Raw genomic sequence first — 72089 nt, forward strand, 5'->3', positions numbered from 1 at the left:
TTTTTTGTCTTGTCTATTTTTCCCCCCCATCTCCTGCCTTCCTGTATCCGCCCATTTCACCTTTTAGTAGAGAAGTTGCACATTTGTGGCCCATAGGCCAAATATGGCCTATGTGTGCATTTAATTTAATACGGTGTTTTACAAGCAAATTTAATTAGTTGTCAACATTTACAAGTTGGCAAATGAAACATAAAAATCTGTATCTGATTTGTGTTGAGAAATCTCTTAACAAGTTTGAAGGTTTGGCAAAATGTTGCCTTCATTTTACAACTGGCTAGCAGTGAACAGTGACTGCCTTCTTCAAATATGACATCTCTCTAGTTTGCCAGTGTTTACATTCCCTATTGTTTACTTGTGGCCAATTTTACTATTTATAATATAGACCTGGCCCTGTAGATATTGGAGTTCGTGCCTTTTATTGCTGTCCTTTCCGTTGTAAATTAGCCTTTCTCAGATTCCTTCCAATTTTGCAACTTTTCTATTATATTGAATAGCATTAAAAAGATCTGAGAACTCAACAGGATCCCTTGAGAACTGTCAAGAGTCCAGAGGTGAGCTATAGCCTCTTGGACACTATAAGCATTAATATAATCCCTGTGCAGAACCCTATCAGTTAAAGAAGAGAAAACTCACACAACTGATTAGAGTAACTTTGTATATGTAAGACCTCTTTCCAGGATGGAAAACCAGCTCTGAGAAAAGGGAGAATGCTGGGCCATCCGTGCCAGTGTTGTTAGAAAAGTAGTGATTTACAAAAGTGGTCTCCTAGAAGAAGACAGAGGGGATGGAGACAGAAAACAGATATTACAGTAATATCAAGGGGACCTGTGAGAAGGAATTGCAGTGGCAATGACTTGCCATAAATGACATACACCTCAGCTAATCAATTGAGAGCTGTTACTTTCTCTGGAGGTGTCTCCTATAGGGCTGTACAAATCCCTTGACTGTAAGGAAACATTTGTGCTTACTTTAGTCTGTTTCTTTACTCTTTAAATCCTTGCTTGTATTTCTCAAAGACCTTAATTATCTTAGCGATACTGAGACAACTTTGTAGCATTTAATATTTGCTATAATTTTCCTTCTAAAACACATTCTCCATTCTCTTCGATAAGAATAGATTTCATTAAGTCTCGGCGGATACAGGAAGACAGGAGATGGGGGGAAAAATAGACAAGACAAAAAAGACTGGGCACAGTGGCTCACACCTGTAATCTCAGCACTTTGGGAGGCTGAGGCACAAGAATCACTTGAGGTCAGGAGTTCGAGACCAGCCTGGCCAACATGGTGAAACCCCATCTCTGCTAATTAATGGCTCCTGCCTGTAATCCCAGCACTTTGGGAGGCCGAGGCGGGTAGATCACCTGAAGTAAGGAGTTCGCAACCAGCATGGTCAACATGGAGAAACCCTGTCTCTACTAAAAAAATACAAAAATTAGCCAGGCGTGGTGGCACATGCCTGTGATCTCAGCTACTAGGGAGGCTGAGGCAAATGAATCGCTTGAATCTGGGGGGCAGAGATTGCAGTGAGCCGAGATTGTGCCACTGCACTCCAGCCTGGGTGACAAAGTAAGACCTTGTCTTAAAGAAATAAAAATAAAAGTAAAAATAGATTTCATTATAAGGTCAAGCTAAAAACAAGACCACAAATCAAAAGCTGCATTTGCAATTCATGTACATGTTTGGACTTTTAGATAACATTTCAGCAATCCTCTATCTAACAATGGAAAGTAACATGTATGCAATTGGCAAAACAGAGTGACGTCAAGTTGCCTAAATGTCATTATATACTAATTATTGTATAATTAACCTCCACTTGTTTTTAACCAGTTATTTTAGAAAGCAGATTTCCTTAGTAATTAATTGAATAATTTTTGATAACAATATTTTGATGTCAGATGGAATGCAACAATTTAGACCAGAGTAGGTTAGCATACTAAGTCACTAAGTCTATATATATATAAAAATCATATTTTATCATTTGCTCATTTATGTTCCTACTCCAAGCCATTTGTTAATATTTGTATATGTAGACCAAAGAAAACAGTATGTGTGCTTAAATACACATATATAAACTCCGAATAATTATACATAAAGTGCTTAGATTTCTGGCCTATAGTAAACCCTCAACAAATGTTGTCTGTAGTTATTGTAATTTTCATTAATTATTCTCTTTACAGTGCTTTGTCTCACAAGTACTTGGATCTCATCCTCGCTCGCACACATTTCCCTGTTTTGTCTTTGGTTTATTTTTTGAGACAGGGTCTGCTTCTGTTGCTCAGGCTGGAGTGCAGTGGTGGGATCACAACTCATTGCAGCATGCAACTCCTGGGCTCAAGCGATCCAATCTCCCACCTCATCCCTCCCAGTAGCTTAGACTATAGGCATGCACCACCACGCCCGGCTAATTAAAAAAAAAAAAAAATTTAGTAGAGGCAAGGCCTCCCTATGTTGCCCAGGCTGGTTTCAAACTGCCGGACTCAAGTGATCCTCCGCCTCGGCCTCCCACAGTGCTGGGAGTACAGGCCTGAGCATACATTTCGCCAAATCTTATTCCTACTCAACTGGCCACAGATAGTTGCTGGACACACATGACTTTCCTACACTGTTTAGTTTTTGAAAACGTCCAAATAGCAAAACACCAAGTAACGCGTACTGCCTCGCCCCGTTTTTTCCTGTCCTAGACCATGTACGCTATTCCCAGAGATAAATAGCTTCATATCTAACCACAAATTCCCCATGAGCATAGAGATCTTCGTATATCTATCATAATTGTACTCAGGAAACTCAAGGTATGAGGAGAGAGATTCCCTTCCTTCGGGGCATGTAGAAGACTCCCCATGGAATCCTCTACAGGTCAGAATTACTCACGTCTTTGGGACTGTCTCCTTTTTAAGGCCCGAAAGACCAGATAAATCTCAGGTGAACCTACAGAAACAGGGAGCTTGGTATACTCAAAAGTCTGTACATTACGTATTATTGAACGGCGACCTGCGGCCGCCCCTGCTGCTGCGCATGCGCCATAACTGCCGCTTGCTCTAGTTGGGAGTACTCTGTTCATCTCTTTGCTCTTCGCCGGCTCTTCCCCAGACTTCTGTTCGAACATCCCGGCCGCGGCAGAACCCACCAATCACAAACGCCCTTCCTCAAGGCACGCCCACCGTCTTCTCTGGGATCCCAAGCCCGATTTCACGCACACCCCTCCCTTCCTTTCCTTACGCACGCTGCGCGCGGACGACGGCCTCTGACGTCGTCGCCTCAGCGCCGGCTCTCGGCCGGGCCGCGGCCGCCGACCGTTGAGCCGCCTGCTGAAGTCCCTCCCTCAGGAACCCCTCCGCCACCCTCCACCTCCGAACTGCTCTCGCGGCGGCGACCCATGTGGGGGTTCAGGCTCCTGCGGTCGCCGCCGTTGCTGCTCCTGCTGCCGCAGCTCGGAATCGGAAACGCCTTGTCCTGCTCTCAGGCCAGAACCATGAACCCGGGCGGCAGCGGCGGCGCGCGATGCTCCCTCTCGGCCGAGGTGCGCCGCCGTCAGTGCCTGCAGCTGTCCACCGTGCCTGGAGCCGATCCGCAGCGCAGCAACGAATTGCTCCTGTTGGCGGCGGCCGGGGAGGGACTGGAGCGGCAGGACCTCCCCGGGGACCCAGCGAAGGAGGAGCCGCAGCCGCCGCCACAGCATCACGTCCTTTATTTCCCTGGGGATGTGCAGGTAACTGGGGGCCTGCCTGGGTATCTGTTCCCCCCTCTCGTGTATACGTACGCGGTCACTGATTCTTCCCTCGTGGCTGCTGTCTGGTTCCTTTCCTTGCCTGAACACACCCACACATTCACTGAGGGTGGCTCTTCCGTTACTCCACGAAATCCAAAACCGTGCCTTCCACGCCCTTGGCGCCCTTTGTCCATAGAACCCCAGGGGGAAGGTGTCCGACGAGGGCTACGATCTCGAAAGAGCCAGCTGTCGGTCCAGGCTTCCAAGAGGCGGAATTTGAGACAGGGAGTGAGACGCATCTTGTATATTCATTCTATAATTTGGTTTCTCAAAGGACCGTGTGTGTGTGTGTTGGGCAGGGGACAGAGCGATGGCTTTCAAATTAAGTTAGCACGTAGTGTTTAGAAAACGGTGACAGTAATTAAAAACCAACCAACCAAACATTACAAAGGTATGACACCCAGTAACCCTAAAAAAGAGTGGGGATGGGCGGAAGAAAAGGGACAATAATTAATAAGCATGTCAATGTTTTGATGCTCACCTCATTTCGTACTTTTGCTTTTGCATGTTATGTTTATTATTTTATAGCTGCAGGCAAATATCCGTGGTTATGTTGCCCTGAAAACTGGGTCTTAATTAAAGTTACATTATCTAATATGGTAGCCATTAGCCATATATGGCTATCTGAATTAATTAAAATTAAATAAAACTAAAAATCCAGTTAGTCATATTAGCTGCATTTCAAGTGCTCAGTAGCTACAGATGTGTGTGCTGTATTGGACAGCATAGATATATAGCATTATCATAGGAAATAATCCATCATCATAGAAAGTTCTAGACAGGTAAAGCTAGAATATAGCTAGGTATGTTTCTCTTTTTTGTTTTTTTGAGACAGAGTCTTGCTCTGTTGCCCAGGCTGGAGTGCAGTGGCGCAGTCTCGCCTCACTGCAACCTCTGCCTCCCGGGCTCAAGTGATTCTCGTGCCTCAGCCTCCCAAGTAGCTGGGATTACAGGCGTGTGCCACCACACTGGGCTAATTTTTGTGTTTTTAGTAGCGATGGGGTTTCACCATGTTGGCCAGGCTGGTCTCGAACTTCTGACTTCAAGTGATCTGCCCATCTTGGCCTCTGAAAGTGCTGGGATTATAGGTGTGAGCCACCGCGCCCGGCCTAGATGTGTTTCTTATACTATGAAACTACATTAGTTTATTTTCAAAATTGATGCCTTAAAATGACATACTTAGAAACTTTGTGCTCTGAGTCAAATAATGATTAAGATATATATATATGTGTATATATATATGTGTGTGTGTATATATATATATATATATATATATATGGTATTTTCTTTTGCCTTCAAAATAATTGACTGGTTTAGTTGACTGCTAATAAAAAGTGGAAAAAAAAGAGAATAAAGAAAAAGAACAACTAGTACTTAGATTTAAGAGAAAAAAAAGTCACTTACTTACTTGGTTTCCTTGTGGCTCAGATTGGGAAAATAACATGTGACATTTCTGACTATGACTGCCAGAATAGTTTTGTGGAACAATTACTGCATGCATTCCCAAAATAATGATGATGATGATAATGATAACATTTATTGAGCACCTCCTAAAGTGTTTTTAATGTGTGCCAGCCAGGATATATAGTACAAGTCTTCAGAGGAAGTCTAAAAAGTCTTACATACAGTTTGAGGCCAGATTGCCTGGGTTTGAACACTGATTTAGAACTTTTTAGATATAAAGTCCCTGGACAATTGTTAACATCTCTCTCTGTTTCAGCTACTTCAACTATAAAATAAGAATAATAGTTTATAAGGTATCAATGGAGATTAAATGTGTGGATACTAAATAAGTTCTGGTCCCTTCTCATCTCTCTGGTGACTTTAAAAATTATTGGAGTATCCTAGTTGTCTGTCCTTCCACGTTTCCTCTGTCTGTGTTCACTCCCTTCAGTCTCATGGCGTTACTCACTACCTGTACACTGACACCCCTCAACATTTATGTATCTAGCCTACACATACTCCCCAAACTTTAGGCCAACCAATTATATGCATGATTATTTCCTTTTGGATATTTAATAGATATCCTAAACCTAAAATCTCTGGATCTTTACCCCTATGCAGTCTTCCTCATGTCATTAATGGAAACTTTACCTTCTCAGTTGCTCAAGATAGAAATCTTGAAGTCATCCATTAGAACTGTCTTTCATACCTCATATCATCAAATCTAGTGACTTTACCTTTTCAGTGTATCTAATCAGAATAACCATTGAAAAATGTAAGTCAAATCATTCCACGTCTGCTCAAAACTGTGCGATCACTTCCCATGTCACTCAGAGTAAGAGCCAGAGTCCTTCCTGTTAATGTCCTGTCCTGCAAGGCTTTTCATTATTTCTATCTTTTCCCACCCTGTTAACTATCTGACTTGGTCTCCTTTTTCTGTTTACTCTTCTCCAGCCTCTCTAGCTTTCTTGGTGTTGCTGAAACATGTCAGGCACACTATACCTAAAAAGCTTTGTGTATACTGCCTGGAACAGCCTTCCAAGTAGATGACTTGTAGGTTTATGACCTCACCTCTTCCAGGTCTGCTCAAGACTCTGCCTCTCTGAGGCCTTTTCTGACCATCCTGTTTAATAATCATGGTATATATAGGCTTCCTATCAACTTTTCTTCTTTATTTTTACCCATTGCATTTACTATACTAGTTACTTTTCGTTTTGAGTTTTGTTTGCCTTCTGCCACTAAAATATAAGCTCATGTCTGTTTACGGATATAATCTGTGATGCTTGAGAGTGGCATGTTGTAGGTGTGCAGTAGATGACTTGTATAAATGAGTATTTTTGAGTTGCTTTGAACAATGCATGAAGTACTTGAAATGTGTTGGCTATTATATGAAATGCTATTAGGCTAATTTCTTCATCTGTATTTTTGTACTTGATTCTTTTGAGCCTGATATTTATCCTTAAGAAATTTTTGCTGCTAAATACAGCCCATCTTTTTATTTTGTTGATCCTTTTAGAATGCCTATAGACATTCTATTTTATTTTATTACTATTTTTTACAGAGACAGGGTCTCACTATGTTGCCCACTCCTGTGTTCAAGTGATCCTCTTGCCTCAGCCTCTTAGAGTGTTGGGATTACAAGTATGAGCCACCACACCTCGCTGAGCATTCTTGTTTTAGCTTTATCCTTAATTTGAATAAATATTGAACAGAATAGGGCTAAACAGAATTTTGCAAGATAGTATTAGAAGCTTTGCCGATCTTTTTTTTTTTTCCTTGAGATGGAGTCTTTCTCTGTTGCCTAGGCTGGAGTGCAGTGGTGTGATCTTAGCTTACTGCAACCTCCACCTCCCATGCTCAAGCGATTCTCCTGCCTCAGCCTCCTGAGTAGCTGGGACTACAGGAGCGTGCCACCACGCCTGGCTAATTTTTCTTTTTTTTGTATTTTTAGTAGAGATGGGGTTTCACCATGTTGACCAGGCTGGTCTCAAACTCCTGACCTCAGGTGATCCTCCCACCTCAGCCTCCCAAAGTGCTGGGATTACAGATGTGAGCCACCGCACCTGGCCTGAAGCTTTGCCTATCTTGATACTGTTTCATTATTTGGTGTTTGTTAATTGGAACTGGTTTTTCATATGATTTTAAGTCCTCTTAATTCCTGTTAACTTCTTGATGTTCCTTTTGCAGTGGTTTTGTTGTGTGTCCTTTTTTAAAATTCTATACTAGTCCTTTATCATTTGAATTACAAGAAAGCTAAGGCCATGTATATTAGTCCATTCTCACGCTGCTAATAAAGACATACCAGAGGCTGGGTAATTTGTAAAGGAAAGAGGTTTAATTGAATCAGTTCCACAGGGCTGGGAGGCTTCAGGAGACTTACAATCAAGGCAGAAGGGGAAGCAAATGCATCCTTCTTCACATGGCAAGAGGAAGGAGAAGAATGAGACCGAAGGTGGAGAAGCCCCTTATAAAACCATCTCATGAGAACTCACTGAGTATTAGGAGAACAGCGTGAGGGTAACCTCCCCCATGATTCAGTTACCTCCCACTGGGTCCCTCTCACAACACATGGGGATTATGGGAACTACAATTCAAGATGAGATTTGGGTGGGGACACAGCCAAACTGTATCATTCCACCCCTAGCCCCTCCCAAATTTCATGTCCTTACATTTCAAAACATAACCATGCCCTTCCAACAGTTCCCCGAAGTCTTAACTCATTGTAGCATTAACTCAAAAGTCTAAGTCCGAAGTTTCATCTGAGACAAGGCAAGTCCCTTCCACCTGTGAACCTGTAAAATCAAAAGCAAGTTAGTTACTTCCTAGATACAATGGGGATACAGGCGTTGAGTAAATATAGCCATTCCAGATGGGAGAAGTGGACCAAAACAAAGGGGCTACAGGCCCCATGCAAGTCCAAAATCCAATAGGAGAGTCATTAAACCTTGAAGTTCCAAAATGATCTTTAACTCCATGTCTCATATCTAGGTCACACTGATGCAAGAGGTGGGCTCCCATGGCCTTGGGCAGCTCCACTTTGCAGGGTACAGCCCCCCTCCAGGCTGCCTTCATGGCTGTTGTTGAGTGTCTGCAGCTTTTCCAGGCACACAGTGCAAGCTGTTGGTTTATCTACTATTCTGGGGGCTGGTTGATGGTGGCCCTTTTCTCACAGCTCCACCAGGCAGTGCCCCAGTAGGGAAATGTAGAGCCCCATATTTCTTTTCCATACTGCCCTAGCAGCAAACTTCTGCCTGGACATCCAGGTGTTTTCATACATCCTCTGAAATCTAGGCAGCGGTTCCGCAACCTCAATTCCTGACTTTTGTGCACCCACAGGCCCAACATCACATGTAAGCTGCCAAGGCTTGGGCTTGCACACTCTGAAGCAACAGCCCGAGCTATCCGTTGGCCCATTTTAGCCACGGCTGGGACACAGGGCACCAAGTTTCAAGACTGCACAAAGCAGCAGGGGCCTGAGCCCAGCCCACAAAACCATTTTTTCCTCTTAGGCCTCTGGGCCTGTGATGGTAGGGGCTGCCCTGAAGATCTGTGACATGCCCTGGAGACATTTTTCCCATTGTCTTGGTGATGAACATTTGGCTCCTCATTACTTATGCAAGTTTCTGCAGCCTGCTTGAAATTCTCAGAAAATGGGGTTTTCTTTTTTATAGCAGTGTCAGGCTGCAAATTTTCCAGACTTTTATGTGCTACTTCCCATTTAAATATAAGTTCCAATTTCAAACCATCCCTCTCAAGGTCAAAGTTCCACAGATCTCTGGGGCAGGGGCAGAATGCTGCCAGTGTCTTTGCTAAACCATAACAAGAGTGATCTTTGCTTCAGTTCTAAGAAGTTTATTATCTCTGTCTGAGACCACTGCAGCCTAGACTTCATTATCCAAATCACTATCAGCATTTTGGTCAAAGCCATTCAACAAGTCTCTAGGAAGTTCCAAACTTTCCCACATTTTCCTGTTTTCTTCTGAGCCCTACAGACTGTTCCAACCTCTGTCTGTTACCCAGCTCCAAAGTCACTTCCACATTTTTGGGTATCCTTATAGCACCACCCCACTCTCTGCAGTACCAATTTACTGTATTAGTCCATTCTCATGCTGCTAATAAAGACATACCCAAGACTAGGTAATTTATAAAGCAAAGAGGTTTAATTGGCTCACAGTTCCACAGGGCTGGGGATGCCTCTGAAAAATTACAGTCATGGTGGAAGGGGAAGCAAACATACCCTTATTCATATGGTGGTAGGAAAGAGAATGACAGCAAAGAGGGGGATGAGCCCCTTATAAAACCATCTTGTAAGAACTCACTGTCACCAGAACAGCATGAGGGTAACCGCCCCATGATTCAGTTACCTTCCATCGGGTCCCTCCCATGTGGGGATTATGGGAACTACAATTCAAGATGAGATTTTGGTGAGGGCACAACCAAACCATATATCCATAGTATTTTGTATTTCTTTAGGTACCTATGTTTTTCTCATCTAGCAATAATGATTTTGAAGGGTGATCAAGATTTTTTTAAAGTAGGTGCTTTCCATTTTGAGTTATCTTTTTAAAGCCTTGGGTATATAATTATATGTATCCCCTTTATTTTATTGTATTTTAATTTATTTATTATCATTATATTTTCAGACAGAGTCTTGCTCTGTTGCCCAGGCTGAAGTGCAGTGGTGCAATCTCGGCTCACTGCAACCTCCACCTCCCGGGTTCAAGCAATTCTTGTGCCTCAGCCTCCTGAGTAGCTGGGATTACAGGTGTGTGCCACCATGCCTGGCTAATTTTTGTATTTTTAGTAGAGACGGGGTTTCACCATGTTGGTCAGGCTGGTCTCGAACTCCTGACCTCAAGTGATCTGCCCGCCTGGGCCTCCCAAAGTGCTGGGATTACAGGTGTGAGCCACTGCGCCCAGCCCTTGTATTTTAAGTAAGAGTATAATTTTGTGAATTTTGACAAGTGTTGGAATTATGTAACCACCAAAATCATGTTGTAGAGTATCTCCATTATCCTAAAAAGTAGCTCTGTGCTCCTTTATGGTCAGTTTTCTTTTCCCAACCACTAACCTGCTTTCTTTCACTGTGGTTTTTGCTTTTTCTAGAATTTTGTTAATTTGTCATATAGTATGTAGTCTTCTGTGTGCGACCTGTTTCACTATTTAATACTTTTGAAATTCATCCATATTGTTACCTGTATCCGTAGTTTTTTTCATTTTTCTTTTTTTTTTTGCGACAGGGTCTTGCTCTGTCACCTAGGCTGAAATGAAGTGGTGTGATCATGGCTCACTGCAGCCTCAACCTCCCAGGCTCAAGCGATTCTCCTACCTTAACCTCCCAAGTAGCTGGGACTACAGGCATGCACCATCACACCTGGCTAATTTTTAAAATTTTTCGTAGAAACGAGGGTCTCATTATGTTGCCTAGGCTGGTCTCAAACTCTGGGGGTTAAGTGATCCTTCTGCCTTGGCCTCCCAAAGAGCTGGGATTGCAGGCGTGAGCCACTGTGCCCAGCCAGTAGTCTGTTCGTTTTATTTACAGAGTAGTATTCTATGTATGGATGTATATTTTGTTTGTCCATTCAGCAGTTCATAAACATTTGAGTCATTTCCAGTTTTAACTCTTTAAAAGTTTTGCTTTCCTAAAGTTTAGGATCTATAGATGATCATGCCCTAAGTGGTGTCTCCTGGTCATGTACCTTGGAGCTTCCTGTGCTTTATCAGGCAGCTCTCTTAGGCTGGACCCTGTTCTGGTCATTCTAGCCTGCTTACTTCAGATGTGCACTTTATGTTTATAATAAACAGAAATTTATTTAGCTCATGATTCTGGAGGTTAGGAGGGGCCTACATCTGGTGAGGGCCTTCTTGCCCTGTCATCTCATGGTGGAAGGCAGAAGGGCAAGAGAGCACTAGGGAGTGGGGGAGGGGAAGGAGAGGCCAAATTCATCCTTTTATCAAGAACCATTAATCCATTCATGTGGGCAGAGCCCTTGTGACCTAATCACCTCTTAAAGATCCCACCTCTAATCATAGTTGCTTTAGGGATTAAGTTTCCAAAACATGACCTTTGGCGGACACATTCAAACCATAGCAGAAGTTCGCTCTGCTCTAAGGGCAGAACACTTAGTTTGAATCTATCATTTGTCTACAAACTCTTGGAGACACATGTCAAGATTTCCTAAAAATCCTTTGTTCCTTACTTCAATAGCAGTTTGGAGTGGGTCTCTGAGTTTTTGCAGGTCAGCGAGCATCTAACTGGAGTAGTAAGCATTCTTTAAACTCTCCAGAGATTCTCTTGTGGCCTGCCTCACTGGGGATGAGAAGCATGGCCTTTCACCCCTTACCTCTTATGGGGATAGTAGTGCATTGCATTCCCAACTAGGATGAAAACTCTTTTGAAAGAAATCTCTCTCTTTCCTTAGTCTGTAACCTTTTCTGTAGATTGGCTATGGGTAACAGCGTCAGTTGCAGAACCAGTTTGGGCTACCTCTTAGTAACTCCTAGAGGGGTGTCTGGTGCCTCTTTTTAGAATATGAAAGTGTGTTTCCATTGTTCTCAGATGTGGGCTTTGACACACAGTAATGATTCCATCTTTACATTTTACTGCATACAGTTCCTTAGAATAAGCATTCTCCTTCCTCTAATCGTGGAACCTGGGGCTAATCAAGGAAAATATCATGTTTCTAGATTTAGAGCACCTTCTGTGTGGTAGGACTAAACTGAGAGTCATAAAATCTAGGTTCATTTTGGCTCATTAACTAAATAAATATATAAATAACTGTAGTTTCTAGGACCTCAGGTTCCTTAACTATAAAAAGGATTTAGATGAGCCCTTCGAGATGTAAGCGCCTATGATTTCATGATAATTGTATATATCATTAATTATAAAATAATTGTGCAGAAAGCAATAGCAGAATCCATAAAAAGTCAAATGATGGGCCGGGCGCGGTGGAGCATGCCTGTAATCCCAGCACTTTGGGAGGCTGAGGCGGGTGGATCACGAGGTCAGGAGATCAAGACCATCCTGGCTAACATGGTGAAACTCCATCTCTACTAAAAATACAAAAAATTCGCCAGGCATGGTGGCGCGCACCTGTAGTCCCAGCTACTCAGGAGGCTGAAGCAGGAGAATGGCATGAACCCGGGAGGCGGAGGTTGCAGTGAGCCGAGATCTTGCCACTGCACTCCAGCCTGGGGGACAGAGTGTGAGACTCCCTCTCAAAAAACAAAAAAAAAAGCCAAATGATGGCCTTCTAGGAATTAGTATTTTTTTTTTTCTTTTTTTTTTTTGAGATGGAGTCTTGCTGTGTTACCCAGGATGGAGTGCAGTGGCGCGGTCTTGGCTCACTGCAACCTCCACCTCCCGGGTTCAAGCGATTCTTCTGCCTCAGCCTCCCGAGTAGCTATGACTACAGGAACGCGCCACCATGCCTGGCTAATTTTTGTATTTTTAGTAGAGATGGGGTTTCACCGTGTTGGCCAGGAAGGTCTCCATCTCCTGACCTCGTGATCCGCCTGCTTCAGCTTCCCAAAGTGCTGGGATTACAGGCATGAGCCACTGCGCCCGGCCTGGGAATTAGTATTTTTAACATATATGGCAAACTACTAATATTAGTGAAATATAAGTTAGGAAGGAATTGAACATCATAGTGGGAAAATTATCATAGGACATGAACAGAAAACCAAAGAAAAATGAAAACTGCCAGTTAACAATGTTTAACCTGATTGGAAATCAAAACATGCAAATTAAATAAAAAATAAGATCATTTTATCATAGTAGCAAGGATTTTAAAAAATTGATGCCAAGAGCCATTAGCATTAAGGATGGGTAAAGATGTGGGAAAATAAGCACTCTTTTATGTTTCCAGTGAAAGTGTAAATTGGTATTAACCTTAGATGTCTAACAATTATGATGCAAATCTGTATTGATTTGGAACCATGCTTATAATATATTTTTAAGTGAAAACTATGTATAAGCTTATTGCTTGTTGGGGGAGAAGAATGCTTCCTTGTATACATACTTGTATATGTGTATGCTAGAGAAAACTGGACTGCTAGACATCAGAATTTTAATGATTATTTTTTAATTGGTGGTTATATTTTTCTATCTTACCTATACCTTTGTATATAGAATTTTTGTAGTATTTACTAGTTTTAATTTTTAAATAGAGAAAATGTGCGTATTGCTAAAAGTTCAGATTATTTACAGTTTTACATTGAAAAGTAATTTTCACCCCATTCCCTCCAGTTGCCCATTTCCCTTCCCCAAGGCTGCCACTGTTATTTTTATATATATATTTATATATTTATATATATATATGCTTCCAGAGACATTCTATACTTACGTGTTTTTTTCCGTATTCTTTTTTTTTTTTTTTTTTTTGAGGCAAGGTCTGACTATTGTCAAGGCTGCAGTGCGGTGGCAAAATCTCAGCTCACAGCAACCTCCACCTCCTGGGCTCAAGCCGTCTTCCCACTTCAGCCTCCCGAGTAGCTGGGACTACAGGGGCACACCACCACACCCTGCCAATTTTTCTTTTTTCTTTTTTTTTTGTAGAGACGGGATTTCACATGTTGCTCATGCTGGTCCCAAACTCAAGCAGTTTGCCTGCCTCTGCCTCCCAAAGTGCTGAGATTATAGGTGTGAACCACTGCCCCCAGCCTCAGGCTTTTTTAAAAAATACATATGGTTGCATAGTGTACTGGATTTTTTAGCCCTTATTTTACAACCCATAGGAGTACTCATAGAGCTGCCTCATTCTTTTGAAGCAGAAATAAATATCCTTATACATATATATTTATGCATATATGTAAGTATATCAATGAGATAAATTTCTCGAAGAATTACTAGGTCAAAAGGAGGGTGTATTTAGAACTGATAGATACTGTATATCACCATTAGAAATAAGGAAAACTCACACCATTTATCTTATTTTTCTCTCACCTTCTATATCCAATCCATTTGCAAATCCTGTTGACTCTACCTCCAAAATAAATTCAGGACCTGACCACTTCTACTACTCTGGTTCAAGCCACCTTCTTTTATCAGGATTATATTTCAGTAGCCTTTTAACAGTCTCCTTGCATCAGCTATTGCCCCTTCATTATTAGGAGCCAGAGTAATATTTTCAAAGCATATATCAGCCCTTGGCTCCAGATCTTTTCAGTGCAAAAGCCAAAGTCTTTGTGATGTCTTTTTTTTTTTTTTTTTTGAGACGGAGTCTTGCTCTGTCCCCCAGGCTGGAGTGCAATGGCGCGATCTCAGCCCACTGCAAGCTCCGCCTCCCGGGTTCACGCCATTCTCCTGCCTCAGCCTCCCGAGTAGCTGGGACTACAGGCGCCCGCCAACACGTCCGGCTAATTTTTTGTATTTTTAGTAGAGACGGGGTTTCACCGTGTTAGTCAGGATGGTCTCGATCTCCTGACCTTGTGATCCGCCCGCCTTGGCCTCCCAAAGTGCTGGGATTACAGGCTTGAGCCACCGCGCCCGGCCTGTGATGTCTTAAAAAGCCTGATCAGCACCTCTCCTCTTCCCCAAACCATCTCTCTGCCCTCCTTTGTGATCACATTTGCTATTGTTGACTCCTCTGGAGCCACAGTGACCTCATTGCTGTGTCTAGGTTATGTCCAGCAGGCTCCCCACCTCAGGGCGTTTTGCCGTTGCAGTTCCTTCTGCCTGAAATACCCACGTGGTTCACTCTCTGAGTTCCTTCAGGTCCTTTCAAACTATCACTTTATTGGAGAAGCCTTTCCTTACCATTCTGTGTTAAGTAATAATTTTCCACCTTGTATTCCTTTTCTCCTGCTTTACTTATGTTCCGTTTTACTTACCACCATCTAATATATATATTTTTTGAAATGTTTCCAAGCTGTAAGTCTAGTATGTTTTGAACTGTCCAATATCGTAGTCACTAATCACTTGTGGCTATTGACTACTTAAAATGTTGTTAGTCTACTTGAGGAACTAAATTTAATAGAGGAACTAAACTTTTAACTGTACTTAATTTTGGTTAATTTAAATGTATATAAAAAAACGGATACCCAGTTCAGTTAATGGAAAACTTTTAAGTATATTTGGAACAAGTTGGGTATGTGAGTTTACTTTTTCAGCTGTAAATTTTATGAGATCAAATTCAGATCAAGTATTTCTGATGAAAATTTAGCATCCAAATTGAGATGTACTATAAGTACAAAATACACGCTGGATTTCAAAGACTTAGGAAGGAAAAAAGAATGTTAAGAATCCTCCAGTAATTTTTAATATTGGTTACATGTTGAGATTGTGGTATTTTGGATATATTTAGCTCAAAAAAGAAATAATTAAAATTAGTTTCACCTGTTAACTTTTTACTTTTTAAAATCTGGCGCTTGAAAATTTTAAATGTGGCTCATGTTTTATTTCTGTTGGACAGTGCTGCTCTATTTACTTATGGAGTTGTTTATTGTGTATCTCTGCAGTAGAATGTGAGCTCCATGTGAACAAGGGGTTAGTCTATTTTGTTCCCTGCCCAACTGGTAGGTATCCAGTAAATTTTATAGAACAAATGAATACATTTGAATGAATCACCTCCCCTTTAAAAAAAGAAGTCAGTATGAGTAAAATTAAAAGGAAAACAATTTATATGCACATCCTAGGACCTAAACAAAAAGTTATGGTTAGTATATATAGAATGCTTATAAATAAGGTGTAAATACAAAAGGATAAAGGAGGCTGGGTATGGTGGCTCATGCCTGTAATACCAATACTTTGGGAGAATGAGGTAGGAGGATGGTTTAGCCCAGGAGTTTGAGACCAGCCTCTGCAACAAAGTGAGACCTCTCTACAAAGAATAAAAACGTTAGCCACATGTGATGATATGCACCTGTGGTCCCAGCTACTCCAGAGGCTGAGGAGGGAGGATTGCTCGAGCCTGATAGCTCAAGGCCGCAGTGAGCCGTAATCATGCCACTGCACTTCAGCCTGGACGACAGAGTGAGATCCTGTCTCACACAAAAAATGGGGAATGGGGGGCAAAGGATATGAATAGGCAAGAGTAGAAATCCAGACTTAAATTACAAATATTCTTTGACCCAGTTTTTCCATATCTAGGAATTTAAGGATATAATCACAGATGTGTACAAAGAGTTTTCTATAATGTTTATTGCAGCTTTGTGTATAATACTAAATTTGAAATTGAACATCGTGTTCAGGTTGCTAGAGAAATCCAAAGAGGGAGGGGTATAGAATGGCAACTTAGGGAAGTATTTTAAGATTCTATGTTGGTCAAAAAGTCTATCTAGTGAACCAAATTTATATTTTCAGTTGATGTGTTAGGAAAATTGATTATATGTATATACTAAATAAAATTTGTTAAACATACCTATGACCCTTCAAAATTAAATTTTTAAAAACTTTTTACTGTTTCATGTAGGTATAACTTGTTTCCTTGTCTCTTGATAGATTTCAGGCTTAAAATGAAGAAGTAATTGGTTCAAAAATCTTATTACTAGAAAGTAATGACGAATTTATAGTTTTCATTTCTAGTGTACATTAACCATAGGTCATTGTAATATCCTTTCTCCACAATAAAAATGGAAACTATTTTGTGGAAATCATTTTATATAAATATGTATTTAATACTTATTTCATCTTTCTTACCTTTCAGAATTACCATGAAATTATGACTCGTCATCCTGAGAATTATCAGTGGGAAAACTGGAGTCTAGAAAATGTTGCTACCATTTTAGCCCACCGGTTCCCCAATAGTTATATTTGGGTGATAAAATGTTCCCGAATGCATTTGCACAAATTCAGCTGCTATGACAATTTTGTGAAAAGTAACATGTTTGGTGCCCCAGAACACAATACTGACTTTGGAGCTTTTAAGCACCTTTATATGTTATTAGTTAATGCTTTTAATTTAAGTCAGAATAGTTTATCAAAGAAAAGTTTGAATGTTTGGAATAAGGACTCCATAGCATCTAACTGTAGATCCAGTTCTTCTCATACTACGAATGGTTGCCAGGGAGAAAAAGTGAGGACCTGTGAAAAATCTGATGAGTCTGCCATGAGTTTTTATCCACCATCACTAAATGATGCATCTTTTACTTTGATTGGATTCAGTAAAGGTTGTGTTGTTTTGAATCAGTTGCTTTTTGAATTGAAAGAAGCCAAGAAAGACAAGAACATAGATGCTTTTATCAAAAGCATAAGAACAATGTATTGGCTGGATGGTGGTCATTCTGGAGGAAGCAATACTTGGGTTACTTATCCAGAAGTCTTGAAAGAATTTGCACAAACAGGGATTATCGTTCACACTCATGTAACACCTTACCAAGTACGTGATCCAATGAGATCTTGGATTGGAAAGGAGCACAAGAAATTTGTTCAGATACTTGGGGATTTTGGTATGCAGGTGACTAGCCAAATTCATTTTACAAAGGAAGCTCCTTCCATAGAGAATCACTTCAGGGTTCATGAAGTATTTTGAGATTACAGGTATATTAATGAACTTGTTCAGTGGAAGAACATAAGCACTTTTGAGTGTTATAAATTCAGATAATGGGATGTAATTCATAGCTGCATTGTCAGTTTTGGGGTATGGGGGGAAGCACACATTCCTAAAATGTGAGTGTAATGTGCAATAGTATTTTTTGCTTGTGAATGTGAGCAGTTATTAATTTGGATTGAGTTAGAATTAGTTAATTTGAAATCTAACAAGGTGGTTTGTAATAATCCTGAGGAGATATAAGACCCTTAAAATGAAAGTTACAACATTGTTCTTATAAAAGGTAACTAAAATTGTTACTGTTGGACGTAACTGATTTTCTGAGTAATGTTTTAAACTAATTTGGTGACATTTTAACAGTAATTAGCTATTTTGAGTGGAAATATTTTCATTTCTCTTCAAACAAAAGCAAAGGTACAATGCTGTTTTCTATCATTTTGGAATAACTGCACCCTGCCTCTTGTGTTTTTGTAAACTCCTTGACTTATTCTTTAATGTGTCACCAAGTACTTTTCTCATGAGAGTCAACATATATTTGTTTCCAAATGTCCAAAAGTGTACAATAGTGTAAAGGTGGTTTTTAAAAACATAGCCAGGTGTGGTGGCACGTGCCTTTAGTTCCAGCTACTCAGGAGGCTAAGGCAGGAGGATTGCTTGATCCCAGGTTGTGGTTCACCATGATTGTGTTTGTGACTAGCTACTGCACTCCAACCTGGGCAACATAGTGAGACTTCATCTCTAAAACAAAACAAAATTACACTTAAGCACTATTGTTTAATTTTTGTCAGTGTTTTATTATTTTGGATAAGACATTCTGGGGTTTCTTGAATCTTGTCCAAAAACCAGTTGTTTTGGAAAATTGCTTTAAATTGAGCATATTTATGTATATTGGATAAAAATGTACTACAGAGCAAATTTCAAATTTTTCATTATATCAGTCTTTTTGAAAGGATCAACTTGGATAAAATAAATATATAATGCTCTATTTGTTAGAGCTCTATTAAAAAGGAAACAGATTCCATAGATCTAAGTCAATGTTTCTCCAGAAGCATGATTTTGTCTGCCAAAAGAAAATAGCTCTCTTTGGCCAAAATGCAAAATTACATCGCTATAAGAAAAGTTACAAGGGAAAGTTTGAAGACACAAATGATTTAATTTTGGCTCAAAAACTGAATTTGCTTAACACTGCTACATAATTTGGGTGAAGTTTCCTTCTGCCCGTTTTTCTTGACCTAGATAAATACACTTTGAGAAATCCAGATCTAATGAATGTCAACCAACATTGACATTGTAATTGGGTGATTACAATAAAAGGTGAGCAGTTTGTTGTTTATTAATAATTAGCTTTTGCAGGTCATGAAATAGCAGGGAAGTAACATGCTGCTTTAAGACTAAAAAAAAAAAAAAAAAAAGACACTGAAGCTTAATACCTTAATGACCCAGAAGACCTAGATTTATAAAGCCATATAGAATAAAAATGCTAATTTCTTGGTTTCTTTCCAGAATTATATTTTAATGACTCCATAAATACATTCCAAATATTCAGAGACTCATGAGAAAGGATTCTTAACAAATGTTTAAAAATAACATCTCTTTTTGGTGTTTTAACACTTAATTTTATAAACTGCAGAACAGCATCTCTAAATGGCTTTTTTTTTTTTTTTTAAAGACAAAGTATTATGTTGCTTCAGTTTCTTTAAATACCTCCTGTTTCTTTTGAGACCAAAAATTCCCATCAAGGAAATAAATCAGCCTGATTTTAACATTTTACATATTACATTGCCTTTAAGCACTATGATTGGATGGCTTTTTTTCTATTTGTTTAATAATCCTTGGTTAAATTCACATGTATCTAAAGTAAAATAGCTGAGTTGCTGAATTCTATAAGGGGAAGAAAATGCATTTATTTTCACATGATTAACTGAAATGGAAAAGTAAGACATTTAGCAGAATTCATTTAAAAATAAAATAATTTTTAAAAATCAGACATATTTAAAAATCTAGGTTGTCTATCCAGTATGTGAATGCTTAATTATAATTGTTACATGTTGAATGGATATTAAGAGTAACTCACCAGGCACCTAAAACTGCCATCATAGCAAAATGAGACAGTGTTGAAAAGAAAAAATATTTTCTGGAGTGAAAATATATTCAAGTTGATCCATATTCAGATGTTTTCTGTTTAATACTTCAGACTGGTCCTTTGTCCACATTTGTTTAAAACTTATTGTAATGTTAATTTATACTTTTGGATTGTGCCTTTGTCATGAGTTGGGAATAGTCGTCCTACAAATAATGTGAAAGTTGTTACCACCACAGCATGAATGTATGTATAATTGTATTAAAACTGATCATCCACAGAAGTTTGTTTGGATGTGCTTTATATTATTAGCATTGTTAAAACTTCAGATTATTTAAAAGGAAGCCATTTCTCCACCCTGCTAAGTTGAGTTTGTATACAGTAAGTCCTCACTTAACATATCAGTAGGTTCTTGGAAACTGGGACTTGAAGCAAACCGATATAACAAAACCAATTTTTTTCTCATCATTGTTTTAACTAAATGACAACGAACAAAACGTTGAGGACCTGCTGTTTGTCCTTTTGTTTAAAGTCAAAGTTTCTAAGAACCTATGCACATTAAGTGAGGACTTACTGTACATCTTTTCATTATCCTCCATGTCTTTCCAAATGAGCAACTTTGAACCTTTTTTGTACAAATACATATCTTCTCCCTTTAAAATTGCTCCATAAAAATTTGCACTATATCCACTTCTTTTATTGGATTTCATAGAGAACAAAACCTCTAACAAGTTCATCCTTTTCTCCTTTCTGTGCTGATCATCTCAGGGATCGGTAGTTCTTTAGCTTCTTATAAGACTTGGTTAGGGTATGGTGTAATCTATTTTTCATTTCATTCATGTACTAAGTAACCACCAAGGTCAAGGAGGGTCTAGGCAATGAGGATATAGGACAGACAATACAAAGTCCCAGCATGTTGGTATAGAAATGTTTAATACATTAAAGCTTATGAGGTAAAATACAAAACAAAAGGTAGTATTCATAAAAGAGCTAGTTTGTTTTATTTCACTTGAAGTTCTTTAAGAGAAACAAACATAAGAGGAGATATAGACAGACCTCATCTGTAAACTCATGTTGCTCTTTACAAAGGAAGAGACCCAGCAGCTTTTAAGCCAGTTAGTGGTAGAGACAGGCAGAGTCACCAAAAAAGGTCATTTTAGTATCCTGTTTAATGGAACTTAGTGACTACATCACACACAGGGACCTGTCGTGGGGTTCGGGGAGGGGGGAGGGATAGCATTAGGAGATATACCTAATGTAAATGAGTTAACGGGTGCAGCACACCAACATGGCACATGTATACATATGTAACAAACCTGCACGTTGTGCACATGTACCCTAGAACTTAAAGTATAATAAAAAAAATTAATAGAGACTACAACTTAGGTGTATTTAAGACACCCAAAAACTTGTGGCTTGTATGCTTGAAACAAGACTAAGGTAACACCAGAGATGTGTGGGTGACTGCCAATCTATGTTAGTTCCTCCTGACTACATCTATTTTTTAGCACTGGGGAAAGAAGTCACAGCAGCACAGTTCCAATTCCATCCAGGCCTGCCTTCCAGCTTCCTGCATTTTTTTTTTTTTTTGTCAACTCCTTTGATGTCTGTTGGCAACTTTTTATAGGTGATAGAAAAGCCGCCTTACTAAGGTTCTTTCCAAATGTTCACATAGCTGCTGTTCAAAAGGATGAAGGATACAAATTAAGTTTTGTTGACTTTGTTTCCTTTGTTTTGATATTTTATCAAAGTGAGTTAGAAATTAATTACAGGACAAATAGAATTCGAATGTATTCAAATACCAAGACAAATAACGTTATGAAATGCCGTAACTACACTCTGTTTAGGTTTTTTTGAGACAGGTCTCCCCATGTTGCCCAGGCTGAACTTGAACTCCTGGCTTCAAGCACTCCTCCTGCCCTCAGCCTCCCAAGATGCTGGGGCTACAGGTGCGGACCACCACTCCCAGCTCTGCATATAATATTTTTTTTTTTTTTTTTTTTTTTTTTTGAGACAGGGTCTCACTCTGTCACCCAAGCTGGAGTACAGTGACACAATTCCAGCTGCAACCTGCACCTCCCAGGCTCAAGTGATCGTCCTATCTTAGCCTCCTGAGTAGCTGGGACTACAGGCACACACCACCACAGCCGGCTAAATTTTTGTAATTTTGGTAGAGACAAGGTTTTGCCGTGTTGCCCAGGCTGGTCTTGAACTCCTGAGTTCAGATGATCCACCCACCTTGGTGCGTATAGTATTTTTAAAATGTATTTTGAAAGGATAATGTGAACAGAAGTCCAAATAATACAAAACTGCAGATTCCAATCGGCCCACCTAGTTGAACCTCTTCTTGGAGGCATAACTATCACTGGTTTCTCATGCATCCTTAGAGATAATTATATGCATATGCAAATAAGATGTTCACACACCACATACCTTCTTTTACACAAATGGAAGTACAGTTTCAAATATGTTTTTCACGTAACATTTAATTTTTATATTTTTAGTAGAGATGGGGTTTCACCATGTTGGCCAGGATGGTCTTGATCTCCTGACCTTGTGATCTGCCCACCTCGGCCTCCCAAAGTGCTGGGATTACAGGCATGAGCCACCGCACCTGACCCACCATTACTTTTATTTTGAATCTTGTCTGTGTAGCCAGCAGTGCAGTGAGAAATTTTGTTGGCAGAGGAAAAAAATTCCTTTTTGCATCAGGTCAAGCCCCCATACTAGCCAAAGAAAAGCTGTGTAATCTGTTCAGAAGTACTGGAGATGTGCTGCACATTAGGGAGAAAGAATGGAGAATTACTGGTCACAACTAATCCCAGTTTCTATTACCCATAGCTATGTGAACCCAGACAATCATTAAGCAATCTGGGTTGGTTAGATGGCTTCTAAGATCTCTTTCAATAAAAAAGTTCTAAGATTCAGAATTCCTGAGAAGTTGCAGCTAACATACACTGTATAATAAAAACAAACATCTTATTTGGTCTTAACCCAGTAGGAAAAAAAGATTAAAATATTTTGTATTTGAAATAAACAGACCCTAATATTAATTATGACCAGGGAAATAATTTTAAAACATCCCAAAGGAAAGTTCTCTAACTTTTTAAATATTATAAATTAATACTGCAACAGGAGCTACCTCAAATCTCTCAGCAAAGAAGGAATTAAATCGAAGAACTAGCACCAGTTATCAACTATGTGCCTGCCCTTGAACTCTCTCTGCATTTTTGTAGTTCTGTTTTAAAGATGAGGAAAATAAGCTTCATAGATAAACGTTATTTTGTCTAAGGTCATCCAGTTTGCTTCTCCATTAAACAATCAATTAAGATGAATATTCAGTGCACAAACTGTAATCTGTTTTATTAATACTTCTAAGTTTTCTACATGACTCTGGATTTATACTTTGTATCAATTCTCTTGCTGGTTAAGAAAAAAAACAAGATTTATTAAAAACTGACCATAAATATTATGTAAACTAAGGAGAATTTTGTCTTTTTCCTTACTGAAGGACAAGGAATCAGTAAAGAAGTTCTTTGCTTTGCTTAATGAAGATCAAAATCTGGTAATTAAATTTGGCTAATATAATCATCCCTTTTCTGACAAGACTTTTCACCTTTATTCACCTGAGTAACTTACCTGTTTCCAAAGATACCTAGGAAATTCAGAATGTTATATATGCTTTTCCTTATTTACAATAACTTATAGGACATGAGTGGATGGATTCTCTTCAATAAAGAAAATGATTTTCTCTAATTAAAATGCACCAAATTGATGTACTAAAAGATTGCTTTAGATGAACACATTTATGTTCAGCGAAGATTATCTGGTCTTCAATGACACTGCAATATAATTACTAGGTACAAAACAAAGAAAAGCAGAGATCCACACACAATGGCTCACTGTCTTCAATGACAACACTTTTAGGATCTCATTTATTCATTCTTTTAAGTAATTTTTCTTTTAAAAAAGGGATAGGTGGGAAAATAAGTTGGGAAATCTTTAACTAGGCTAAGGTTTAGACATAGGTATAAATTAAAACATTTATTTTCTAACATTCAAAAACCAAAAAAAAAGGACAGACCTGACATGCTGGGTGGCAAGAAAAGTCAAGATCAGATTAAGCATTTGTTTTGGACTAATCACAAAACTAATAATCCAAGTCACTATCATCAACTTCAGTTGATCTCAGCTCTGATTATGCATCAAAACACCCTGTGAGGTCTATTAAGTTCCTATACCAAATCCCAAACACTCTTGAATCAGTCTACAAAGTTGGGACCTAGGTATCTGTACATTTTTTAAAGTTCCTCAAAAATTCTGCTTCTAGGCAAATGTAATAGATATTGTGGGTTGCTCATGTTTTTCCTATCAGAACCATGATTTAAAAAAAACTATCCTTTCTGTCCCCATATATCCCTCATGTGGCCTCCACTTATACTCTCAGCTCCAGTGGACCTGAGTGCCCTAAAGGTTATTCTAGAACCTTTGCTAGTGACTGGCTCAGGGGTGGACAGGTCTAAGTTACTTTAGAGCAATGAGACCTAAGGGTATGGAAAGTGAATTCTGGGAAAGCTTTCTCATATTAGGACGGGGCCCCTAGAATCCAGCCTGACTCTTCCGCTGCATGTAAATGAAGATGCACAAGGCTCCAACTGCTACTGGCAATCATCCCATGACCACGAGGGTAGCCAGCCTTAGGATGATGCCAATGTTGTGGTTGAAAAGGGGGTGGGGTGTGGGGGCGGGCTCCCAAGGTTCTTGATGACATTACTGAATCACTGGATCAGAAACACTGCAGCCCATTCTGTCAATAGATTTCATGGATTGTGATTCAATATATTTTCTTACTGTTTTTAAGTCATTTTAAGTTGGACTTTTAGCGGTCAGCATCTGAATGTTAAAGAGTGGTCCCAGCACAGCATTCTTTAATTATAACAATCTGTATCAAGTAGAATCCACACAAACACCCCTTCGTACTTACATAATCTGTAAATCTGATGTATCTTTACTATTTTAACAAAATCTTTAATTTATATCATTATCCCTTACTGAAGTGTTGATGTGCATTGCATTCACTTCATTATTTACTCAGAGTTCTTGCTGTAGGCTTTGTCTTGAATGTGTAGGACCATTCGTCGTGCATAGAAGTCCCTATATTCCTCTGGTAATTCGGCCAGTGTTTTCAAGGCTCTGTCCAGAATTTGTGCAGCTCTTGATGCTGCTGTAGGATCTTTGTTTCCATAGGTATCTGTTTTATCATAGCATTCAGATGGAAGGTGCTTCCAAAAGATATTCACTCCCACTCCAAACTCTTCAGAAATTACATTATGGAACCATAAAGCTGGAGAAAGTTTAAAAAACAAGTTAAAAATAAAACCTACAGTTAAAAAAAAACCCAAAATGTCAGTGAAATATCACGAATTGCATATAGCCAATGCAAGAAATAATTCTTGTAACCAGATCCCTTCGTTAGCACACTCCAGGCTTTTAACAGAATCATTTTAACTTTTATGAATTGCCAACAAATTTAAAGTGTCAATAGCACAACCCTTACTTTTAAAACCTTTAGAAATAGCAATTTTTCCTTTAAACTTGAAAGACATAATAAAGATGTATTTGTTTTGCAGTTCTCTAATCTAGGGCTGTGTTTTGTGTTACTTGTTTATACTTCCTGAGTCATACAACCACATCAAAGTGTTTATTTTTTGGTACACAGAACATTTCAATTACTTGAGGAGTATCTTTGACCTTTTCTGATTCATTATAATACTTTTGTCCCTAAAGACTTCCTGTTCGAGCTGCAATTTGGTTTTCTAACTTGCTTAAATTCGTATTCATTATAGCCTCCTCATTTTATATTTTGAATGCAATTATAATCATCTTATATTTCTTTCAGCTCCTTTATAAATAGTATACAAAACTACAGCAAATATTTTGGTGGTGGAAATGATGAGTAAACTTTATTATATACCTAATTAATTTTTTTCCTTTTATTGGGAAATTGACTTTCTTTTCAATTGAATCTAAACATTTTCAGAATATAGGTGCTAGAGGAATACTAAAGCAATACCACAATATGACAAAGATGGAACACTAATCACAGGAAAAACCCTTTTAATCCTGTGAAAGGGAGATTTAAATTTTAGAAACTTATTCTAAGAGTGTTTAAGGAAAAACAAAAGCTTAACATATTTTGATTTGGAAAACTAATTTTCAAACATGGTTTTAATCTTAACTACACTTTCTTTCAGAATCTTTTTTTTCCCTTATTCAATATAATAGGAAGAAAATGCTAACCATTCAGTTGAATTTAAACCCAAAGATAGGAATTTTGCTTTTGTTTAAAAATATATGCAAATGTTCAGTATTTCTATTTTTTTCTTCTTAAAACAATTGTATGAAGAATAAGGGAAAACTACATAGACCTTAATCATGTTCCCAAGATACAAAAACCAAAAGTGTAAATTTAAAAGATGGCAATGGATTTGAAGACTAATACGTTGGTTGCTTTCAATGAAAATAAGAATAAAAAGTCAAATTTTTATAAATGGTCAATTATATGAAAGCCATTATATCTGGCCCTTTTGAGGAAGAAAAAGATGAACAAAACATAGTTGTCTTCAAGGAATTTATAATCTAGTCCCAAAAGAAGTCATCAAATGTCTATCTTTATTAATATTTACTTATTTTTATCAGTGAAAAGTATTAATGATTCTTAATATATTAATTTAAATATGGAACTACAACTATAAATAGAATTTGTTAATATATCCCTTTAATTTTAATTATGATTTTTATAATCTTCAAGAGTTCACTTTTAAGTATTAATTACAGATGTTAATTACCTTGCTGTGTTGAACTTTATGGACTTTCAAACTAATGCCTATTAATTGAACAAAGAAATTAAGTGACACAAATCCAGACTGTATAGAAAAATAATGTACACAAATGATACTACAGGTGTTGAAGTTATAACATTTTAATATTTAATGAAATCTTTCATCTGTTTTGGCCTTGAAAGATACTTATCATTTTTTTTGGTAAATATTTAAGTGACACAGTTCTAAAATACAGAAATATTTTTAAAATAAAACAATTTACAAAACCAATCAGTATAATCTTTTCCCAGATATAAAGTGTCTTACTTGATACCATTTAATAAAAGAGTATAATATTATTTTTAAAAAATAATTTTAAAAACCAACCAGTATAACCTTTTCCCAGATATAAAGTGTCTCACTTGGAAAATAATAAAAAAATAAATAAATAAAAGCTATAAAAAAGTCTTACTTGACGTCACTTAGTAAAATAGTTTAGAGCGTAATATTATTTTTATAGGTTGCCCTTGAAAGCAAGACTGTTAGTTTATTTAGAGACAGGGTCTTACTCTGTTGCTCAGGGTGGAGTACAGTGATTCCATGATGCCATGGCATCAGCCTCCTCAACCTCAACCTCCTGGGCCCAAGAGATCCTTCTGCCTCAGCCTCCCGAGCAGCTGGGACTTACAGATGCACACCACCATGCCTGACTAAATTTATTTATTTATTTTTGTCAAGACAGGGTCTCGCTATGTTGCCCATGCTGGTCTTGCACTTTTGGCCTCAAGCAAGCCTCCCACTGTGGCCTCCCAAAGTTCAAGTTAACCTGTTAACTTATAGGCCAAAACTGCAAGGACTGTTAACTTATAGTAAGTTTGCCTAGGCCTGCTTTAAACACACACACACACACACACACACACACACACACACACACACACACACAGAGTTTTGTCTAAAAATTATCTTCTATAGGACCAGATACATATAACAAATATATATTTGTACTAAAAAAAAAAAAAATCACATGAAGGATGAGTGACAGAGTACACATTTTATAAATAGCACATTAGTGAGGTCTAGAAATCTTACCAGGAATGAATAATACATCACCAGCTTCAAGGGAACATTCATATCTTCTAGCCTTGGAAAAAAGTGGATATTTAGCCAAGTCTGGGTTATCTATATTCAGTACTTCTGATTTAGTACCTAAAAAGTTCCAAAAAGGGATAATATAGATTCAGCAAAGTTAGCATTTTAAAAAAAGTAATCACAAATATAAATTTGAAAATTCTTTTCTATCCAGTTACTTACTGTACCCACACTGTGAGAATTACTATGCTACTGACACCTAAGACAATTTTCAATGACTCACTCTTTAATTCTGATGACTGATACCCATGTAATATAATTAAGATAATTTCAAATTTGAACCTGTTATTACATATATACACAAATACAATTAGGATTAAGTCCTGAAGTGTACTTTTCCTATAAGAATCAAGAGATTTCTCAAAAAGAGTAACTGAATAGACTTTTGAAATATAAACTTAAAAAAAATCCCATACCTTTTAAATATAAATACTGGGCATCTCGAGGACTGAAGAGTACAACACGCTTTTTTCCTGTCACTTGTATTAACAAATTATCCATTACCTGAAGACCAATAAAAGCTTATGGGTAATCATTATCTAAAATTCAAATACATAGAACCAATGGCATTCTAAACTTTAACTGCAAACCCGATCCTTTAATGAGACTTGACTTACTTAAGACTCTTACAGTTACCTAACAATAAAAACATTTGTATTCCATATACAACTGGGCCTTCAAGACATTTCTGCAGTACTGCCCTAAAACGGGAAGACTTGGCAAATTAGAAAATGTGGAGTCAGAAAACTATTTGCCTTTGCCTCACCATTAACTGACAGTTAGCACAGTTAGGCCTATTTAAGGCTCCCCTTAGTTAATATTTACTATCTGTTAAGGAATGCTATAAGCCCAAAATTAGACAACAGAGTAAATGCACTTAGAAAAATCAGATGCTAGGAAAATACAAGGTACTGCTGCAACCGCTGCAACACTCTTAATATACGTTCAACCATAATTTCATTATAGGTATCTTGATTTTCAAATTATTTCTATAGGAATATAATCTCACAGATTTTCTTTTCTGCAAACAGTATGGTGATTTATGACAGATTTTCTTAATGTATATTTATTATTGGAGCAATCTTTTCCCATGAATGTAATGGTATACTATCTTGGTATAGATTGTGAAAAAATGTTAAAGGCAGAGCCACATAATTCTCAGCTAAGGATTTAAGATAAACACTAAGCAAGATATATTCATGATTTTTTACTTCTACCTAAGCATTCTTCCTTTTAGTACTAACCCTTTACTTACGTAAACCATAACTGTACAATTCAAACTAGCGTTCCTCTGACTTAATTTTATAATAAAAGCTTTATATACTACATTCTATTATAATTCAAAGTAAAGGGGATACTACTCAAAATTTAAAACATAATCATAGAGGCCGGGCATGGTGGCTCACGACTGTAATCCTAGTACTTTGGGGGGTCAAGTTGGGCGGATCACTTGAAGCCAGGAGTTTGAGACCAGCCTGGCCAACATCACAAAACCCCATGTATACTAAAAATAAAAAAAAAAAATTAGCCGGGTATGGTTGTGCATGCCTGTAATCCTAGCTATCCGGGTAGCTGAGATACGAGAATCATTTGAACCTGGGTGAGACTGGTTGCAGTGAGCCAGGATAGTGCCACTGCACTCCAGCCTGGGTGAAAGAGCAAGAATCTGTCTCAAAAAACAACAACAACAATCATCATCATCATCATAGAATATAGTTAAAATGTATTACCACATGATTTTCTCACCATGTTATTCATATAAAACTGTAAAATATGCTAAGAGTTTATGTCTATTTCATAATTACAGATTTACTGACTATGGTAAAATCCTCCCAAGAGGGTCTCAACTGAATTATAAAACACATGTATAAAACGTTATACTGTGATTTAGAACTTAAAAATTTTTTTTTCTTTGGAAACTTGTTAGATATTCCTTTACCTTCCTTAAGTTTCTCTACTTCCCAACACCAAACCATATACCACATTAGTATTTTTAATGTTTTTAAAATGCTTATAGATGTGTACATAAATGTAAGGAACAAAATAACACCATAAATAATGAAGATCAATTTTTTTTTTTTTTTTTTTTTTTTGAGACAGAGTTTTGCTCTGTCACCCAGGCTGGAGTGCAATGGTGCGATCTTGGCTCACTGCAAGCTCCGCCTCTTGGATTCACGCCATTCTCCTGCCTAAGCCTCCCAAGCAGCTGGGACTACAGGCACCCACCACCATGCCCAGCTAATTTTTTGTATTTTTAGTAGAGACGGGGTTTCACCGTGTTAGACAGGATGGTCTCGATCTCCTGACCTCGTGATCCACCCACCTCGGCCTCCCAAAGTGCTGGGATTACAGGCGTGAGCCACCGTGCCCAGCAGATCAAGATCAATATTGTACACATTTTTGCTGCCCTACAAATACAGCAAATATTTGACATTCTCAAGGCATATATATCCTAAGATCTTCAGATATCCCCAAATTCTTAAATTGGTAATGACTCAACAAGCTTCGGCCTTTTTCCTGAATAACATAACTCTGCATGACCCAGAGAGTTATGGATCTCTGGGTAGCCAGAGTCATGTGTGTCATTTATACCTCCTCATACTAAAGGCTTATCACTTCTTCCAATACAATTTCCCCCATTATCTGGTGGCCATTTTTCACATGGAAAAAAAATCATTTCACAAAACTTGGTATATATATGATGATGAATCAAGAACAGGACCACAGGGAAATACAAATGTGAGGAACCAACTAGGCTTTGCCATTAGCAAAATAATTCATTCCTGTATTACTGCTATGCACAGCACCTATTTTCAAAAGTCATGTTTCAGCAAATTACACAGATATTTAGGGCAACCTATAGGAAGTTGAAACTGTGACTTTTAAATCTATAATGCTAAAGATCTATTGTAGCTTTAAATTTCTCATTTATGTAGCATACATCATAATGAGTCCATAGTTGTAATCCTGGTGAACTAATTCGAAAAACACTGGAGAAGAATTGTTCCTCTTTGAAGAATTCTGGAAACTTAATATCTCCTTTCAACAAAGGAAACTGCTTTCTGATATCTGCAACATCCTGCATTTACAGAAACATAAAAAGAAAAAATTAGATTAGACCCTATGATATTAAGGAAGACTGGGGCAAAACTTTGTTCACTGCTTTAAAATACTATGATGTGACCATGTGCCAATACATGATCTCTCTCTCTCTCTCTCCCCCAAGTAGTTGAGATTATAGGCACCTCCCACCATGCCCAGCTAATTTTTGTACTTTTAGTGGAGACGGGATTTCCCGTGTTGGCCAGGCTGGTCTCGAACTCCTGACCTCAGGTGATCCACCCACCTCAGCCTCCCAAAGTGCTGGGATTACAGGCGTGGGGCCACCTTGCCTGGCCGATACATGATCTTTCAAATGAAGAAATACCAGGCTGTGTAACAAGACTGCAGATTTAATAGTATCACTACTGTTAAGCTCAATATGCTTCATTAATAGAAAGGTTCTTTCTACTTTAAGCAAGAATTACACAATTGTCATCCACTCTAATATTCAGGAGTCAACACCTTGAACTGACATTACTAGTTATCACCTATATAAAACCTGTGAATTCTACTGAGGGAGGGGACTAAAATAGAGGGTAAACAACTAAATGGTGACATAAATAGAAAAAATAATCTTATTTGATCATTTTAGGGACTACTCCTTAATATGGCAGCCACACTAATTTGACTCTGAATACATGTCAAAACTTATACAATGAACTATTCAGGATTCTAATAATTATTTCAAATTAATATTTTGTTAACTGAGTTGCCACCTACAAAATATACAGTAGAAGAGATTTCTTATTGTATAGAGATTAGATGACTATAAACACTAAGATTCTACAGGCCTACCTGAATACTAAGTAATCAATTTTTAATCATCTTACTTCTTATTCAGGGGCACAAATCACTGAGAAAAGAATGGAAAAGGATAGAACAGGGAATATGTCAGGCAGTAAGTATAAAAATTACAGTTTTGTCAGTTAACATATATACATCCATTTAGATTTTAGGGAATTGTTTTACATTTAGAATTCTTACCTTTCTAGGGTCTTCTCCAAGTGACCGTAAGTAGTATTTCTCATCCTTAAACATCCCAAAGAAAAATAACATCAGCAATATTTTACTTTTTTAAATATAAAAATACTAGGATTTGTATAGCTATCATGTATTCATAATAATTAAAAGTAAAAAAAGAATTATGTACTGAGAACTACGGAAAAAAATAAAACACCTTCACTTCAAAAATATTAGGAAGTTAGGAAACAAGTCTTAAAATCTGAACCAGTTAAGTAGTTTTCTGAAAAGTTCAATTATCGCTGAGCATGGTGGGTCACAACTGTAATCCTAGCACTCTGGGAGGCCAGGGCAGGAAGATTGCTTAAGTTCAAGAGCTCAAGACCAGCCTGGGCAACAGAGTGAGACACCATCTACACAAAATTAGCTGGGCAAGGTGGTGCGTGCCTGTAGTCCCAGCTACTTGGGAGGCTGAGGCTGCAGTGAGCTATGATAGTGACACTACACTCCAGCTTGGGTGACAGAGCAAGACCTTTTCAAAAAAGAAAAAAAAAAGTTCAGTTCTCTTACCCTTTCTACTAATGCTCTCTGGTGGCCATATGAAGAAATGTCTTTAATATGTTGCTCATGATAGTGATTGGATCCATAAAACAATAAGTAAAATAAATTCTAAAGGCAACATATACATACCATCTCTAAAGCTATAATGATTTAGTCTTTATATTCCAAATTATTGAGACTCTTATTTTAATAGTGTCTTAATACTCAGTAAATATAATACAAATGTACAGTAACAGATAAATACCTTATGCTTTTAATAATATATTTTTTTAAACTTGAGAACACTGCATTTTATCAAGCTAAGCCTATCCCTGCCTATAAATTCTCAAGCCAAATGCTTAAGATTCAGCTCATGTATGAATTAGAAAAATATAATTTCATTGTAGTAAACTTAAACTGATCATTTAAAAAAATCATTATCTAAATTTTTTAAATTAATTAATTGTTTTGAGACAGGGTCTCATTCTGTCACCCAGGCTGGAGTGCAATGATGCAATCATGCCCACTGCAGCCTCAACCTCCTGGTCTCAAGCAATCCTCCTGCCCCAGCCTCCCGAGTAGCTGGGATGTTCAGCTAATTATTTTTACTATTTGTAGAGAAGGAGACTCGCTATGTTGTCCAAGTTGGTCTCGAACTCCTGGACTCAAGTGATCCTCCTGCGTTGGACTCCCAGAGTGCTGGGATTATAAGCATGAGCCACTGTGCGAGGCCAAAAATTATTATTTATCCTTCACCAAGTACCTAAATAGAGAACTGTTTGAATTATAAAACATTCACTGTTAGAGAAGTGAGATATACCAAGTCAAGCACTTGGGCAATCCAAACTCAGAATTCTGCCTCTTTCACCCAATACTGAGAATTATAAACTTCAAAAGATAATAATATTTACCTTAAGACATAAATTGATGATTGAGGTTTTAACTGAACTCTCAGTGTTTTTCTATTTTTAGCTAGCACCACATCACATAGATTCTGTAAATTACTGGCTAATAAGTTTCAAAATATGTTCTTTGAAATTCTAAGGGTTTTCTACTAGTTCTAACATTTCAAGATTTAAAAAATAAAATTAATGCACCAGACACAGAAGTGCACTGCTCAGAAATTCCTTCAAGAAAGAACTCACTGTTTAATTGTAAGGAGTGTGATTAGCTTAGAGCTACCAGCTGTTAACTTCTTCAGGCCCACCTCAAGATTGGAACCTAGGTCATGCTCTTCATAGGGTAGTCCCAACCAGTGACTTAAGCTGGTAAAAGATCTAGACACTGCCACCCAATGCAGGACTTTTCTCATAGGCAGTCTGCTCAGGAGTTCCAGGATGAGTTGGCAGAGACTGTCAGATCTGTATCTACATCTCATGGCTTCCCCTATCCGATCCTGCTTCCTCCCCTTTCCTTTCACAGGTATTTCTCCTATTTAACAAGACTTTTGCACTCCTTTTTTTTTCTTTTCTTTTTCTTTTTTTTTTTTTTTTTGAGATGGAGTCTTGCTCTGTAGCCCAGGCTGGAGTGCAGTGGCGCAATCTCGGCTCACTGCAAGCTCCGCCTCCTGGGTTCACACCATTCTCCTGCCTCAGCCTTCCAAGTACGGGCGTGGGGCGTGTGCTACCACGCCCAGCTAATTTTTTGTATTTTTAGTAGCGATGGGGTTTCACCGTGTTAGCCAGGATGGTCTCAATCTCCTGACCTCCTGATCCGCCCGCCTCAGCCTCCCAATGTGCTGGGATTACAGGCGTGAGCCACCGCACCCGGCCAGCCTTTTGCACTCCTAATTCCATCTCAGCATCTGCTTCCTAGAGGACCAAACTGACAGTTCATGTTGATCTTGTTTACATAGTTTCCATGATTTTTAGACTTTAATCTTTTACCATGTGTCTATTTCTTTTACTTCACATTTCATGGTTATTTAAATATATACCACTGATTACCCTTAGACAGGAAAGTACCAAAGGGCAACTGAATATACATGTTCAAAGCATGGCTATAAAGTTATAAAACAGTTCTCAGGTGCAGCTAATGGAATCAATTTAAAAAGACATTTTGGTTATACTACAGAATCACAGACCTACAGAGTTTGTGGGGATTGTGGTGGTAATCTAGTATAACTATTACCTGACAAGAGGACTGTAAAAATGCAACACCTTTTAGAACCAAACTCTCCAGCCCAACTGGCTCAAATGCAGAAAACAGCTTCATTCAAAGCTTAAAAAGCAATTCATTTTTAAAATGTGCTTTTGAATAACACAGTGAATTTTTTTTTTTTTTTAGACAGTTATGCTCTAGTTGCCCAGGCTGGAGTGCAATGGTACGATCTAGCTCACCACAACCTCTGCTACCCGTGTTCAAGCGATTCGCCTGCCTCAGCCTCCTGAGTAGCTGGGATTACAGGCATGCGCCACCATGCCCAGATAATTTTGTATTTTTAGTAGAGATAGGATTTCTCCACGTTGGTCAGGCTGGTCTCGAACGCCCGATCTCAGGTGATCCACCTGCCTCGGTCTCCCAAAGTGCTGGGATTACAGGCATGAGCCATTGTACCCGGCCAACACAGGAAATTTTTAAAAACATATTTATATACAAGGCCTTGATGCCTTATCTCAAGGTATTTAAATTGAATTATTGAAAGCTAGACTATAATTAAGTAGAATTCTTCCGCAATTAATCCTGAACAAATATTACAGCAAATATACACAATAGAAATCACATTGATAATAACAAGAATACAGAAACAGTCTAATAGTCAATAGATATGAAAATGAAGTTTTCCATTAGCATTTGAAGTTGGCATATCAGACCAAAGCATTTTAAAAGGACATAACATTAATAGCTAATATTTAATGAGTAATTTCTATACATCAGGCACACTGCTAAGTATTTTACTGATTTTATTTAGTTAATCCTCACAAACACTTTATAGAATAGGTACTATTATCACCCCCATTTCACAGACGAGTATATTGAAGTACAGAAAAATAATTTGGCCAAAGTTTGAGAGCTAATAAATAGCAGAGCTACAGTCTATGGTGCATCCAACCAAATCTTACGAATGTCTATCAGAGACGTCTATTGCTCTTGTGTATCTACTATTCTTTCATAAGAAAATCCATTTAGTATATAGATATTAATGCCTTCTTTTAAAAATGTTAAAAGCAATTACCTCTGAAACAAAGAATTCTTTATGCTTCTCTTCAGCTGCCCTCTGGACCAACTGGTCAAAAGGTAAAGTTCTGAAATAAACACAAAAGAATCCTTGCACTTAATAATAACAGATCAACTAGTAAGAATCTAATCACTATACATAAAGGCTTGTTGGAGTTGCATATAATCTCCTGTTTTATAATATCTGTAATTTTTATTATAACCTATTATGTGAAATTCTAACTTTTCAAAACCCATTGAGCAGTATGTTTACTTGATCTAAGTTGTCTGAAATTTTGGAATTAAAGATTTCAAAATCTATGATACAGATGGATCCTTCTATGTCAATATTCTATTCCGTTATGATAGAAAAATGCTTCTATGGTATCTGATTACCTTTGTAAATACACAGACTTTCAGGTTCTGATTGCTACCTGTTTTTAAGTGTCATGGCAAAACAAATCTTGTGAAGAGTGGGGCAAACTACTAGTGCTACTTTGGAAGAGACAGTACACAAACGGTCCCATGAAGATAACCACCCCCCACCCCCCATATTCCTGCCTTTTGGCATAGCACGGAACACAGAAGCCAGTAACACTGCTCTCACCCTGCTGCACCACCGTCTATCATTTTAAGGCTTCTGAGGAATAGCTCAAGGAGAATTCCAGTGAAGTGACCAATTTTTATTTTTCAAAATGTCTGCCCAAATGCCTGTCTCCTTCCATCCTGATGAACAGGGCTGAACACTGTGGAAGCAAAATTTGTTTCCTTTACATCACACTCTTGAGCTAGAAGGATATTCTTACTCCAGATTGCATCTATTCCTTTACTCTCTAGAATCAAAAGTACTGCTCTATAAATGAAGGTGATACAGTATAGGTAACAAGACAATGAAGTCCTCAAAAGCCTCTAGGTCAAAATCCTCTCCTCTGCTACCCCCACTACACTCCTGCCTCCAAACTTCTGATTAACAGCTGTAATCTTTTCAGTCTTACTACCAAATATCTTCCCACTTGAACTCTGTACTGAGGAAGTCGAAAGAAAAGGTTACATACTTTCTCCTTCTCTATGAGAAGATGACCTTGGGCCAGCTTACTTTCTCCTTGCACTGTTTTCCCAGAAATATACCGGGTAAACACAAACATGGTGTGAACCCATAAATTATGTTGAATAAAAAAAAAGATAAATGTGGAATGTCAGTTGTGATATCAGGTAACACTGTTTATCATAAAAATAACCCAATAGATGAATTATGTTTGCACTAGGTGGCCTATAAGTGGACTACAAATACTTGTTCAGAAGCAGATGATTTGGCTTTCCTGTGTGTAGTGTAACTCTCCTGAGTATGGCCCTTGGAGGAATGCAGAAGCTAAGGTCATGGGATGTTTCAAGCAACCGGCTTCTATGGACCATATGTCTTACCTAAACTCAGGTGTTTCTATACTACCTCCATTGTCTCATTCCCTTACAACTAAGCTGTAACTTGGTGAGTCAAAAAATAGTCCCTGGATTTGTATAAAGACTCCACTGATACTATCCTGCTAGAATTCCGTTTCCTGCCTTATATCCTCCTGCAAAAAGCTAAGGGAATCTGAAGCCAGGTTATGGATTGGTGGGTGCTCTGTATGTCAATCTGAACTTGAGGCCACTGCTGGTAATTATGTAGAGTGAGCACTGCAGGAGAGAAAAGAGGGGTCTGCCATCTACTCAGACCAATGCAGAGTACTATTTCTTTGACTATAAATAGTGTCTTACTAACTACTATCAACAAATTTACTTGGCATTCTCCTACTCAATGTTTCCCATCTCTGACCTCACCATATACCCTTCATTCCTTCTTGCTTTCATTCTTCAAAGCATCTTTGAAGAGTCTGGGCCAGTGGGGAAGTTTATCTGGACCATAGCTACTACTGTAATTGCTGCATTTAACTAGGCTTAGCTTTCTTACTGGGGAGAACACAAAAGTGTTTCAAGACCTTTAGAAAAACAGAACAGAACAGTGACCCTGAAAGAGCAGACAGAGTAGCTCAGCCCAGATAAGCAGAACTGGGGTGCCACCAGCACCTACTCTCCTAGGTAATGGTATCTGTCATAGCTTCTACTAAGCCCAGATGGGGGAGAAATTAGGTATGTATATTGGGAAGTTCTTTGGCTTTTTAAAAATCTATCCTATCCATGTTTCAAAAACAAGGGCATTGGTTATTAAAGTGTCATTTGTCTGGACTGGCAGCACCAGTAAGGAGGGTAATGTCAAAGAAGGCTTAATCATGGGCTCCGTGGAGTCAGGGAAATTAGAGTAAACACCTTGGGTTCCATCACTTCAAGCTATGTGATCCTGGAGAAGTTACTTAATATTTTTAAACCTCTCTTTCCTCATCTGTGAAATTATTATTAAAAATATCTACCTCACAGATTGTTCTGAAGTTTAAATGAGTAATATAACCTAGATTGCTTGGCATAGTAGCTGATATATAATAAGTGCTCAGTAAAGGACAGATGGTGGGGTTAACAACAATGATAATGTACCCTTTTGCAGCATGCAAGTAGTCATCAACATTTTAAAAAAGAAGAAAAAAGCCCTTCACTGTCTTGTTCCCCATTTGGAAAAGGCTGCTTTATAAAATCAAGATCGGAACTGATGAGAGTACAATAAACAAGAGCAAGCTGATGACAGGAATTACAGGATGTGACAGGAAGATGTGGCAAATCTTACATGATGAGACTTTTTAAAAAAATCTATGATCAGAAGAATGACAACAATATCCTTTCATCACACAAGGTTCTTTTGTCCAGACTCTCCTGACTCTGAACAATGAGCGCTACCAAGAAGAAAGAAGTAAAAGTTCATACCTGTTAATGTATCAATCTTCCAATGTTTGATAAAGCATAAAGGCAACCTCAATTTGAAGTGATAATAATAATATATATGTGTGTGCAGGGTTTCTTACTTTCTAGTCTCTCTTTGGCCTGGATGCATTCCTTCTTTCCTACTGCCTGGTAAATGCTAAAAATGACTAAACCTATTTTTTTTTGTTGCACTAAAAAAAATAATCTTGCAACTTTTTAGTAGCTCTAGTGAAAGGCTTGGAGGAAGCCGCGATAGGAACTATTACATAATGTATGTGCTTCAAAAACAAGTTTTGAAAAGTTTAAAAAGACATGACAAAACATCAAGGCAATTCAAGATGAAGTTTCAGTACTCATTTGTTATGGCATTGGACTCTCTGGAAAATAAACATCATTAACTGCCGGCTGAAAAACACTCATCATTCTGGCATTTTTAATTTGATAAAAAATGAAAAGTTCCTACACTTGGAAAAACTTAAGGCAATTAAATTCAATTCATGGACTATTAATAACTAAAACCATTATGGTGAATATTCAAAGGATTAAAAACTGAGCAATGCTTTGGCAGCTGCTATTTGAACTCGGAAAACTGTAATGAGAAAGGAATGGCTGTGGACATTAGAAGCTCTGTTTAACTCATCTCTAAATTGAAGTCTTGTGAACTACATGGTTTTTCAATAGAATGAATTTGCTGAGAACTTCACATGCTCAGAGTTTGAAAGCTGTTTGTTTTTAATTTAACAATTTAAATGAAACTCATGGGAATAAATAGCAAATGAAATCTGCAAGATGACAGCATTTAAAACTTTCATCTTTAGACAATCAGCAGCTTTTGACTATTTCTTGTTTACTTTTAAGAAATTCCACAGCATAAAATAACAATCATGGGAGAAATTAAAGGTATTTAAGACTATTTTATCAAAAGGGAAAATTAAGTATGATTTTTAAAAGTTATCTAAGATGATGAAAGATTATACCAAACATAGCTTGTCCTGGTTTTCTGGAGAGGACAGACAAAGAAAACATGAGCCTTTTAGAATTTCCTATTCTAGATAACAGTTACTAATGTGATAGGATCAACTAATTAATCAAGCATTGAATGAGTATGGCACATCCAACTTCATATGAAATCTAACCCTAGTTACAGAAATTTTATCTTCCTTCCATGACTCCAGAAGGTATTGGGTATATACCCTATTTAAAAAATTGTTGGCCAGGCATGGTGGCTCATGCCTGTAATCCCAGTACTTTGGGAAGCTGAGGCAGGTGGATGACTTGAGGCCAAGAGTTTGAGACCAGCCCGGCCAACATGGTGAAACCTTGTCTCTCCTAAAAATACAAAAGTTAGCTAGGCATAGTGGCACGTGCCTGTAATCCCAGCTACTCGGGAGGCTGAGGCAGGAGTATCACTTGAACCCAGGAGGCAGAGATTGCAGTGAGCCGAAATCACGCACCTGCACTCCAGCCTGGGTGGCCCAGTAAAACTCTGTCTCAAAAAAAATAAAAAATAAAAAAAAAAATTGTCATTGTATAATTATGTAAACTCAGAACTCTTGTCTTTTAAAAACCACTCTTTAAAAATCAGTAAGCTATTCCATGATTACATCAAACCAGCCAAAAGATGAAATGCCATATGGTCTTTGTATAATAATGCAAAAATATTTTAAAAGTTTTTAAAAAGTTATTTGTATCCCCAGAGTAAACCTCAGAAGAAAATACCTATATACAAAGTTCTTACTAATGAAGTCCATCTGTGCAACTGCAGCAACATGAATCTTTACTTCTTTCTTCCCTCCAACTTGGCTTAGGTAATCCACTGTCCATTTGCTTGTACATGGCCCCAAATCAATCCCTTCCAACACAAGAGGTTTTCTCTGTAAGTGGGGAAAGAAATACAACAAAATTCATGAAAACCAACAACACATCAAGAGCTGTATTTGGCAACAGGGAGAAAAAAACAAGTAAGATCTGACTCTTGCTCCCAAGATGCTTGAACGCAAAGCTTTTGACAGTTCATGCTGTCACTAAAACAAGAAGAGGGGCCATGTGAAAATATCTAGAACAAAATTTTAAGATTGGAAAAACAAAACAAAACTGCAAGACCATCAATATGTAATGACTAAAATTTGTACTTTATAGTCAAATATTTTTGTAACTTTTAATTTCGATGTCATTTCAAACTTATAAAAAAGTTTTAAGAACACTACAAAGAATTTCCGTAAACGCTTTACCCCAATTCACCAACTGTTAACATTTTGCACATTTGCTTTATGATTTGTTCTTACTGTCAAGAGGACATATTATTAATTGAAATTAAATTAAGCATAATTTAATTTTTTGGAACCATTTCAAGGTTAAATTGCTGACACCATGGTCCTTATCTCTAAAAACTTAAGTATACTTTCTGAGAACAAAGACATTCTCTTATATAACCACAGAATAATTACCAAAATTACATTTAACATTGACGTAGGCTGGGCGCAGTGGCTCATGCCTGTAATCCCAACACTTTGGGAGGCCGAGGGTGGATCACTTGAGGTCAGGAGTTTGAGACCAGCTTGGGCAACATGGTGAAACCCCATCTCTACTAAAAATTAAAAAAAATAAGAAAAAGAAAATTTGAAGTGTGGTGCATGTCTGTAATCCCAGCTACTCAGGAGGCTGAGGTGGAAGAATTGCTTGAACCTGGGAGGCGGAGGTTGCAGAGAGCTGAGATCGCACCATTGTACTCCAGCCTGGGCGACAGAGTGAAACTCCATCACACACAAAAAAACAAAAAACAAAACAATGACACAATACTATTATCTAATCTACAGTCCATACTCAAATTTTGCTAATTGTCCCAATGATTTCCTTTAGCTTTATTTTTTCCTAACCCAGAATTCAATCTGAGATGTCACACTGCATTCAGTTGCTATGTCTCTTTTAATCCGAAATGTTTAATCATCAGCCTCTTTATCTTCTACGACCTTGACATTTTGGAAGAGTATAGGCCAGCTATTTTGTAGAAAACCCTTCAATTTGGGTTTATCTGAAGTTTCTTCATAATTAGACTCAAGTTACACATTTTGGAGAAGGAATGCACCACAAAAGGAATGGTGTTGCCTTCTCAGCATGCCACATCAGGAAGCACACGATGTTTTGCTATGATGAGTGCAAAAAACAGTGATTTTTCTAAACTCCATCATTTCTTCTACATTTATTAGTTGGCATCCTAATATCGAAATGAGCTCTAAATTCTCCATTGAATTATTTTATTTACTGGGTAATAATCTAGTGGTATAATTTTGATACCCAAATTATCCCAGATTTGGCCAGTGAGCCCCTTCAAGATGCTTCTTGTGACTTTTTAACTGGGGCACTTCCTTGCATTATGGCAAAATAACAGAACCCGACATCTTTTATACTTTTTCTGCCCAGCCCTGTGATCCATCATTTCTTAAAGTAGTTCTGGTTTCTTCTCAGTGGACAGAGTTAGGATATATGTGAGGGTCTATGTATATTCCACAAATATATATACACGTACACCCCATATATGCATATACCTATTCTATTCAGCTCTCTCTCCATATATGTCCATATATATAATACATGCACACACACATATACCTAACAAGTGTACGTATGAACCGTAAACATTTCAAGGTTCATTATAATCTACTGAATTTGTAACTCCCATTTTCAGCAGTGGGAAACCTAGTTCCCATTATCCTCAATGTTTAATCACTTGCAAAATCCCAGAATTCACAGGAAGTGAAGAATTCACAGAATTTGCTTTTGCCACTGTTAGGTCACACCACTGTAAAAAACATGTCTAAAATAAGTCCTCAAATAAAGTTATAACACAGATCAGAAAAAAAAAAATCAATTCCTAGCCAGGGCCCCTGTCTGAGTAGAGTTTTTGCATTCTCCTCACATCTCTGTGGGTCTTCCCCGGGTACTGTGGTTTCCTCCCACAACCCCAAGATGTGCACATTAGGTTCACTGGCATGTCTAAATGGTCCCAGTATGAGTGAGTGCATGTGGGGGGGTGTGTGTATGTGTGTGTGTGCGTGCACATGCGCGTGCCCTGAGACAGGATGGTATCTTGTCCAGGGTTGGTTCCTACCTTGTGCCCTGAGCTGCCAGGATAGACTCTGGCCACCTGTGACCCTGAACTGAAATAAGCAGGTTGGAAAATGAAGAAAGGAGTGAATACGAAGTATGTAAAACAAAAATTTGTAAAGCATATGATAATCATACAAGTGCACAATAAACAAGGGGGTATGAAAGCAATCAGCAAACCTGCCACACTTGTTTTGAACTGTTCAGTGGTAGGAGGCGCTCCTTACAATTTTCCATTTGTAGACATTTATTCCTTGATTTAACCCACCACTACTATGACCACTGTCACATAACAATTCACCAAAAATTGAGTAATTATTTACTTTTATTAATCCTTAAATGTACATGTAGCTCACGTTTATTTCAATGTTTACGATTAGAAATGTTTTGGGTCTTTATTTACAAGTTTGGTGATGTTTTTGTGACCAGAAATATGCCACTGGAACTTAACTCTTGTTTACATCAATTAGCCTGTGGTAAAACTGGTTGCATTACAGGTAATTTCCCTTAAAGTTGCAGCTTCCAAGAACCTACTGAGAATGTTAAATGAGGACTTACTGTACTAACTAGAATTCAGTTTGTTTTCAGTTCTGTGTGTCTTAGATTGAGGACATATAATTAAAGTATTGTGTTTTAAAAAAGTGACTTGGGTAACTTCTCCCTCTCCCACTTCAACAGGTTCATGTGTTACTTTTTATATTCCGTATTAGGGTCTTTTAAAAAATAATTTTTCATCCTTGTTGATTTTATTATTATGACTTTAGAATGTAAAACATCAACGTGATTCCCCAAATCAAAACTATACAAAAGTCACCCCATTCACATTCTTCCATTTCATACTCACACATCCTCTACGCATAACCGATCTCGTTAATTTTTGGCTTATTCCTTTCTTTTTTGTGAAGTGATCAAAAACATATATTTCATTATCTCTTCCCTTTGTTTTTTACATAAATAGTAGCTTACTACATATTTTCTTTTGTTATGTGCTTTTTAAAAAATTCATAAATATATGGCTGGGCGCGGTGGCTCACGCCTGTAATCCCCGCACTTTGGGAGGCTGAGGTGGGCAGATCACAAAGTCAGGAGATCGAGACCATCCTGGCTAACACAGTGAAACCCCGTCTCTACTAAAAATACAAAAAAATTAGCCGGGCGTGGTGGTGGGCACCTGTAGTACCAGCTACTCAGGAGGCTGAGGCAGGAGAATGGCGTGAACCCGGGAGGCGGAGCTTGCAGTGAGTCGAGATCACGCCATTGCACTCCAGCCTGGGCGACAGAGCGAGACTCCGTCTCAAAAAAAAAAAAAAAAAAAAAAAAAAAAACCACATAAATATATGCTAGAAATCACCACTTATCAGTTCAGATATCGCTTTTATTCTTTTTTACATCTTAGTATACCTCAGTGTAAATGGGCCATAATTTATTCAATTATTCTCGCCTGCATAAGCATTTAGGTTATTTCCAATAATTTGCAAGTACAGTAACACTACGTAAATATTTACACATTTTTGGAGGTATATCTCCAGAATAAATTCCTAAATGAGGAATTACTGGGTCATAAAGTAAACATAGTTAGATATGCCAAAAGATTTGTACCATTTGGTATAAAATTTGAGTGTGCCAGTTTCTTCAGGGCCTCACCAAGAGAGTATTACCAGAGCTTTTTAAATTTTTGCCAGTATGATATGTAAGAAGTTGTATCTCAGTGTAGCTTTATTTCTCTTATGAGTAAACTTAAACTTCCTAGTTTAAAGGCCATTTTAATGTTGGTTTTTTCCCCCCCTCAATTGTTTGCTCATTTTTCTACCAGATTTTCAGCCTTTTACCCCCTTTTAAAAGTTCTTTCCATACAAGGGCTTTTACTGTCCTTTATATGAGATAAATGTTGCAAATATTTTCTCCCACTTTGTCTTTCAAATTTGTTTATAGTGTTTCTGGCATACAAATGTTTCATGTAGTCAAATTTTAATCTAATATTACACCTGAGTTTTGAGTCATAGCTAGAAATGCCTTCCATAGACCTAGATTATAGGGGAATTTACCCATATTTTCTTCTAGCACTTGTGCAGCTTCATTTTTTTTTGTATTGCCGAGTGTACTCACAACTTGTGTAGTTTCATTTCTTTACATTTTTCTGATCCACTTGGAGTTTATTCTTGTGTACAGTGTGAGATATAAACCGAATTTTATCATTTTCTAAGTGAAACTCCTCTGTATAATACCATAATGGATTCATTTCATTATAAATTTGCCCAAACCCATAGAATGTACAATATCAATAGTATACCCTAATATAAACTATGAATTTTGGGTGAAAATGATGTGCCAGGCTGGGCACGGTGGCTCATGCCTGTAATCCCAGCACTTTGGGAGGCTGAGATGGGCGGATCACCTGAGGTCAGGAGTTTGAGACCAGCCTGGCCAACATGGCGAAACCCTGCCTCTACTAAAAAATACAAAAATTAGCCGGGCATGGGGGCGGGTGCCTGTAGTCCTGGCTACTCAGGAGGCTGAGGCAGAAGAATCGCTTGAACCCTGAAGGCAGAGGTTACAGTAAGCTGAGATTGTGCCACTGTACTCCAGCCTGGGCGATAAGAGCAAAACTCCATTTCAAAAAGAAAAAGAAAATGATGTGCCAATGTAGGTTTATCAATTGTAACAAATATACCACTCTAATGAGGGGATGTTGATCATGGAGGAGGCTATCCATGTGTCAGGGCAGAAAGGACATGAGAAATCTCTGTACCTTTGGTCAATTGTGCTGTGAACCTAAAAAGCCTCGAAAAAACAGTCTATTTTTTAAAAAGTCATTTTTTGCCCTATTGATTTTTGAAATGTCATGCTTATTATACACTAAATTTCCATAAGAATAGATATTTCTGCACTTTCTATTCTATTCCTTTGGTCTATCTATTCATGTACCTGTATAATATACAGTGTTAATTATGGAATTATTAGAAAATGTTTAACAAAAAACTCATAGGACTATGCCCCCTCATACTTTTTAGTGTTTCCAGATAGAAAGGTCTTTTTTTCCAATTTTGTTATTAATTTCTAGTTTTACTGCCCTATGGCCAGAGAAAGTTGTTTGTAATTTTTGACTTTTTAAAATGTAATGATGCTTTGTGCTGTATGTCATGCCTGAAGGAATTACAAAATACCTTTTGCTCTGCATCTTACAAAGCACTTCCACATACTCTAATCTTCACAACACTGCCCTTTAGGCAACTTATGTCTAGCACATTCTGAGATGGGGGGCGTCTAAGGACAGGGAGAGCAAGAACAACCCATCTAGTACAAGTCTCCAAACTAATAAAGGCTTGAATCCTCTCCCGTAGGTTGCTATCAAAAGAAAAACTTCATTCCTCCCGCATCCCCCCACCCCCGCCTTTTTTTTTTTTTTTTGTAAGCTAGGGTCTCACCCTCTCGCCCATGCTGGAGCAGTGGCAGGATCATGGATCACTGCAGCCTCGACCTCCCGGGCTCAAGCAGATCCTCCGACCTCAGCCTCCAGAGTAGCTGGGAATACAGGCGTGTGCCACCACGCCTGGCTAATTTTTGTATTTTTTGTACAGACGGGGTTTCACCATATTGGCCAGGCTGGTCTTGAACTCCTGGCCTCAAGTGATCCACCAACCTGGGCCTCCCAAAATGTTAGGATTACCGGCATGAACCACGGCGCCCAGCCCATCCGACTTTTGTAACACTCAGAACTGTAGTTTTGTTTGTTTGTTTGAGACAGAGTTTAGCTCTTGTTGCCCAGGCTGGAGTGCAGTGGCACGATCTCGGCTCACTGCAACCTCCGCCTCCCGGGTTCAAGCGATTCTCCTGCCTCAGCCTCCCGAGTAGCTGGGATTACAGGTATGGGCCACCACCACGCCCGGCTAATTTTGTATTTTTAGTAGAGATGGGATTTCTACTGGCTGGTCTTGAACTCCTGACCTCCGGTGATCCGCCGGCCTCGGCCTCCCAAAGTGCTGGGATTACAGGCGTGAGCCACCGCGCCCGGCCCCAGAACTATAGTTCTATGACCACCCTTATAAGTGTAAATATCAGGTAAGAAAATTGCTGGGTATTTTTCCTACCATAAACTGACTTACTGTAATCCTGTGGATTTTTTCCTTTTAATACCTTCTATTTTTCTTAGGTCTGGACTCCTTTGTAAAGCACTGCAAGTAAAAGCACTTTTTGTTTCCCTAATATTTCTCTATGAGTTTTCTTTTAAAGACCTAAGGTTCTAACTACAGGTATAAGACTCCAACGTCGGAACTAGAACCTAAGTAAGTTAGAATTCAAGACAAGTAGGAGTTTTCCGGGGGAATCCCATTGCTTTCCTTTTTGGCTCAGTGGAGTGAAAAGTTGTGCCTTCAAATCCATTAATTCGGAGCAGACTGACAGATGCGGAGTAAAAGAGTTTAGGCAAAATACATCTCGCACTCAGCTCTCCGCCATCATCTTGCTCCCCAGAAACATGGGGCTTTCTCCGGAAATTTCAATAGAGGAGCCAGTCGGCGCCCCCCGTGCACCTTTCCCTTGGCCTAAGAGCCAACCAGTCATCTGCTGCCTTCCTGCGCCTCTTTCCCACACCCTGGGTCCCTAAAAACCAGTTCCCAGCCGTCCGAATGGTAAAGACGCGTCTCCCGCTGGTTTCTCGGGGTTCTGCCCTGCGCGAGGGGCTCACCTGGGGGTAGAGGTGCTGCATGAACTGCTCCCGAGAAACGCCCTCCAGCCGGGGTACCGGGAGGTGCTGCCCGGCCATGGTTGCTCACGCCTGCCCTCTTCCACGTCCTCGGAACTTCGGTTCTAAAAGCGTTCCTCAGCGCCATCCTCCCGGAAACACGAGCGACAGAGAAAAGGTCCCCGAGGCCGTCAGACTCCAGAATGGCTGGGTCCGAGCGCGGGGCGGGTTGCCGAAGGGCCTCGGCCTGGGCTGCGTGCTGGAGAGCGGGGACGGGGCCGACTCACCAGAGGCTGCAGCAACAGGTCCACTTTGCTCTCCAGTCTTTCTTCCACACCGCCGAGGCGGTTTCCCACCGACTTCCTTTCCATACAGCACCGGCAGGCACCGGGGTGAAGGGTCATAAAAATGGCGCTGGCCGCTCGTCTGCTACCCCAGTTCCTGCACTCTCGGTCGCTGCCCTGCGGGGCCGTCCGACTCCGGACTCCCGCTGTGGCCGAGGTGAGGCTGCCGTCCGCCAGACTTTGCTACCTCTGCCGCTGTCGCCTCGGCTCGGGAGCGGCGTTATTTCCCCGAAGCGCTAGGGCCTTGGCGGCCTCGGCGCTACCTGCCCAGGGCTCCCGGCGGCCAGTGCTCAGCAGCCCGGGACTCCCCGCAGCCTTCGCTTCTTTCCCTGCCTGCCCTCAGCGCAGCTACAGCACGGAGGAGAAGCCCCAGCAGCACCAGAAAACCAAGATGATCGTCCTGGGATTCTCCAACCCCATCAACTGGGTTAGGACTCGAATTAAGGCCTTCCTTATCTGGGCCTATTTCGACAAAGAGTTCAGCATCGCAGAGTTCTCCGAGGGAGCGAAGCAGGTTTGTTTATTTCCCTAATTGACCTATCCGTTTCTAATGAGTTCAACTATTGCTCGCAGAAGTGCTTAGCAGTGTTTTCTTCACTGGGATACAAGTGATCAAACGTGATTAGTGGCCCAGACATAGAGCCTTCCAGCCATTGCTTGACTTAAAGTAAGCTTCTGGGCCGGGAATGGTGGTACACGCCTGTAGTCTCAGCTACTTGGGAGGCTGAAGGGGAGGATCGCTTGAATCCAGGAGTTGGACGTTGTAGTGAGCTGTGATCGTGCCATTGCACTCCAGCCTGGGATACAGAGCCAGGCCCTGTCTCAAAAAATAGAAAGAAAAAGCTATATGGTCTCATCTTGTCTGAACATAATTTTCAAATCTACAAAGTGGGCAAGACAATGCCTGGCACATAGCAGGCACTCCATGAATGTTTGTTGAATACATTAATAAATGGGTAAGATTGAAGAATAAATGAGATAACATTTCCAAAGTGCTGTAATGTCACCTTGGGTAGAGCAGCAGAACTTCTTGCCAGCTATTTGACAGAGCCGACCAATACACCATCCCATACTCCGTAAAGATTAAACTGGAGATGAGCAATTTTACCCTTTCAAAGGATTTGCTGAGACCGCCTGGTGGCTAAGTGCACGGCACCCTGCACACAGAAAACATTAGCCTTTAGAGATTCTTATCTCTGACTTTGTTAGTTACATACCTGTTTCTGAATGGCTGATTATACCTTGCCTTACCCTTGTGACATATGGTCACTTGGGTCCTGAGATTATTTGGATATTTTGTGGGTACTTGCTTTTTTCTTTTTTTTTTTTTTTTTTTTTGACTCCTTTACGGATTGTATCGTTCCCAAACATTGCAGAACTACCGACAACAATAGAAGTCGGCCAGACACGGTGGCTCACGCCTGTAATCCCAGCACTTTGGGAGGCCGAGGCGGGTGGATCACAAGGTCAGGAGTTCGAGACCAGCATGGCCAATATGGTGAAACAGTGCCTCTTCTAAAAATACAAAAATTAGCCATGGCCAGCCCCTGTAGTCCCAGCTATTCTGGAGGCTGAGGCAGGAGAATTGCATGAACCCGGGAGGTGGAGGTTGCAGTGAGCCAAGATTGTGCCACTGCACTCCAGCCTGGGTGACAGAGTGAGACTCCGTCTCAAAAAACAAAAACAAACAAAAAAACCACAATAGAAGTCATAAAGTTTATTTCCCGCTTCATACCTCCATATGCCTTAAAACCATGCCATTGGTGTAATCATTTTACTGTATTGGTTGTATACTGGTATTGATATTTTACTCCAAGTTTATTTCAGATTCTTTCCATAATCATGGCCATTTGTATTTATGAGACCTATCAGTTGTAAATCAAATGTTTTCAACTTTGTATAATAAGTGTCAGTATTAACTCCTGCTGCCTGCTTCTCTGAGTCAACTCTTGACTACTATATATATTTATATTAAAAAAGTCAAAGAACAAGCTTGATTAAGATGCTTAACTCAGCATTATAATTAAGGGATAAACCTCTGCTCTTGTCAGTTCTCAAAATCTTTTGTCCATGCAGTGGTAAGTTGTATTGATCCTACTGTTCTTTACAATGCCCACTGATGATATATGAGCTTGTCCACCTCATAACACATATGATGGTACCAGTTCATTTATGTTGCAGTAAGGAATAGAAATCATCTCCCCACCATTGGCAGGCATCAGGCCTCAGTACTTGTTTCCTCTGAACACACAGAGGAGCATGCAGCATTTTTGGAGTCACTCCAGTCCTAGTGGTCCTCCAGCTGTTAGCTATTTTCACCTCCTTCCTTGTTATTGAGCAGTATTTCCACCCCATTCATCAGCCAGTCTGTATGCATTGTTGCTTATATAAAGCAAACAACCAGCATTTCAGTATCAAGGTGTCAGAGGGGTTGTTTTCCCCTGAGGCCTCTCTCAGCTTACAGATGGCCGTCTTCTTGCTGTGTCCTTGCATGGTCCTTCCTGTGCATGCATGCTCCTGGTGGCTGTTACTCCACATTTGCTCCTCTCATAAGGATGCCAGTCAGATTGGATTTTGGCCCACCCTGCTGGTCTCATTTAACTTAATCACCTCTTTAAGGCTTTATCTCCAAATATAGTCACATTCCAAGGTTCTGGGGGTTAGAGCTTCAACATAAATTTTGGGGGAAGGAGAGCACAATTCATCCTATAACAGTTAGGCAGTATTATCTGACATGCCATATCTGACATGCCTGTGCATCCTCTGGCAGCCTAGATTTCAGCTTATTTCAGATTTCAGCTTAGATGTTTCTTCCTTTAGGAAGCCCTCTCTGATCCTCCCAGATTGGGTTAGGAGGCTCTTCTGTATGCTCCCAAGTCATCCTGTTACTATCCCTGTCAAAATTCTTAAACTTGTCAGTCTACATGTCCTTTTCCCAAGTAGATTGAAAGTTCCCTGAAGACAGGTAGGAGCTTAATTCACAATTTGCTTTCTCATTGCTAGCAATGCGGAGAATTGCAGTTGGGTTTTTCCCTCCTTGAAAATGGAATTTCATACTTCAAAGTTAGGATCTACTGTTTTAGACCATATAAACTAATGACCTTTTCTCCCACTTTCCCAAACCTACATTATCTCCCATACTGAGATTCAGACTACAGCCCAGATTTCCAGACTCCCAATGCAGTCTTGACTGTTCTCCTTTCCAACTGCTATCTATGCATGATTAAGAGGTAGGTCATATAACTGCCAAATGATTGTTTACTTCATCATTTAAAAAAGAAATATAAAGGAGGATTTTTATTGAGACATCTAGATTGTACACCACACACTATCATTTCCCGGTCCTGAGAGTGGATCCAGAATTAAAGGTCAAGTCACTTACTGCTATATATGTGGGAAGGCCATATACGAAAAGTCAACCAAGAGTCATGCCTTGATAAATTAGTATTTGATGTTGTTTATCACTATTACCATAAAATAGTGTTTATTACACTTAGCCATTTAAATATGAACATGGCATGGTATTTTGAAATAATAATCCCCACATTTCCCTTAATATTTTTTTCAAGGCTTTTGCTCATGTATCCAAGTTGCTGTCACAGTGTAAATTTGATTTGTTGGAAGAACTTGTGGCCAAAGAGGTAAAGTATATTTTACATTTTGCTTTAAAAATAAATGCTGTTCTCTTGCAATAGAATGATGCACATTTTCCTTATTTATGCTTAAAAATAGCGTGTGTGCCAGCATCCAAAGTAGAGTCTGTGTATCTGTTCTTATGGGTACTTTGGGTCATATAAAAGCATGGAATAACTCCTGCTACTTAAGGCATAATGAAGTAATCATGATGTCTTTCAATTGCTCTTATATAGAATGTTCTGTTAGGAATTACCTAGTTGAATAATGAGATACATTTCAGCCTTGCTTTTGAGGATGAGTAAATACGGTAGTAAATTTAAAAATAGGTTTGGAAAAATGTATTCCATGATAAAGATCACTTTTTGAAAGGTTTCAAAAATTGTATCGGTGAACTAATGGCTTGCTTTTTTCAAACTTAGGTGCTACATGCATTGAAAGAAAAGGTTACTTCACTACCTGACAACCATAAAAATGCCCTTGCTGCTAACATAGATGAAATTGTATTTACATCAACAGGAGACATCTCCATTTACTATGATGAGAAAGGTAATGCCAGAGCATAGTCAACTTGAAATGATCCATAATTGTCCAGATAAGCTAAACTAATGGATAATCACAAAATAGTAGAGTTTTGTCAGGACAAGTATTTCTAGAACTTCAAAGAAAATGTTATATCCATTCTTTAAAGACCTACTTCTGAAAGAGTTGAGATATGGTCATCATTTCTTAAGCCTTTCTATCTAGAACTTTTTTCTGCTACTATTTTATTCACAGTAGAGAACATCATCACTTACATTGATGAAAATAGTTTGAGCGGCTCCCACATCTCAAATAGAAAATATTTATGTTTCAGATTTCCTAATTTGAAGGAAACAATTGAGTATTTTAAAGCTGCACCTTATATGGAAGGAATGAGGGGTAAAAGAAAATCAAATTAGATATTGTCAGCTAAAGATGATGTGAAAAGATTAACTGCAGAACTCCCAAATTGGATCTATTTGAGAATAATGAAAAAAGTTGGGAGGAAATTTAGTGGTTATCTGGTTCTTCTTGTCTGAGGCATACATTTTCCCTATAGTATTCCTGATAATTCACTGTTTGTTCCTGATACATACAAAGTTGGCCCTCTGTATCTGGAGGTTTCACATCCATAGATTTAACCAATCTAGGGTACAAAATATTAAAAAAACATAGTTGCATCTGTACTTGAACATGTACAGTTTTTTTCTTGTCATTATTCCTCAGTAATACAGTATAACAACTATTTACATTAGCATTTACATTGTGTTAGGTATTATAAATAATCTAGAGATGATTTAAAGAATGCTGGAGGATGTGTGTTATGCAAATGCTGCACCATTTTATATAAAGGACTTGAGCATCTGTGGATTTTGGTATCCACAGGGGGGTCCTGGAACCAATCCTCCATGGATTTCGAGGGATGACTCTATTTGCATGTGTATTATGTGCCAGCCACACAGGAAATGTAGCCTCTGCTTATACACTTCCCAAGGTGGAAGAAAAAGACTCTTAGTGATGATAAAATTTTTCATGCACACATTATTTTGAAACATTTGTAAAGATATTTTTAGTGATAAATATTTTCCTCTTCCCTAATATTTCAAATTGCATCTCAGCATCATGGTCATGAACTAATTTTTACATCAGGAGTTTGTCGGAATCACCAGGCACAACAAGGTGATTTAGGGGTAGAATAGGAAGCCTTTACTCTTTCTGGCAGTTGAAGTTAAGATAGTTACTGAGCAGCAAAAAATATTTTTTTTCTCCTCATTTTTGGTTTGACAACAGATATCTGTCAGGAGATTATTATAATCTTAGAAAATGCCTGGCCAGATGCAGTGGCTCACACTTGTAATCCCAGCACTTTGGGAGGCTGAGGCAGGTGGATCACTTGAGCTCCAGAGTTCAAGACCAGCCTGGGCAACATGGTAAGACCCAGTCTCTACTGAAAATATGAAAAAATAGTCGGGCATGGTGGTGCGTGCCTGTGGTCCCAGCTACTCAGGAGGCTGAGGTGGGAGGATCACTTGAGCCTGGGAGGCGGAGGTTGCAGTGAGCTGATACTGCACCACTGCACCCCAGCCCGGGTGACAGAGTGAGACTCTGTCAAAAAAAGAGAAAGAAAAAGAAAATGCCACTAATTGAAAATAATCCATGTAGTATACTCAGTAAAGTACGTGCTCAGTTAAGTAGTAGCTTTATTACTGAGATACAGAGAAGAGGGCAAGTGTGCCATAAACCCTAAGACAATTTTCTAAAAATAAAATAGTATCAATACAAGTATTTTAATTTACATCAGAATAAGCACAAAATTTGACCTGTAACAACTGTATAACTGCTGCCAATTTCTGATTTCATTTTGTATATATGGATGATAGATTATTTTGACTTGTATTCGTATGTGTGTGTATATGTTTTTTCTCTAAGGAAGGAAGTTTGTTAACATCCTGATGTGCTTTTGGTATCTAACCAGTGCCAACATCCCCAGTGAAACTTTAAGAGGAGCCAGTGTATTCCAGGTTAAGTTGGGGAATCAGAATGTGGAAACTAAACAACTTCTTAGTGCAAGCTATGAGTAAGTTTAATGAGATTTCATTGTTTCCTTTCTTCAGAAAATGGAAGGTAGTTTGAAGGTATGAAAACTAAGAGATCTTTAGGAAGAAAAGAATTGAAATTTGACAAGTTATTTATGAAGAGAAAAGCTCAGAAAGACACACTGGATATGAAACAGGAGAGTTAAGAAATTAGAAAGAGGTAATATTGCTGAATTTAATTAAATGATGTTTTAGCTGTCTATTGCTGCTTAACAAACTACCCCCAAATTCATTGGCTTCAAACAGCCATTGATTTTGCCTGCTATTTCACTGCTGAGAAATTTTGGATAGGCTCAGTTAGGGGGGTTTTCTGTGCTTCACCTGGCATCAACACGGGTGGCAGGAGCTGGAGGATTCATTTCCACAGTGACTTCTTAACTCACATGTGTGGCACCTTGGTACTCCTTGGCTTCTGCATGACTCTGCATTCTCCAGGGCCACTCTTTGTGTCTTGGACTTGTGGTAGTTTCAGACTAGTCATATCTTTCACATAGTGGTTGAATTCTAGGAGGCAGAAAATGGAAGCTGCTAAACCAGTAAAGGGCTATGCCCAGAATTAGAACATCGGTTCTGCCATAGTCTACTTGTCAAAGCAGTCAAAGGATCTGTATAGTTTAAAGGGTGTAGAAAGACTCCCCCACTTTTTGGGGCAAAATACAGCAAGGCCACATAGCAGAAGAGCACATGGGAGGGGAGATATGGTTGTGGCCATTTTTGGAAAATAAAATCTGCCATAATTGGTACATGAACCATTGATTCACTAGACATCTGTTGATCATCTGTGTGCCCACATGCTCTGGTAGAGGTTCAGATACAAAGTTGAAGGGATACTGCCCTTAAGGACATACTGTATAGTAGGAAGTTAGCAAGTTATGTAAAAGAGACATTATATTGTATTTTTATGCAAATAAAATCTAGAACAGTGAACTGCTGGAGCAAGTCAGTGAAGATATAATTTAACATTTATTTAAAAAATATGATTATGTTGCCAGAGTTACACAAATCTGCTTCAAAATAACAAACCCCAAAAATGACCTAAGAAATAAAATGTATTCTGTTTTACTAAGGTAAAAGAGAATTATATCCTCATTTTTTTTTTTTTTTGCTCTTCTTGAAAGAAATGTGTTTTTTTAAATTTTGCTTTATTTGTAATTACCCAAAATATTCTATATATTTAAATACTTAATTTAAATCTACTGAATTGTCTGTTAAGAAATCATTTTTAAAGAGTACTGTCGTCAGTACTAAACTTTATCTTTCCTGATGTTTCTTACTTAAACTATGGGTACCTCAAAAATATTGTTATTTTCAAGATTGATTTAATGTATGTAAACTAAATTCCACTATTTATTCCTAAATTGGTAACAGTGCTATTTGAAAAATAGCTTTTTTCCTGTATCCTAGGTTATGTATTTAAAGTGCTGTCTGCATCACCAGAGTCCAGTTTATCTGTCCTCATATTAGGCATGTGTTATAGCTAGTATTTAAACAGAATAATATCCAAGTTTCTCTTAGGGGGTGGCAGATGTTGAATATAGATTAGTTCATTAAAAATACTCACATTACTTGAGAATGTACTTCAATTTTGTGGGTATATTTATTGTGATTGAATGCGTAGGTTAAACTTTTTTTGGTTTCGATTTTGATTTAATATTAACCATTAGCTTGTTGCCAAAAATTCTTGTAAATATACACTTGCAAATTACATAGTTATCTAACACATACTTGGACTGATGTAAGATTTACATTATTTGCAATGTCTTTCCTAGGTTTCAGAGGGAGTTCACACAAGGAGTAAAGCCTGACTGGACCATTGCACGGATTGAACACTCAAAATTATTAGAATAATTTTCTTGGAAAAATCAGCTTATGGACTTTAGCAGTTGCTGTGAAAAACTAAGGAAGAAAAATTTTGGGGTCATTTGATCTTCACTTAATCTAAGTCTGTGAATTACTTTTATATTATTTTGAAATACTCCTTGCAGTATATTGGCATGATACGGTAAAAGCATTTTCCACAGATTGTTATCACCTTCTTTAAAAGAAGTCAAAATTAAAAAAATACAATAGTAGGTTGTTGGTGTCTTATTCAATAACATTTCCAATGCTACATATAATTTTATAGACATAATGAAGGTATTGAAAAAACTACTTACACATTTCTTTATGTATTTTTTAAATTGTTTGAGAAACAGAGTCTTGCTCTGTCTCCCTGGATGAAGCCCAGTGGCATGATCATAGTTCACTGTAACCTCGAGCTCCTGGGCTTGAGCGATCCCCCTGCCTCAGCCTTCAGAGTAACTGGGACTACAGGCATCCACCAGCATGGCTGGCTAATTTTAAAAAATTTTTATAGAGATTTTGCTATGTTGCCCTGCTGGTCCTGAACTCCTCAAGTGGTTCTGCCTCGGCCTCCCAAAGAGCTAGGATTATAGGCATGAGCCACTGCACCCAGCCTACTTACATATTTATAAATTGATAGTCCTTAAATATTTGTGGGTAATACATTTATACTTTTTTTTTTTTTTGACAGAGTCTCCCTCCGTCGCCCAGGCTGGAGTATAGTATGATCTCAGTTCACTGCAACCTCCACCTCCCGGGTTGAAACGATTCTCCTGCCTCAGCCTCCCTTGTAGCTGGGACTACAGGTGTGCACCACCATGCCCAGCTAATTTTTTTTTCTATTTTTATTAGAGACGGGGTTTCACCATGTTAGCCAGGCTGGTCTCGAACTCCTGACCTCAGGCATTCCGCCCGTCTTCGGCCTCCCAAAGTGCTGGGATTACAGGTGTGAGCCACTGTGCCTGGCCTTATACCTTTAAGTATGTGTAAGATTTATTTATTTGTTTTTTAATCACTGCTGCTATTTGGCCACTTTGGTCACTAGCTTGGTAGGAAGGAACAGATGAAATTATAGCAGATTGGTCTCCACAGAACTGAAAATCAGTGAATTTAAAAGCATGCTAAAATACAAAGAGAAAAAAAAATAGGACAGTGTCTTAGCCACCTATTGGATAATATCAGCTATTCTAATATACTTGTATTTTGTGTCCTAGAAGTTGGAGTAGTGGAAACAAAAATAGTATGTTAAGAAATAATGGCTGAAAAGTGTCCTAGTTGATGAAAACTATAAGCCCACAGACCACAAGAAATTCAACAAACGAGGTAACACAGAGAAAAAAATCTGATCAAGGTACATCATAATGAAATTGTTGAAAACCAGAGAAAGTTGTAAAAGCAGCTAGAGGGGAAAAAAAAAGGTATATTCATGCAGAGAAGCCAAGATAAGAATAACTACCTATTTTTCTTAAACAGCAAGTTAGAGACCTTAGCATGCCAAAAGTGCTGAAAAAATAACCTGTTTACCTAGAATTTGATATTCAGCAAAAATCTTCAAAAAGTGAGAAGACTCAGAGAAAAGATGAGAGAATTTATTGCCAATGGACATGTTTTATAAGAAATGTTAAGGACCAATGGACAGAATAGAGTTCAAAAATGGACCCATGCATATATGGACAATTGATTTTTGACAAAGGCACAATTAGCTGTGTGTGGTGGTGTGTGCCTGTAGTCCCACATACTTGGGAGATTGAGATGGGAGGATCACCTGAGCCTGGGGAGGTTGAGGCTGCACTGAGCTGTGATTGTACTCCAGTTTGGGCAAAAGGGTGAGACCCTGTCTAAAAAGAAAAGAAAAAAGGCACCAAAGCAAAGAGGAAAAGCATCTTTTCAACAAATGGAGTAAGTATATATTCATATGAGAAATGAACCTCAACTTTTACATCACATACATAATTTTAGTGCAAAATTTAGATTTTAAAATGGATGACCTAAACAAAAGCTAAACCTAGAAATTCTAGAAAAAAAAAACAAATAGGAGACATTTGCTGTCTTGGGATTAGCAAAGATTTTCTTAGGATATAGAATGCATGAACCATGAAAGAAAAAAATGTGTAACTTGGAATTTATTAAAACTTTTTGAAAGACATCAGTAAGATAATTAAAAGGCAGTTCACAGATTGGGATAGATGATCTGAAAAGGTTTTAACAAAATTAGCTGAGACTACAATATCTTTGAAACAAGGAGAACACGCAATGGCTCTTTGACAATTTTCATGCTGTTGAGTTATGGCCCCTAGAGGAGAAGAGGTTTATCTTTTCACACACCTATATGACAACTTTTGTGATAACCTTGAAAGAGTCAATGGATTCTTATGGCCTTTACTGCAAATATTCTGACCTCATCTGTGGACCATAGATAATTCTGTAGTTATTTCTTGAATTTTATATAGTGAAAGTTTGCCAATGCATAGACCAGTTAGTAAGTGTATATATGAGGGAAAATTTTAGGGACCCTTAAAAATAACCCTTCTGCTTTATCTGGAAATTCCATGTAAGATAGGACTTATGTCACAAAGAAGAAAGGAATGTTCTCATAGTAGTCCCAAAGTAACATTTAAATATTGAGTCTGGTTAAAAGATTTAGGATTGATAGAAATTCTCACTTCTGAATTGCTTTAGTAAAACAAGGCAAGTAAAGTCCACTTTTCATCAAGCCTTCCAAAATTTATATACACCCTCAAGTTTGCTTGTTACTATTTTCTTTCACATTATTGCACAACTAAACATTTTCACTTTAAGACAAAACTCTCCCTTTCCCCTCTTCTGAACTTGTATTACAGGTCAATTCATCTTTCCTCTGGCTCTTCAACTTTAAAATGTTTTTCTGAGCAATCTGATATTCTACAGAAATAGAATTAATGATGGATAGGCGGCATGTTTAGTAACATAAAAGCTGCATTGTTGTCCATCTGTATTTATAGACAATTCCCCTTGGGACTTTAGAGGAATGACAGAAAATTGCTGGGTGCTGAGTTTTCTCTTAGAGCAGCATAATTGGACAAATCTTGGATAACTATCTTTTTGTTTCTTTCATATTTTGTTCAAAATATAGCTCATTGTTTCCTTCACTGGCTTTTCTGCTTACAACATCTACAGGTGTTCCTAGCCATAGGCTCTTTATTTTTAAAGAACAGAGGACTTTTGGTATTATTTTTAACTTGGAGCCAGTTACTTTATCTGAAGGGTGATAAGTTTGGTTTAATTTTCAGCTAGTTTCCTTTTTAAAGCTCATTGAAAATGTTCAGCTACATGTTGGAACTCTCCTAAACTGGCAATTTTCCATTCCATTGTACAATTGCTATTTAAGAACCCTGTTTTGAGTCTCAGCCCATTACAATGACAGATAAGGTTCCCTTCATTTCATATATTGGGGCTATTCCAACTGTCTACTCAAACTGAAACTTTCCTGAAATCCATCTGTAAAGTCTTGTATTAATTCGTCTTCACTTTGCTTACAATGTTGAATCTGTTCATATCCATAAAGGAAAAACTGCACGTCCCTATATAGTGTACTATATATACATCTATTTTCCCTCTTAAAGCCATTTTCTTCACTTATACACAGCTAAGTGATGAAAATCTCCTCGTGGTGTTTCCCATCCTGCTGCTTTTAACCATTTTTCCCTTTTGAGAGACTAGCAATTAAGCAAGCTATATAAATTAAATAGTCCAAAATAATGTGTATCTAACAAAATTCCAAAGTCTGCAGCGAATTTGTGTTAGTCCTACTGATGCTCTAGACCAAGGTTTAAATTCAGCTTCTATTGATCCTGCTTTCTGTTCTAGCAAGTCTAAGGAGATACTATACAATGACCTTATCTGAGAAAAGTCCTGAGGCAAGGGTATCACATTTAGACATTTAGGAAGCCAGAAGTAGAAGGAATTGAAAGAATATGACTGAGTGATGAGAATTTTATATCATCTATATATGGAGCATAGTTTCAAAAGGCTTGAATGATAGGAAATTAGAGAGTCTTTGAAAGAGACTATCTTCTCATCAATTGTTTGTTTTGAGGTCTCGACACACCAAAGAAGTTGACTACTGAATTGTGAATATTATTAGTTTTCCTCATTTTTCTAGAGCTCTGCTTAAATGTATTAATTTTGACTATCAGAATGTCCCCCAAGATAATCATTGCTACTTTGAGTTAAAAATATTTTTGCTGTACTAGGGTGAGCACGTGAGTTAGTATTTTAGTGAGAATTCATATAAAAAGTAGTTCTGCCAGTAAGAAGTTAGGACTTTAATTTAGAAAAATTCATGACAAACAAGAAAGAAGCCATTATAGTCAAACAAAAATATATGCTAAAGAATAGCATCTCGGGTTACCTACCAACTGGGGCTAAGAAGGGACTATGCAATGAATGACATGACAATTTTTTACCCTGGCATATGGACTAAACAAAATGGCCTTTCATTAATTGATAAAAGAGGAAGTGTCCCTATGAAGGTGTTTAGGGGACAAAAGGCAAAGTTTGATCATGAATTTGTCATTGTCTACTGGACCTCTAATTCATAGTCCTTGGACTCAACTTGGATTGAATTGGAGGCTGAATGGACTTATTCCTTTGTTCATTCCCTATGTAGAACCCCCTTATATATCCAAGAAATAAAATGACTATGAAAGACAAAGAAACGGGAAAAAAAAGTCCTGAGCCAAGACTTTGTACTAAAGCAAAACAAGCACACGCTTGAAGAATAATGAAATTGATGGCCAAAATATTGACAATGCCATCTACAAAGAACTATTTTGATAGGAATCCTCATTTAACAAAATAAACTCAACAATACATGCTCACTGAGAGTCAGAGTACAGATCAATACTGAGACAAAAATACTTGGAACAAATCCAAAGGATAAATGAAATCTGGACACAAAGGGACCTGGTGAGCACACCTTTATTTATTTTTAAGTTAGAGTCATCAAAATAACCTTGGTGGAACCTCATAATTGTCAAAATGTGAGACCACCACTCAAAATCAATATAAAACCCCAAATTTGAATTGATTTATTACCTAAGTAAGGGAGGAGTCTTGTCAAGCAGAGCAAACCATTGATCTTACAGGGATTTTTGAGGAAGAGTGTGTTGTGTTAGTGAAAGGTGGGAGTGGAATTATGTCAGCTTTACTTCAGATGTGTTAGTTTTCATGTCTACATGTTCCATTTGACTCTTTCTCATAGCTTCTCTATGTTCATGTTTTCCTTTAACTTGCTGGGCATAGTTATAACAGCTTTTTGTTTGTTTGTTTTGAGACAGGGTTTCATTCTGTTGCCTAGGCTGGAGTGCAGTGGTGTGATCTTGGCTCACTGCAACCTCTGCTTCCCAGGCTCGAGTGATCCTCCTACCTCAGCCTCCCAAGTAGCTGGGACTAAGGTGCATGCCACCATGTCCAGCTAATTATTGTAGATTTTGGAGAGATGGGGTCTCGTTATATTGCCCAGGCTGGCCTCAAACTTCTAGCTAAAGTGATCTGCCTGCCTCTGCCTCCCAAAGTGCGGGGATTACAGTTGTGAGTCACTCTGCCTGGCCCAACAGTTGTTTTAAAGTTGTCTTTCTTTAAAATCTCTTTCTAGTAACTGATTTTTCTTTTGGTTATGGGCCACATTTTCCTGCTTTTGGCTGGTCTAGTAGTTTTTAGAAAATAAAATAAATAGGGATAAGGTCTCACTATTTTGCCCAGACTGGTCTTGAACTCTTGGACCGAGCAATCCTCCTGCCTTGGCCTCCCAAAGTGCTGGGATTACAGGTGTGAGCCACCAGGCCTGGCCTGGTCTAGTAATTTTTGATTGGACACTGAATTTATGTATTTTCTGTCATTGAATATCTGGGTATCATTGGGTGTTATTTGCCTTGAGGAGAATGTTGAACTGTGTTCTCTTAGGTAGCCAGTTAGGTCATTTGGGGTTCAGGCTGATTTTTTTGAGGCTATTGTTAAGCTTTGTTAGGGTTTATCTAGACTAGTTTTTACTCTACCAAGAGTGTAGCCCCATTTGTATGGAGTAATTTATGGGGTCTCTACTGGATGTCCTGAGTTATCAAACAGGACAGCACTCTCCATGCTGGCTTAGGGAACTCAAATGAATTCCCAGCACCATAGGCTCTCTGGCAACTGTTCACTTCACAGCTTCTAGTCACTCTTTGCTTGACTTTATAGAGTCTCACCCTTTGTGTTCATAGCTTAGAGTTCACTAAAAACTCAAGGAAATTACTATACAAAGTTCTGAAGTTCTGTTCTGCATAGCTTGCTCGTGTCTGAACATTTGCCTTATAGCTCTGGCCTCTTTAGACTCCATGGCCTTCCATGTCTGTCTCCTCAGTTCAGCAAGTTTATCATGTTCTGCTGTGGATTTTTTTCCTCGGCTGGGTGGTCTAGAAAGTGCCCCACACAGAAATTTGGATTATCATAGGATCTGCCTTGTTTGTTTCTCTTCTTTCATAGATAAAAATACTGTGCTTCCTACTGTCCAATGTTTGAGCACAGTAGTTTCATGTTATCTGTTGAGTTGTCTAGTGTTTAAGGCATCAGGATAAATGTCTACTATGGCTAAAGCAGAACTTATTTTCTTATTTTTAAATTTTTTTGTTTTTAATTTTTGTGGGTACATAGTAGGTTTATATATTTATGGGGTGCACGTACATGGGATGTTTTGAAATAAGCATGCAATGTGTAATAATCACATCATGGAGAATGGGGTACCCATCCCCTCAAGCATTTATTTTGTGTTACAAACAATCCAATCATGTGCTTTTTGTTATTTAAAATGTAAAATTAAGTTATTATTGACTATAGTCACCCTGTTGTGCTATCAAATAGTAAGTCTTATTAATTCTTTCCAACTATTTTTTTTGTACTCATTAACCATCCCCATCCCCACTCCCCCACCCCACCTCCATTTCCCTTCCCAGCCTCTGGTAACCATTCTTCTTCTCTCTCTGAGAACTTGACATGTTTTTAAATAAGCTTTCTAAATGTGTTCTGTGTTGGTTACAGAGGAAGAAAAGAGTTTATATCATGTTCACTGGAGTTGTCTGACTTTTGAAATATGAAGCTGTCACTGTTGGCTTTCACTGAAGTGGCTATATCATCAATACAGGTTCCCTGATCAGAAAACCTGTAGATCCTCTTAAAATCAATAACTAGTTAGATGTGTTCTACTTTGACCCAAATGAACTTGGCTTGCCAATTATGGGACACACAGTGACACAGGAAGAAGTTAGAAAGGACTACTTCTGGGTGGCTTACCATTCTTTTCCCAGGACTGAGCATAGCCACTAAGACAATAAATTCTCAAAAATATTTGCGAACTAACAGGTGATGCTTATTTTTAGTTAGCTAGGCTCCTCAGACTATTCTCCATAAAGACTAATTTTCTCTCCTAGAAGAATAGCTATGAGCTACAAAATAACGCACTTAACTCCTGAATGTCAGCATTGACTAGATCAGGAAAATGTTTTTAAAAACTCCTGAATATTTTTAAAAAATTATCTGAATTTAATTTTTTCCCTAACTTTTCATTAGAAAAAATTTCAAACATACTGAAAAGTTGAAAGAAGGGTATTGTATTAGAGTTCCCCAGAGAAACAAAACTTATATTTATCTATCTCATATCTATGGAGAGAGAGAAAAACATAGATATCTATGGAAACATATATTATATAGAGAAATTTAACATTCGTATAGTGGTTTAAATGTTAATCTCATCAAAAACTACTTTCACAGAAACATCTAGAATAGTGTTTGACCAAATATTTTTATTAAAAGCATTTGAAGTTAAGTTTCAGACATCATATATTAATATTTCAACCCTAAATATTTCAATATGTGTTTCCAAAGGATAAGGGCACTATCCTATATAACCACATGTACATTAGCAATAATTCCATAGTATCAGCTAATATTTAAATTTAAAATTTCACCAATTGTCTTTAAAATAACTTTTTAATTCAAGATCCAGTCAAGGTTTACCTGTTGCATTTGGTTATGTCTCTTTAGTACTTTTTTCAAAATTTAGAATATCCCCATCCTCGTTTATGGCACTGCAATTTGGAGAAGTCTAGAATGGTAGACACAGCATGTCCCATATCTTGAACGTGCTTGTTTTTCTATGGCATCATTTCTGTAAGCTTGAAGTTAGGGCGAAAGGGTTGATTAGATTCAGGTGAAACATTTTTGGCAAGACTATATAAGTGATTTGTGGACCTCATATTATATAACATCAGGCAGTACCTAAGTTCTTATTGTCCCATTGTTTAGAGTGGTGATTATGAGAACCCTTAGTTGTAAAAGTCATTTTTTTCTCTTTATAGTTAATAAGTAATCAGTGAGATGATACTTTGATACCTGGTAAATATTCTGCTCACAAGATGCCCACATTCTAACCCCTGGAACACGTGAACATGTGTTCCAGGGGTTAGTTGGCAAAATAGGACTTTGCAGGTATGATTAAATTCAGGATTTTGTGATGGGAGGTTATGCTGGATTATGTAGGTGGACCCAATGTTATCACAGATGTCCTTATAAGAGGGAGGCAGGCGGGTCGGAGTCAGAGAGGACACGTGATGATGGAAGCAGAGGTTGGAACTATGAGGGGCCATGACAGCCACAGAATGTGGACAGCATCTAGAGGCAACAAATGGCAAGAAACAGATTCTCCCCAGAGCCTCTAGAAGGAACGCAGCCACAATGACCCATTTTAGACATTTGATCTCCAGAACTGCAAAATAATAAATCTATGTTGTTTTAAGCCACTACATTGTGGTAGTTTGTTACATAAGCAACAAGAAATTAATACAGAAGATGATCCTTATATGAATCAGTGTTACCTTATAATTTGCCAAATGATTATTCTTTAATTCTATAATACCTGCTATTTGCATTCTTTGATACAACAGAGCCCTATCCCTTCATTTTTCTTAAATATCACTAGAAACTCATGCATTCTTTCATTTTTTAGATGAAGTCTCATTCTGTCACCTAGGCTGGAGTGCAGTGGCAGGATCATACTCACTGCAGCCTTGAACCCCTGTGTTCAAATGATCTTTCCACCTCAGCCTTCCAAAGTGCTGGTATTACAGACATGAGCCACCACACCCAGCCTAAACTCATGGATTTTTATTCATCCAATGTAGTATCAATTATAGTTATTATTCTTGTTGATGCCTAAATATGCCCCAGTTTTGCCAGCAGGAGTCCTTGTAATCTGTCTGTGTGACAGATTAAAGATGAACATGACTCTGTTGTTAGTCTTTGAGTGCGCCTGTGTTTTCCAATGTAACAATACATTTCAGGATCTTCTTGTCCATTTCCTGCCTCAGAGCTGGAATCAGCCATTTCTCTAAGGAGTCTTTTTTTTTTTTTTTTTAGGGTGATTAATTTGAAAACCAAGATTTGAGCATTTTGAGGTGTTTTCTCGTTTTATGTCTGTAAGAGAATGTTTATACATGTTTGAGATTTTGGATCATTTACCTACAATAATTGTGGGAAAGCTAAATGTGGATTGTTTGCCTTTATTTCTGTCAACCTTATTTAAAATAATTCTTTCCCCATCACTCTCTATGCCCTAACCCTGATTTATTTTGGCTTGTAGCACTTATCACAATCAGACATTGTAGGATGTGTTTGTTTATTTCTCCCATTGTCTTTGGAACTAAGGCAAGAACTTTACCTATCTTGTTCACTACTGAATCCCCAGGCCCTGAAACAATATCTCATACAAAATGGAGCTCAGTAACTATTAGTTGACTGGATAAATAAGAGTGAGCCTCACTTCTGTTGAACTTCCTGGTTCACATGGCAGGAACTTTTTCCCTCTTGCTTTTGATTTGATACCCTAGCAAGCTGGATGTGATTTTTAAAATCATGTACAGTACCCCCTCTCAAGGAGTATATGGTTTTATTGGATGTTTGACCTCACTTTCATGGTCGTGAAACAAATGTTATTCTTTCTAAATTCCACACGATGGAGCTAACCGTATGTGGAATCTAAATGCCAGGCTTGGCTGTAAGTTTGGTAGGGTATGAAGCCGCTAAGGAAGGGGAAGATTGCTTTGCTTATTGACAGATTTTTCTACATAGATGTGTTTTAGGAAATTGCTCCACAAAAATATTTTATAAATATAATTTGTTGATGTAAAAGTGGTTAATTGCATGTGTCAAATTGGAGGGAAATTTTACCCATACGCCTGCTGGAACCACAGATTATATCATTCAGTGCCTCTGTAATTATGCCCATCCTGGGAAGATTGTGTGGTGTATCAGTCAGGATAATCTAGATTATGCTGCATTAATAAACAGCTTCTCAATCTCAGTGGATTGAAACAAAACAAAACAAAACAAAAAGGTTTCTTGTTCATACTGTATGTTCAGTAAGAGACACCTGGGAACTCTGCTCAGTGCTAGCTCATCTTCTTCCCTGGACACAGGCTGATGGGAAGCCACTACCGGCTATGATAGCAAATGGAAAAGACAACTCTGAAGGGTGAACCTGGAAGTGATACAATTATTTCACCAGAACATGGTCTCACTCAACCATAGGGACCCAGGAAGTACAATTCTGCCATGTTCCTGGAAGGCAGAGGGTAAGAAGTATTTGGTGAGATGCAATAATGATTACCACATGCAGAAAAAGCACACAGTATTACATCACAGAGATCAAGAGAGAGACTTTCCAGGTGTTTTAGTTATACATTATTAACTGAGCATTATTGACTACTCTGCTATGGGGGTCTGAAGATGAGAATCACTCGTTTAGTGTAACAATGATTGCAGATGTCTAAACCAGTTTAAGTGAGAAAGGCTATAGAGCCATTGAATTCCATTATCTCCATTTGATGAGATCTGCCAAGGTGTACTAACACACTCATTAGATTAATGGGGTCACCTAGGAGGAAGCAGTGGCTTACACCTGTAATCCCAGCTACTCTGAAGGCTGAGGCAGGAGGATTGCTTGGGTGTGGGAGTTTGAGGTTAGCAGTAGTCTGGGCAACATAGTGAGACCTTGTTTCTAAAACAACAACAACAACAAAATTGGTCATGTCAATATTATAAATTGTTCATTATTTCAAAATAAATTTTAAGAAACTTACATAAGACCTTATAAGAGTACTTGATATTGGCCATTCTAATTTCACAATGTGGGCAGATTATGCAAATAATTGTCATACTGTTTAGGATTACTTCTATTAAATAATTGCATGAAACAAAAACTTTTAAATATTATGGCTTAAATAATATAGAAGTAGTTGTTTCCTCTTACACTAACAGATTCAGAGATATGATGCTTTGGGGCTTGTATGCCAACTCCACAAAGTCCTCAGGGATCTAGGCTCCTTCTGGTCACAACTATCTTCTTTAGGGCATGATATGTGTCCTTATATTAAAAAATGGCTGATAGAGCTCCAGCTCTCATATGCATATTCCATGGAGCAGAACGGAGGAAAGAAAAGAACAGGCAAGGGGTATATACATCAGCTGTCTTTTAAGATGCTTTCCCAGAAGGCACAAAAAACATTTCCACTTAATTTCATCAGCCAGGAATTAGTCATATGGTCACATGTAATTGGGAAGGTGAGGCTGAGAAATATAGTTGTTTAGCTGGGTACACTTTGTTGCCTCAAGTAAAACTAGAGGTCCTAAAACTGAGGAGGAGGGGGAGAATGAATATTGGTTGTAGGCTTCTAGCAATTTGCCCTATAATTGGGTTACTTGAGTCATGAAGCCACACAGACCCTGCCAAATAGCTGACAGACTTGCTTTCCCCAGCTTCACTGACAGACCATGGTGGCTTCTAACTGCGGTCTGGAACTAGCCCTAAATATTGCCTAGCTAATTTTTTTTTCTTTGAGATAGGGTCTCACTCTGTCACCAAGGCTGGAGTACAGTGGTGCAATCACAGCTCGCCAACCTCGATCTCCCAGGCTCAGGTGATCCTCCCACCTCAGCCTCCTGAGTAGCTGGGACTACAGGCACACACCACCACACCTGGCTAATTGTTTGCGTTTTGTTTTGTTTTGTTTTGTTTTGTTTTGTTTTGTTTTGTTTTGTAGAGATGGGATTTCACCATTTTGCCCAGGCTAATCTGTAACTCCTGGACTGAAGCAATCCGCCCACCTTGGCCTCCCAAAATGCTGGGATTACAGGTGTGAGCCAACATGCCTGGCCTTGCTAAGCTAATTCTTAAATAAAGTTTTTAATTTATTTTTAATTTTTGTGGGTACATAGCAGGTGAATATATGGATTACATGAGACACTTTGACACAGGCATGCAATGCATAATAATCACATCAGGGTAAATGAGGTATCAATCATCTCAAGCATTTATCCTTTGTGTTAAAAATAATCCAATTATACTCTTTTAGTTTTTTCAAAAAGTACAATTAAATTATTTTTTACTTTAGTCATTTTGTTGTGCTAGCAAATACTAGATTTTATTCATTCTTTCTAACTATTTTTTTGTACCCACCAACCATCCCCACTTTCCTATCATATCCCCACTTTCCTATCTCCCCCTTCATAGACTCTGGTAACCATCCTTCTACTCTCTATCTCCATGAGTTCAATTATTTTAATTTTTAGCTCCCACAAATAAGTGAGAACATGCAAGACTTACCTCTCTGTGCCTGGCTTATTTCACTTAACATAATGACCTCTAGTTCCATCCACATTGTTACAAATGACAGGATCTCATTCTTTTTTTATGGCTGAATAGTACTCCATTGTATATATGTACCACATTTTCTTTATCTATTCATCTGCTGGTGGATACAGGTTGCTTCCAAATCTTGGCTATTGTGAATAGTGCTGCAATAAATATGGGAGTGCAGATATCTCTTTGATATACTGATTTCCTTTCTTTTGGGTATATACCTGTGGGTGGGATAGCTGGATCCTATGGTAGGATTTTTAGTTTTTTGAAAAACTTCCAAACTGTTCTCCATAGTGGTTGTACTAATATACAGTCCCACCAACAGTGTATAAGGGATCTCTTTTCTCCACACCCTTGCTAGCATTTGTTATTGCCTGACTTTTGGATAAACGCTATTTTAACTGGGGTGAGATGGTATCTAATTGTAGTTTTGATTTGCATTTCTCTGATGATTAATGATGTTGAGCACCTTTTCATATGCCTGTTGGCCATTCGTGTGTCTTCTTTTGAGAAATGTCTATTCAGGTCTTTTGCCCAGTTTTAATCAGATTATTAGTTTTTTTTCCTATAGAGTTGTTTGGTCTCCTTATATAATATATTCTGGTTATTAATTCCTTGTTAGATAGGTAGTTTGCAAACATTTTCTCCCATTCTGTGGGTTGCTCTTTGCTTTGTTGATTGTATCCTTTGCTGTGCAGAAGTTATTTAACTTGAAGTGATTCCATTTGTCCATGTTTGCTTTGGTTGCCTGTGCTTGTGGGGTATTACATAAGAAATCTTTGCCCAGACCAATATCCTGGAGAGCTTCCCCAATGTTTTATGGAAGTAGTTTCATAGTTTGAGGTCTTGGGTTTAAGTCTTTAGTTGATTTTGATTTGATTTTTGTATGTGGCGAGAAATAGGGGTCTGGTTTCACTCTTTTGCCTATGAGTATCTGCTTTCCCAGCACCATTTATTGAAGAAATTGTCATTTCTTCAATGTATGTTCGTGGCACCTTTGTCAAAAAATGAGCTCATTGTAGATGTGTGGATGCACCTCTGGGTTCTCTATTCTGTTTCACTGCTCTATGTGTCTGTTCCCAGCTAATTTAAAAAACTTAAATGAAGTAGAGCACCCAGAGAAAACTTTTTGATTTTAGAGCCATTGAAGGGTTGCTCCAAATGATACGTCCAGATCTCTGACCCTCACATCGTGTTGCTTATACCACATACAGGTTCCTGCCTAGAGGACCTTGGATACAGTTTATCCCATCTTCAAAAGTAACCTCCTCCCCGCTTCCTTCCCTATTATAAACCTATCAGTTTATTGGACATTCTATCAAAATTTACTTGCTTAATAAATTGCAACTCTGGCTCACTTTTATGTGAGATGTAGGCATGGTTATCCTGTGACTACTATTCTACTCTCTCACTAGTAATATCTTAGATGAGATGTAGGCAAAGAATCCTGTGATACTTTTTACCTTCATGTAAAGAAATTCACCAAGACTAGTGCAAGAATTAGATGGTCATTTCCTTTTATGACTCATCCCCTAGCCTCTGACTTTTTAAGTACAAAGTAGCTATGGACAAAGTGTATGGGTTTAAGAGAACACCCTGCCTGCCTTTCCCACCACCCCCATCCTGGCGTTTTTGGTTTTCAAAATGTGCATTGCAATCTTACATCTGACTCAGGGCAGGTGAAATGCTTCAACAGTGCAAAATGAAACTGCTCTGTCTCCTTTCTTATGACACCACATCTGAATAATCCCCTATACTCCAGAGAAAAGAAAGACACAATGCGGTTTTATCTCAAACCAGAATTAAGCAAATCAATAATTGACTATATTAACTAACTCAGTGCTGGGAAAGAGACTTCTTGTTATTACTCCTTAAAGCAAAACAAAAACAAAAAGTAAACAACTTTAAAACCAATGTAAAATTATACCACATTAAAAAAATCACATATTTTAGTTATAGTCAATTACTTTGAGACATTTTTTTCCTGATGGAATACACCAAGAAGTAGCCTCGTCCAAAGGAAGCCATTCTTTGAGGCCTTATTGGAATTTTCTTTGACTCTCTCCCTCCCTCCCACTACTCTAATTTCCCATTCTTTCTGTTCCTCAGTCATATCAAAGTTGCCCTTCCCTTGACACTTTTGCAGGGACTGCTCCCTCTGCCAGCTGTGCTCTTTGCTCACATCTTCAATGGCTGATCGCTTTCTGACAGTCAAGTTATAGTTTAAATGCCACCTCCTCTATGAAGACTTTCCTGACCATTCCATCCAAAGCAACCACATCCATTACTCTCTCCTGCCACCCTGTTTTATTTTTACTAAAGCATTTATTATCATCTAATAGTTCATTTTTTATTTTTTATTGTCTGCACCCTCTCCCCAATTAGAGTTTCAATTTAGCACCTCCTTATGTCTGGCAAAACAGTCTCTGCTTCACTGGTGTTCAGTTTTGGGCAGGCTTTCTCTGTCTTAGATAACTGACATTTGGGACCACACAAACCTTCATTGTAGGGGGCTATGCTGTGCATTCTAGGATATTTAACAATATCCCTGGCCTCTATTCATTAGATGCCTTTTTAGTGGTGACAACCAAAATGTCTCCAGATACTGTCAAAGTTCCCTGGGAGACAAAATTGCATGTGGTTGAGAGGTACTGGTTTAGGCTGTTAGCTGCTGTGTAGCTGCTTTGTTTGTCGGGAGACAACATTGTCTTAGAGTAGTAATAGCTATCATTTGTTGAATGCCTACAGGTATTGAGCACTGTTCTACAGGCTTAACATTTAGTCTTTTCTATTTAATAAGGTAATAGTAACTTTAGTAAAGTAATAGTAAACATTTAGTCTTTACTATTATTATCCTCATTTTACAGATTGGGAAACTGAGGCACATGATTACTTGCTTAAGTTCACACCATTAGTAAGTGGGGGAAGTCCAGAATTCAAACCAGCCTCCAGAACTCTATGCTAACAGGAGTGGGCAGTGCCGTGGGATTCTTACTGCCGTGCCCCTGGTGGCAGAGACTGGACAGCAAATGGGCTCCCTACCCACTCAAACCCACACAGCTGTTTATTCAGAGTGACCATGGGCAAGTGATGACTTTCCTCTCTCAGCCTCAGTTACCTCTGTAAATAGTAGTAACAATAATAATAAATTCCATATAGAGTTGCTTTAGGAACTCAGTGCAATAGCCTAAGCGAAAGCAGCAAGTTTCTGGCACACAGTAAGTTCTGAATTCATTTCCTCTCTCCTTCCTTTCCTCTTGGCTCCAAGCTCCAAACACTGAAAGCAGATCCTAAAGACCTTGGTCAGACAGCGCATTGGGAAATCTAACCTTTCATCAATCTGCAGAGTCGCCCTGCTGTTGACCAGAAGCAGGGGAAGCAGCCCCCTTAGCAATAGCCTGCCGGGTTAGCAATCTTGTTCTCCTGTGCTAATAACCAACAGCACAAGTCATCAGCACTTTCCCGTTAAGCCAAAAGGGGCTTTTAAATCTATGCTGATTAGATGCCTCTGGGCCTCGCTGACAAGTAGCCTTCCTTTCTCCATTTCTTGATGTGAGTCAGTGAATTAATTGCCTGACCTATTGTTTTCTAACACGGCAAATTAAATGAATTTTCGGGTGGATAGCCCAAGCCTTTTGGCCTGCAGGGGGCGTCCTTTGCAAACATAACTGTGTTGGTGCTCAGGCTAGCTGGTAGAGCCCCACCAAAAATTGGTTGCCTTTGAAGTTTGCTTAGAGCAGGGGTTCTAAATTTGGTGCACACAAATCTCCATGGATAAAATTCTGTGAACTTGGATGGGAAAAACGCTA

General features: G+C 38.5%; 3 protein-coding genes across 4 annotated transcripts; 2 read left to right on the forward strand and 1 right to left on the reverse strand.

Annotated features, from left to right (window-relative positions):
• The first annotated feature begins 3208 nt into the window (after positions 1 to 3208).
• Positions 3209 to 20060, forward strand: C22AH2orf69 (chromosome 22a C2orf69 homolog). The gene is made up of 2 exons (XM_003253905.1): positions 3209 to 3706; positions 16855 to 20060. Exons 1-2 carry the CDS (start codon positions 3374 to 3376, stop codon positions 17677 to 17679), a joined length of 1158 nt encoding a protein of 385 aa, XP_003253953.1. The 5' UTR covers positions 3209 to 3373; the 3' UTR covers positions 17680 to 20060.
• Positions 20061 to 23114: 3054 nt separating this feature from the next.
• Positions 23115 to 47229, reverse strand: TYW5 (tRNA-yW synthesizing protein 5). Its single transcript, XM_003253906.2, has 8 exons — positions 47141 to 47229; positions 40072 to 40226; positions 35525 to 35594; positions 31834 to 31878; positions 30689 to 30826; positions 28164 to 28251; positions 27688 to 27804; positions 23115 to 25121 (listed from the first exon to the last, which is right to left on the reverse strand). The coding sequence occupies exons 1-8, from the start codon at positions 47216 to 47218 to the stop codon at positions 24865 to 24867; spliced, it is 948 nt and encodes a 315-aa protein (XP_003253954.1). The 5' UTR covers positions 47219 to 47229; the 3' UTR covers positions 23115 to 24864.
• A 62-nt stretch (positions 47230 to 47291) lies between these two features.
• Positions 47292 to 55883, forward strand: MAIP1 (matrix AAA peptidase interacting protein 1). Of its 2 annotated transcripts, XM_003253907.4 has the most exons (5): positions 47292 to 47995; positions 51051 to 51122; positions 51537 to 51663; positions 53566 to 53713; positions 55502 to 55883. In XM_003253907.4, the coding sequence occupies exons 1-5, from the start codon at positions 47546 to 47548 to the stop codon at positions 55578 to 55580; spliced, it is 876 nt and encodes a 291-aa protein (XP_003253955.1). In that variant the 5' UTR covers positions 47292 to 47545; the 3' UTR covers positions 55581 to 55883. The 2 variants fall into 2 exon arrangements, with proteins under 2 accessions (XP_003253955.1, XP_030658922.1); XM_030803062.1 differs by lacking the exon at positions 53566 to 53713.
• Positions 55884 to 72089: the final 16206 nt, after the last annotated feature.

The sequence above is a fragment of the Nomascus leucogenys genome, chromosome 22a (genome assembly GCF_006542625.1).
Source record: "Nomascus leucogenys isolate Asia chromosome 22a, Asia_NLE_v1, whole genome shotgun sequence".
Taxonomy (NCBI): domain Eukaryota; kingdom Metazoa; phylum Chordata; class Mammalia; order Primates; family Hylobatidae; genus Nomascus; species Nomascus leucogenys.

Coding starts and splice junctions, on each gene's coding strand:
- C22AH2orf69 (XM_003253905.1), top strand. CDS start 3,374: ATGTGGGGGTTCAGGCTCCTGCGGTCGCCGCCGTTGCTGCTCCTGCTG. Junction 3,707..16,854: donor ATTTCCCTGGGGATGTGCAG/GTAACTGGGGGC, acceptor CTTACCTTTCAG/AATTACCATGAAATTATGAC.
- TYW5 (XM_003253906.2), bottom strand. CDS start 47,218: ATGGCCGGGCAGCACCTCCCGGTACCCCGGCTGGAGGGCGTTTCTCGG. Junction 28,252..30,688: donor AACTATGGACTCATTATGAT/GTATGCTACATA, acceptor ATTGGTCTTCAG/GTAATGGATAATTTGTTAAT. Junction 25,122..27,687: donor TGATGTATTATTCATTCCTG/GTAAGATTTCTA, acceptor AACTTTCTCCAG/CTTTATGGTTCCATAATGTA.
- MAIP1 (XM_003253907.4), top strand. CDS start 47,546: ATGGCGCTGGCCGCTCGTCTGCTACCCCAGTTCCTGCACTCTCGGTCG. Junction 47,996..51,050: donor TCTCCGAGGGAGCGAAGCAG/GTTTGTTTATTT, acceptor ATTTTTTTCAAG/GCTTTTGCTCATGTATCCAA. Junction 51,123..51,536: donor AAGAACTTGTGGCCAAAGAG/GTAAAGTATATT, acceptor TTTCAAACTTAG/GTGCTACATGCATTGAAAGA.